Source organism: Arachis stenosperma, chromosome 4, assembly GCF_014773155.1.
Source record: "Arachis stenosperma cultivar V10309 chromosome 4, arast.V10309.gnm1.PFL2, whole genome shotgun sequence".
Lineage (NCBI taxonomy): Eukaryota > Viridiplantae > Streptophyta > Magnoliopsida > Fabales > Fabaceae > Arachis > Arachis stenosperma.
This window is the reverse complement of record NC_080380.1, coordinates 72,254,135-72,326,223: the sequence shown is the minus strand read 5'-3', so window position 1 is coordinate 72,326,223 and position 72,089 is coordinate 72,254,135. Positions and strand designations below refer to the sequence as shown.

General features: G+C 34.9%; 1 protein-coding gene, 2 non-coding genes and 1 pseudogene across 3 annotated transcripts; 1 reads left to right on the top strand and 3 right to left on the bottom strand.

Moving 5' to 3' along the window:
* Positions 1-8,496: 8,496 nt before the first annotated feature.
* Positions 8,497-8,604, bottom strand: LOC130977296 (small nucleolar RNA R71). The gene has a single exon (XR_009084995.1). It is a non-coding gene; the product is annotated as a small nucleolar RNA R71 (small nucleolar RNA).
* A 10,045-nt stretch (positions 8,605-18,649) lies between these two features.
* LOC130977894 (small nucleolar RNA R71) lies at positions 18,650-18,757 on the bottom strand. The gene has a single exon (XR_009085566.1). It is a non-coding gene; the product is annotated as a small nucleolar RNA R71 (small nucleolar RNA).
* Positions 18,758-30,262: 11,505 nt separating this feature from the next.
* Positions 30,263-30,680, top strand: LOC130975088 (protein MEI2-like 2). Its single transcript, XM_057899918.1, is given in 4 exon segments — positions 30,263-30,334; positions 30,410-30,478; positions 30,553-30,598; positions 30,601-30,680. Coding segments are annotated over 4 exon segments (267 nt in total).
* A 2,260-nt stretch (positions 30,681-32,940) lies between these two features.
* LOC130976358 (nucleolar complex-associated protein 2-like) lies at positions 32,941-42,716 on the bottom strand (annotated as a pseudogene).
* Between the last annotated feature and the right edge of the window lie 29,373 nt (positions 42,717-72,089).

Here is a 72,089-nt window from a genome sequence, read left to right as displayed (position 1 = left end):
AAAAACAACTAAAAAAGCAAAAAGCGGGAAGTCAAAACGCTAGCTAAAAAGTTGTTACCCAAAAACAACTAAAAAAGCAAAAAGCGGGAAGTCAAAACGCTAGCTAAAAAGTTGTTATCCGAGAACAACTAAAAAGCATAAAAGCGGAACAAGACAAATCGAAACACAAAGCATGGCATAATAAAGCTACAAGAGTAGCTAAAATAGCAGAACAGGTGTCCAAAATGTTTGCAGAAAACATCCAAAAAACAAAAAGCCCACAGGTCGGGCAAAAGCACAAAAAGTACAAAAAATTACAGAGGATCAAGGCCCTTTCCAGACTCCGCATCAACACCTGGCTGAAACATGGATATCGGGACTGCAGGAACAGCACCATCGCTTGGAACCTCCATACCAACTCTATCCTCGGCCAAAGGTGAAGTCGGGTTCACGACCGGAGCCTCGGGGTCGGACACCGGAGCCTTGGGGTCGGACATCGGAACCTCATCCTCAACAGGGGCAGGAACAATCTTCCCTCCACAACCATGTTATCCGTACTGAACAAACTGAGATCCAATTCGGGAGCAAGAACCCGGACCTGATCCCTCAAATTCACAAACATAGCATCCATACCTTGGCCACATTATCTTCCAGCTCATAAAGTCATCCCGAGCAGATTGCAGCTTCTCCTTCGTCTCCACAAGCTCAGCATACAGCTTGGTATAGTTCTCCGTCGCCCCCTCGCCATCTCCTCAGACGTCTTCGCCACCGCCACAGCCGCGGTAGCCCTAGTCTTCTCTTCCTCCAAAGACTCCTCCAGCTCGGCAATCCTAGCATCCTTCAGCTGACTAACCTTATCAAGCTCGGACCGGGCCTTCTCAAGTCGGGAGCTGGTCGCCCCAAGGGGAGCTTTCTTAAACCCGAGCAATGGCGGCATGAAGGCTAGCCATCCGAACACAACTCCGCGCCATATACTGAAAGTGATGCTCCATGGACGCATCATCAGTAGAAATAAAAGTCTGAGGAAGAATGTGCTGCTCAACCCAACCGAGAGCATCGAAATCCTTGTCATTGAAACCAGCAGGCTCTCGGGAAGTCTTCTGTCTTGGGGGGAGGACCCGAGGTCGAGGTCGGGGAAAGCTGACCGGGTCCGGAGGTCGGAGGATCCTGAGTTATAGCTCGGAACTGAGGGACCGGAATGGTCTTCGACCGAGTCTGAACACCAATTGTAGTCTTCTGCGGAGAAGGTCGGGGAGAAGCTTCAGCCTCGATATTCCGAGATGCCGCAGATTTCTTCGCTCGACGGAGAAACTTCAGAATCAGCCTGAGAAGACATCTCTGCAGAACGAAACAAAGAGGTTATCAAACAGAAAGATCAAAACAAAGTCAAAATATGAAAATGAAATCTCAAAAAGAGGTCGGGAACTACCTAACTCGGAACGGAGAAGGCTTGGATCTCCCAAACATTTCTTCGTATCCAAGTGAGGTGCCCGACCCCATAGACTGCTCAACACACCAACGAAAGCCTGTTCCACCTCATCTAGACTCTCGAAAGTGTACTTAACCGACACCACACTCTCTTGCCAACAAAGAGGAAACGAAGGCTCCCCACTCTCATCTAAGAAAAAAGGTCGGACATCTCCAACAGCCCGGACTTTGAAGTAATAGTTTTTGAAATCGTGAAACGACTCATCATACAAAGTGCAAATTTCCTACCCTGGTTAGCCCTAAACGAAACCCAGGACACCTTCCCAGCACCCGACCCCGGCTTCGTCAGTACAAAACAGATAAGAAAAAGAGAAACAGAAGGGGAGACGCCTAAAATCTGACACAAAAGTTGGAAAAGCTTTAAAAACGCCCAAGAGTTCGGATGGAGCTGTGTAGGGGCAAGGTTACAAGACCAAAGGACCTCGAATTCCAGGTCGGTGAAAGGAAGACGGACACCTAGCTTGGAGAAGAAACAATCATAAGCATAGAAGAAAAGTTTCGGAACTCTCTAACGGCGGAAAACATACCCTCTCCTCGGACTCCGGGGCTGCTAACTCGTAATCCCGCTCATACTCCCTGTTCTCACAAATACTACACTCCCTACGGAACCTAATCAGATACTCAGAATCTACAACAGACGGGACCCTTAAAGGAGCAGGATCTACCCAACCTAGACCACTCGGAATCTTGGTCGACATTGCTTGAAACACCTTTCGAGACATAAAAAAAATCTTGCCTACAAAGAAAGAATACAACAGCAAGACAAAAATCACACAAAGGCAGAAAAACCAAATTCAACAAAAACAAAAGAAAGCAAAGTTCTTTTACAAACAAGAAGGCAGCAACTCGAATAACAAAAATGGATCGGAGAAAAGAGTCCCCCACACACACATACAAAGCAATAGCGGCGCCTCTTTTCGGGGCAACCGGGCATAGAAGATCAGAAAGAAGAAGCGTACGAAGAATAAAAGCGAAAAAAGCAAACCTGGAAAAGAAGAAAAAGCGACGAGCTCCGACGAAAGGAAAAACGGCGGCGCAGAAAAGAACTCTGAAAAAACGCACAAAAAATGGAAGACGAAGAACAGAGAGAAAGAAGAGAAGATGCTCGAAAGAAGATGAATAAACAAAGAAAAATGAAGAAAGGGGCAATAAATAAAGCCTCCACAGAACGCCGCACGGAAATCGAGGAAGAAAACGGTAACAAGCAATAAATGCTGAAACGACCGTTTTCAAATTTTGAAAAACTACTATGCCCGAGCTCGACCTTCCGAAAAAAGACGAACTCGGGCAGGGGCACTGTTCATACCTGACCGAGCTCTCCAAACTCGGTAATGCTGATAGAAGGCCGACCTAGACCCAAGGCCCACGTTCGAGGTCGGACCTCGGACAAACAGGCCAAAGAAAGGCCCATCAGAAGGAACTAAGCCCAAAACCTAAAGGCCGAAAGGGCCTGGGAAAGGCGGTTCCGCAAAGATAGAGATGAATCTCCCAAAAGATAAGATAAGATAAGAATATCTTATCCAGGGATGATCGCAGCCAACTACTATAAATACACTGGAGCACCCAGGTATAACTCATACTCTAATTCTACTTGATATCTGCTTGGACCCATGCTAACTTAAGCATCGGAGTGTCATTGCAGGTACAACCCCCGCCGTTCAGCACAACCAGCTCGGGTCACAGACCCCCCACCTCGGGCCTTACCAGAAGACCGAGCTACACGTTTCAGGTAACCCTCGGAACACTATTCAAGAGGCAAAAAGCTACTAGTCCCGCTCATCTGATTGGAGCTTAGTTTCATTGATAGTTTGGAGTTTATAGTATATTCTCTTCTTTTTATCTAATTTGATTTTCAGTTGCTTGGGGACAAGCAACAATTTAAGTTTGGTGTTGTGATGAGTGGATAATCTATATGCTTTTTGGCATTGTTTTTAGTATGATTTAGTTAGTTTTTATTATATTTTTATTAGTTTTTAATTAAAAATCACATTTCTGGACTTTACTATGAGTTTGTATGTTTTTCTGTGATTTCAGGTCATTTCTGGCTGAAATTGAGGGACCTGAGCAAAAATCTGCTTCAGAGGCTGATAAAGGACTGCTGATGCTGTTGGATTCTGACCTCCCTACACTCGAAATGGATTTTCCGGAGCTACATAACACCAAATGGCGCGCTCTCAATTGCGTTAGAAAGTAGACATCCAGAGCTTTCCAGCAATATATAATAGTTCATACTTTGCTCGCGTTTAGATGACGCAAACTGGCGTTGAACGCCAGCTCTTTGCCCAATTCTGGAGTTAAACGCCAGAAACAAGCTGCAAAGCAGAGTTAAACGCAAGAAACAAGTTACAAACTGGCGTTCAACTCCAAGGAAGACCTCTACACGTGAAAGCTTCAATGCTCAGCCCAAGCACACACCAAGTGGGCCCAGAAGTGGATTTCTGCATCATTTACTCATCTTTGTAAACCCTAGTAACTAGTTTAGCATAAATAAAACTTTTTGCTATTGTATTTACATCTCTAGAACACATCATGTAACTTTGACGTTCTGAGACCTCCATTGGAGGCTGGCCACTCGGCCATGTCTACCCTACTTTTACTTATGTATTTTCAACGGTAGAGTTTCTACACACCATAGATTAAGGTGTGGAGCTCTGCTATACCTCGAGTATTGCAATTACTACTATTTTCTATTCAATTCAGTTTATTCTTGTTCTAAGATATTCATTCACACACAGGAACTTGATGAATGTGATGATTATGTGACGCTTATCATCATTCTCACTTATGAACGCGTGCCTGACAACCACTTTCGTTCTACATGCAAACAAAGCTTGAATGTGTATCTCTTGGATTCCTTAACCAGAATCTTCGTGGTATAAGCTAGAATTATTGGCGGCCATTCTTGAGAATCCGGAAAGTCTAAACCTTGTCTGTGGTATTCCAAGTAGGATTCAGGGATTAAATGACTGTGACGAGCTTCAAACTCGCGAGTGCTGGGCATAGTGACAGATGCAAAAGGATTACTGAATCCTATTCCAGCATGATCAAGAACCGACAGATGATTAGCCGTGCTGTGACAGAGCATTTGGACCATTTTCATTGAGAGGACGGGATGTAGCCATTGACAACGGTGATGCCCAACATACAGCTTGCCATGGAAAGGAGTAAGAAGGATTGGATGAAGATAGTAGGAAAGTAGAGAGACGGAAGGGACAAAGCATCTCTACACGCTTATCTGAAATTCTCACCAATGAATTACATAAGTACCTCTATCCTATTTTATATTTTGTTTCTATTTTAATTATCAATTCACCATAAACATTTGAATCCGCCTGACTGAGATTTACAAGATGACCATAGCTTGCTTCATACCGAAAATCTATGTGGGATCGACCCTTAGTCGCGTAAGGTTTATTACTTGGACGACCCAGTGCACTTGTGATGAGCGGATAATTTATACACTTTTTGGCATTGTTTTTAGTATGTTTTAGTTAGTTTTTATTATATTTTTAGTAGTTTTTAATTAAAAATCACATTTCTGGAATTTACTATGAGTTTGTGTGTTTTTCTGTGATTTCAGGAAATTTCTGGCTTAAATTGAGGGACCTGAGCAAAAATCTGATTCAGAGGCTGACAAAGGACTGCTGATGCTGTTGGATTCTGACCTCCCTGCACTCGAAATGGATTTTCTGGAGCTACAGAACTCCAAATAGCGCGCTCTCAATTGCGTTGAAAGGTAGACATCCAGGGCTTTCCAGCAATATATAATAGTCCATACTTTGCCCGAGTTTAGAAAACATAAACTGGCGTTCAACGCCAGCTCTCTGCCCAATCCTGGAGTCAAACGCCAGAAACACGTTGCAAAGCGGAGTTAAAGCTCAAAACTCAGCCCAAGCACACACCAGGTGGGCCCCAAAAGTGAATTTCTACATCATTTACTTATTTCTGTAACCCTAGTAACTAGTCTGATATAAACAGGACCTTTTACTATTGTATTAGACATCTCTAGACGTTTAGTTCTTAGATCATGGGGGCTGGCCATTCGGCCATGCCTAGACCTTATCACTTATGTATTTTCAACGGTAGAGTTTCTACACACCATAGATTAAGGTGTGGAGCTCTGCTGTACCTCGAGTATTAATGCAATTACTACTATTTTTTATTCAATTCAGCTTATTCCTATTCTAAGATATTCATTCGCACACAAGAACTTGATGAATGTGATGATTATGTGACGCCCATCATCATTCTCACTTATGAACGCGTGCCTGACAACCACTTCCGTTCTACATGCAAACAAGGTTTGAATGTGTATCTCTTAGCCTCCTGGTCGTGAGATCAGAGTCTTCGTGGTATAAGTTAGAACCCATGGACGGCCATTCCCGAGATCCGGAAAGTCTAAACCTTGTCTGTGGTATTCCGAGTAGGATCTGGGAAGGGATGGTTGTGACGAGCTTCAAACTCGCGAGTGCTGGGCGTAGTGACAGACGCAAAAGGATAGTAAATCCTATTCCAGTATGATCGAGAACCGACAGATGAATAGCCATGCCGTGACAGAGCATTTGGACCATTTTCACTGAGAGGATGGAATGTAGCCATTGACAACTGTGATGTCCAACATACAGCTTGCCATGGAAAGGAGTAGGAAGGATTGGATGAAGACAATAAGAAAGCAGAGAGACAGAAGGTACAAAGCATCTCCATACGCTTGTCTGAAATTCTCACCAATGAATTACATAAGTATCTCTATCCTATTTTATATTTTATTTATATTTTATTTATCAATTCACCATAACCAATTGAATCCGCCTGACTCAAACGTACAAGATGACCATAGCTTGCTTCATACCAACTATCTCCGTGGGATCGACCCTTACTCACGTAAGGTTTATTACTTGGACGACGCAGTGCACTTGCTGGTTAGTTGTGCGAAGTTGTGACAAAGAATTAAAATTATAAATGCGCATATTGAGTTTTCAGCGCCGTTCCCAAGAAGATGAACCGTCACAATTTCTGTGCACCATGTTTTTGGCGCCGTTGTCGGGGATTGTTCGAGTTTGAACAACTGACGGTTCATCTTGTTGCTCAGATTAGGTAATTTTATTTTATTTTTAAAGCTTTTTATTTCTTATTTTCGAAAAAAAGTTATGAAATCATAAAATCAAAAATATTTTTATGTTTCTTGTTCGAGTCTTGTGTCAATTTTTAAGTTTGGTGTCTTGCATATTTCTATTTTTTCTTAAGAATTTTCGAAAATTCATGCATGTGTTCTTCATGATCTTCAAGTTGTTCTTGCCCAGTCTTCTTGTTTGATCTTCATATTTTCTTGTTTTGTGTCTTTTCTTGTTCTTCATATGCATTTTTAATTTCTTATTGTCTAAAGCTTGAAAATTTCTAAGTTTGGTGTCTTGCATGTGTGTCTTCTCTTAAAAATTTTCAAAAACATATTCTTGATGTTCATCTTGACATTCAAAGTGTTCTTGGTGTTCATCTTGACATTCATAGTGTTCTTGCATAATTTTCTTGTTTTGATTCATACTTTTTATGTTTTGCATTAATTTGGTGTTTTTCTCTTTCTTCAGTAAAAATTCAAAAATCAAAAAAATATCTTTTCCTTATTTTACTCAAAATTTTCGAAATCTTTGGGTTGACTTAGTCAAAAATTTTTAATATAAGTTGTTTCTTGTTAGTCAAGTCAAGATTTCAATTTTAAAAATCTTATCTTTTTCAAAAATCAAATCTTTTTCATTTTTCTTATTATTTTCGAAAATTTTGAAATTTGATTTTCAAAATCTTTTTTTATTTTGTTCCATATTTTCGAATTGTTTACTAACATTTAATGTTTTGATTCAAAAATTTTCAAGTTGTTACTTGCCTATTAAGAAAGGTTCAATCTTTAAACTTTAATTCATATCTTTTTGTTTCTTGTTAATCAAGTAATCAACTTTAATTTTCAAAATCAAATCTTTTCAAATTTCTTCCTCAAATCTTTTTTTTTTAAAGTAAATTTCAATCATATCTTTTTCAAAATTTGATTTCAAAATCTTTCCTAACTCCTTATCTTTTCAAATTTGATTTTCAAATATTTTTCAATTAATCTTATCTTTTTGTTTGATTCTTATCTTTTTCAAAACTATCTAACTAATTTTCTCTTTCTAATTTTCGAAAATCTCTTCCCTCTTTTTCAAAATTTATTTTTAATTAATTAATTAATTGTTTTAAATTTTAATTTAATTTCAATTTTAATTTTCGAATTTTAACTTTAAACTTTATTTTTATTTTAATTAATTTTCGAATTCTTCTCTTCTTCATCTCCTTCTATTTATTTATTCATCTATTAACACTTCTCTTCACTCAGAATTCGAACCCAATTCTCACCCTTGTGTTTGGATTCTTTTCTTTTCCTTCTTCTATTCTTCTCTTCTACTCACATAAAGAAATCTCTTTACTGTGACATAGAGGATTCCATATTTTCTTTTGGGTTCGATTCTTTTTCATATGAGCAGGAACAAGGATAAGAACATTCTTGTTGAAGCTGATCCTGAACATGAAAGAACTCTGAAAAGGAAGCTGAGGGAAGCCAAAGCACAACTCTCTAGAGAAAATCTGACAGAAATTTTTGAAAAAGAATGAGACATGGCCGAAAATAATAACAATGCAAGGAAGATGCTTGGTGACTTCACTGCACCAAATTCCAATTTACATGGAAGAAGCATCTCAATCCCTGCCATTGGAGCAAACAATTTTGAGCTTAAACCTCAATTAGTCTCTCTGATGCAACAGAACTGCAAGTTTCATGGACTTCCATCAGAAGATCCTTTTCAATTCTTAACTGAATTCTTGCAGATCTGTGATACTGTTAAGACCAATGGGGTTGATCCCGAGGTCTACAGGCTTATGCTTTTCCCGTTTGCTGTAAGAGACAGAGCTAGAATATGGTTGGACTCTCAACCTAAGGATAGCCTGAACTCTTGGGATAAGCTGGTCACGGCTTTCTTAGCCAAGTTCTTTCCTCCTCAAAAGCTTAGTAAGCTTAGAGTGGATGTTCAAACCTTTAGACAAAAAGAAGGTGAATCCCTCTATGAAGCTTGGGAGAGATATAAGCAACTAACCAAAAAGTGTCCTTCTGACATGCTTTCAAAATGGACCATCCTGGATATATTCTATGATGGTCTGTCTGAGTTATCAAAGATGTCACTGGACCATTCTGCAGGTGGATCCATTCACCTAAAGAAAACACCTGCAGAACCTCAGGAACTCATAGACACGGTTGCAAATAACCAGTTTATGTACACTTCTGAAAGGAATCCTATGAATAATGGGACGCCTCAGAGGAAGGGAGTTCTTGAAATTGATGCTCTGAATGCCATATTGGCTCAGAACAAACTATTGACTCAGCAAGTCAATATGATTTCTCAAGAGTCTGAATGGATTGCAAGCTGCATCCAACAGTGCTAAAAAGGCATCTTCTGAAGAAGAAGCTTATGATCCTGAGAACCCTGCACTAGCAGAGGTGAATTACATGGGTGAACCCTATGGAAACACCTATAATCCCTCACGGAGAAATCATCCAAATTTTTCATGGAATGATCAACAAAAGCCTCAACAAGGCTTTAATAATGGTGGAAGAAACAGGCTTAGCAATAGCAAGCCTTTTCCATCATCAACTTAGCAACAGATAGAGAATTCTGAGCAGAATCCATCTAGCTTAGCAAATATAGTCTCTAATCTCTCTAAGGCCACTCTGAGTTTCATGAATGAAACAAGGTCCTCCATTAGAAATTTGGAGGCACAAGTGGGCCAACTGAGTAAAAGAGTCATTGAAGCTACTCCTAGTACTCTCCCAAGCAATATAGAAGAAAATCCAAAAGGAGAGTGCAAGGCCATAACCTTGCTTGGTGTGCCCGAATCCATAGAGGAGGAGGAGAACGTGAATCCTAGTGAGGAAGACCTCCTGGGACGTTCAATGACCAATAAGGAGTTTCCCTTTGAGGAACCAGAGGAATCTAAGGCTCATCTAGAGACCATAGAGATTCCACTGCATCTTCTTTTACCATTCATGAGCTCTGATGATTATTCATCTTCTGAAGAAGATGAAGACAATGTTGAAGAGCTAGTTGCTCAATATTTAGGAGCAATCATGAAGCTGAATGCCAAATTGTTTGGTAATGAGACTTGGGAGGATGAACCTCCATTGCTCATCAAGGAACTAAATGCCTTGGTTCAGCAAACTCTACCTCAAAAGAAACAGGATCCTAGAAAATTCCTAATTCCCTGTAACATAGGCACCATGACCTTTGAGAAGGCTCTGTGTGACCTGGGGTCAGGCATAAACTTAATGCCACTCTCTTTAATGGAGAAACTTGGGATCTTTGAGGTACAGACTGCCAAATTCTCATTCAAGATGGCAGACGAATCCATGAAAAAGGCTTATGGGTTAGTAGAGGACGTGCAAGTAAAGGTTGAAGGCCTTTACATCCCTGCTGATTTCATAATCCTAGACACTGGGAAGGATGAGGATGAATCAATCATCCTTGGAAGACCCTTCCTAGCCACAGCAAAAGCTGTGATTGATGTGGACAGAGGAGAGTTGGTCCTTCAACTGAATGAGGGCAACCTTGTGTTTAAAACTCAAGGATCTCCTTGTGTAACCATGGAGAGGAAGCATGAAAAGCTTCTCTCACAGTCAAACTCTAAGTTTGGTGTTGGAAGGCCATAACCAAACTCTAAGTTTGGTGTTGGGAGGTCCCAACAATGCTCTGAACATCTGTGAGGCTCCATGAGTGCTCACTGTCAAGCTATTGACATTAAAGAAGCGCTTGTTGGGAGGCAACCCAATGTTATTTAATTATGTTTCTTTATTTTCCATTGTTATTTTATGTGTTCTGTATGTTGATGATCATGTGAAGGCACAAAAATTACTGAAAAATCAAAAATAGAATGAAAAACAGAATGAAAAATAGCTCACCCTGGAGGAAGAGCTTACTGGAGTTTAAACGCCAGTAAGGCTAGCAGAATGGGCATTAAACGCCCAGTCTGGCACCATTCTGGGCATTAAACACTAGAAATGGGCACCAGACTGGCGTTTAACACCAGAAATGGGCACCAAACTGGCGTTTAACGCCAGAAACAAGCATGAAAGTGGCGTTTAACGCCAGAAATGCATACATAGGGCATTTTACACGCCTAAAACGTGCAAGGATGTGAAATCCTTGACACCTCAAGATCTGTGGACCCCACAGGATCCCCACCTACCTCAACTCACCTTCTCTCTTCTTCCTCACACAATCCAATAACCCTCTTCCCCAAACACCCATTCACCAATCACCTCAATCTCTCTTCCCCATCACCTCTTCACCACTCACATCCATCCACACTTTCCCATAAACCCCACCTACCTTCAAAATTCAAAATCTCTTTCTAACCCAAACCCACCCTAAATGGCTAAACCCTAAACCCTCTCCCTCCACTACATAAACCCCTCACGACTTCTTCATTTTCACACAACACAACCCTTTCTTCTTACCCTTGACCGAATACACACCTCTCTCCCTCTCCTCCATTCTTCTTCTTCTCCTTCTTTCTCTCTTCTTTTGCTCGAGGACGAGCAAACATTTGAAGTTTGGTGTGGTAAAAGCATAGATTTTTTTGTTTTTCCATAACCATCAATGGCACCTAAGGCCAGAGAAACCTCAAGAAAGAGGAAAGGGAAGGCAATTGCTTCCACCTCTGAGTCATGGGAGATGGAGAGATTCATCTCAAAGGTCCATCAAGACCACTTCTATGAAGTTGTGGCCAAGAAGAAAGTGATCCCTGAGGTTCCTTTCAAGCTCAAAAAGAATGAGTATCCGAAGATCCGACATGAGATTAGAAGAAGAGGATGGGAATTTCTCTCTAATCCTATTCAACAAGTCGGGATCTTAATGGTTCAAGAGTTCTATGCAAACGCATGGATCACTAGTTACCATGATCAAAGTATAAACCCGAATCCAAAGAATTGGCTTACCATGGTTCGGGGGAAATACGTAGATTTCAGTCCGGAAAATGTAAGGTTGGCGTTCAACTTGCCAAGCATGCAAGAAAACACACGCCCCTACACTAGAAGGGTCAACTTTGATCAAAGGTTAGACCAAGTCCTCATGGACATATGTGTGGAAGGAGCTCAATGGAAAGTTGACTCAATAGGCAAACCGGTTCAATTGAGAAGACCGTACCTTAAGCCTGTAGCTAGAGGATGGTTGGAGTTCATCCAACGCTCAATCATTCCTACTAGCAACCGGTCTGAAGTTAATGTAGACCAGGCCATCATGATCCACAGTATCATGATTGGAGAGGAAGTAGAAGTTCATGAGATTATACCTCAAGAACTCTACAAGGTGGCTGACAAGTCCTCCACATTGGCAAGGTTAGCCTTTCCTCACCTCATCAGCCACCTATGCAATTCGGCTGGGATTGACATAAAGGGAGACATCCTCATTGATGAGGATAAGCCCATCACCAAAAAGAAGATGGAGCAAACAAGAGATCATGGGCCTCAACAAGAGCATGAGGAAATTCCTCACCATGAAATCCCTGAGATTCCTTAGGGGATGCACTTCCCTCCACAAAACTATTGGGAGCAAATCAACACCTCCCTAGGAGAATCAAGTTCCAACATGGAACAACTAAGGATGGAGCACCAGGAGCATTCCATCATCCTCCATGAAATTAGAAAAGATCAAAGAATTATGAGGGAGGAACAACAAAGGCAAGGAAGAGACATAGAGGAGCTCAAGAACACCATTGGTTCTTCAAGAGGAAGAAAATGCCACCCTCACTATGGTGGACACGTTCCTTAATCTCCTTGTTCTTATTTTCATGTTTTTCGGTTTTTTTAGCTTTATGCTTTATTTATGTTTGTGTCTTTACTACATGATCACTAGTGTCTAGTAACTATGTCTTAAAGTTATGAATGTCCTATAAATCCATCACCTTTCTTAAATGAAAAATGTTTTAATTACAAAAGAACAAGAAGTACATGATTTCAAATTCATCCTTGAAATTAGTTTAATTATTTTGATGTGGTGACAATACTTTTTGTTTTCTGAATGAATGCCTGAACAGTGCATATGTCTTTTGAAATTGGGGTTGATGAATGTTAAATATGTTGGCTCTTGAAGAATGATGAAAAAGGAGAAATGTTATTTGATAATTTGAAAAATCATAAAATTGATTCTTGAAGCAAGAAAAAGCAGTGAATACAAAAAATATGGCGAAAAAAAAGAAAAGAAAAAGAAAGAAAAAGAAAAAGCAAGCAGAAAAAGCCAATAGCCCTTAAAACCAAAAAAGGCAAGGGTAATAAAAAGGATCCAAGGCTTTGAGCATCAGTGGATAGGAGGGCCTAAAGGAATAAAATCCTGGCCTAAGCGGCTAAACCAAGCTGTCCCTAACCATGTGCTTGTGGCGTGAAGGTGTCAAGTGAAAAGCTTGAGACTGAGCGGTTAAAGTCGTGATCCAAAGCAAAAAGAGTGTGCTTAAGAACCCTGGACACCTCTAATTGGGACTTTAGCAAAGCTGAGTCACAATCTGAAAAGGTTCACCCAATTATGTGTCTGTGGCATGTATGTATCCGGTGGTAATACTGGAAAACAGAGTGCTTTGGGCCACGGCCAAGGCTCATAAAGTAGATGTGTTCAAGAATCAACATACTGAACTAGGACAATCAATAACACTATCTAAATTCTAAGTTCCTATAGAAGCCAATCATTCTGAACCTCAAAGGATAAATTGAGATGCCAAAACTATTCAAGAGGCAAAAAGCTACTAGTCCCGCTCATCTGATTGGAGCTAAGTTTCATTGATATTTTGGAATTTATAGTATATTCTCTTCTTTTTATCCTATTTTATTTTCAGTTGCTTGGGGACAAGAAACAATTTAAGTTTGGTGTTGTGATGAGCGGATAATTTATACGCTTTTTGGCATTGTTTTTAGTATGTTTTAGTTAGTTTTTATTATATTTTTAGTAAATTTTGATTAAAAATCACATTTCTGGACTTTACTATGAGTTTGTGTGTTTTTCTGTGATTTCAGGTAATTTCTGGCTGAAATTGATGGACCTGAGCAAAAATCTGATTCAGAGGCTGACAAAGGACTGCTAATGCTGTTGGATTCTGACCTCCCTACACTCAAAATAGATTTTCTGGAGCTACAGAACTCCAAATGGCGCGCTCTCAATCGCGTTGGAAAGTAGACATCCAGGGATTTTCAGCAATATATAATAGTTCATACTTTGCCCGAGTTTAGAAGATGCAAACTGGCGTTCAACGCCAGCTCTCTGCCCAATCCTGGAGTCAAACGCCAGAAACACATTTCAAAGCGGAGTTAAACGCCCAAACTGGCACCAAAGCTGGCGTTTAACTTCAAGAAATGTCTCTACACGTTTAAAGCTCAAAGCTCAGCCCAAGCACACACCAAGTGGGCCCCAGAAGTGGATTTCTGCATCATTTACTTGTTTCTGTAACCCTAGTAACTAGTCTGATATAAATAGGACCTTTTACTATTGTATTAGACATCTATGGACGTTTAGTTCTTAGATCATGGGAGCTGGCCATTCGGCCATGCCTAGACCTTATCACTTATGTATTTTCAACGGTAGAGTTTCTACACACCATAGATTAAGGTGTGGAGCTCTGCTGTACCTCGAGTATTAATGCAATTACTACTATTTTTCATTCAATTCAGCTTATTCCTATTCTAAGATATTCATTCGCACACAAGAACTTGATGAATGTGATGATTATGTGACGCTCATCATCATTCTCACTTATGAACGCATGCCTGACAACCACTTCCGTTCTACATGCAAACAAGGCTTGAATGTGTATCTCTTAGCCTCCTAATCGTGAGATCAGAGTCTTCGTGGTATAAGTTAGAACCCATGGACGGCCATCCCCAAGTTCCGGAAAGTCTAAACCTTGTCTGTGGTATTCCGAGTAGGATCTGGGAAGGGATGGCTGTGATGAGCTTCAAACTCGTGAGTGCTGGGCATAGTGACAGACGCAAAAGGATAGTAAATCCTATTCCAGTATGATCGAGAACCAACAGATGATTAGCCGTGCCGTGACAGAGCATTTGGACCATTTTTACTGAGAGAACGGGATGTAGCCATTGACAACGGTGATGCCCAACATATAGCTTGCCATGAAAAGGAGTAGGAAGGATTGGATGAAGACAGTAGGAAAGTGATGAGCGGATAATTTTACGCTTTTTGGCATTGTTTTTAGTATGTTTTTAGTAGGATCTAGTTACTTTTAGGGATGTTTTCATTAGTTTTTATGCTAAATTCACATTTCTGGACTTTACTATGAGTTTGTGTGTTTTTCTGTAATTTCAGGTGAATTTTGCCTGAAATTGAGGGACTTGAGCAAAACTCTGAAGAAAGGCTGACAAAGGGACTGCTGATGCTGATGGATTCTGACCTCCCTGCACTCAAAGTGGATTTTTTTTGAGCTACAGAACTCCAAATGGCGCGCTTCTAACGGCGTTGGAAAGTAGACATCCAGGGCTTTCCCGCAATATATAATAGTCTATACTTTGTTCGAGAATTAAAAACGCAAACTGGCGATCAACGCCACTTATACGCTACAGTCTGGAGTTAAACGCCAGAAAAACGTCACGAACCAGAGTTGAACGCCAGAAATAGGTCAAAACCTGGCGTTCAACTCCACAAATGGCCTCTGCACGTGGATAGCTTAAGCTCAGCCCAAGCACACACCAAAGTGGGCCCCGAAAGTGGATTTCTGCACTTAGACTTAATTCTGTAAACCCTAGTAACTAGTTTAGTATAAATAGAAATTTTTACTATTGTATTTGAATCTTTGGTCTCAGTTTTATTCCATTGTTCATCTTAGGAGACTATTGATCACGCCTAGGGGGGCTGGCCTCACGGCCATGCCTGAACCTTTTACTTATGTATTTTCAACGGTAGAGTTTCTACACTCCATAGATTAAGGTGTGGAGCTCTACTGTACCTCGAGTATTAATGCAATTACTATTTTCTTCTTTTCAATTCAACTTGTTCTTATTCCAAGATATTCGTTGCACTACAACTTGATGAATGTGATGATCCGTGACACTCATCATCATTCTCACCTATGAACGCGTGCCTGACAACCACCTCCGTTCTACATTAGACCGGGCGCATATCTCTTGGATTCCTTAATCAGAATCTTCGTGGTATAAGCTAGAATTGATGGCGGCATTCATGAGAATCCGGAAAGTCTAAACCTTGTCTATGGTATTCCGAGTAGGATTCGATGATCGAATGACTGTGACGAGCTTTAAACTCGCGAGTGATGGGCGTTAGTGACAGACGCAAAAGGACGAAGAATCCTATTCCAGTATGATCGAGAACCGAGAGATGATTAGCCGTGCTATGATAGAGCACGTGTGCATAGTTTTCACTGAGAGGATGGGATGTAGCCATCGACAAGGGTGATGCCTCCAGACGATTAGCCATGCAGTGACAGCGCAGAGGACCATTTTCCAGAGAGGATGAAAAGTAGCCATTGACAACGGTGAACCCAACATACAGCTAGCCATGGAAAGGAGTAAGAAGGATTGGGTTGAAGCAGTAGGAAAGCAGGCGTCCTAGAGTCATACAGTATCTCCATACGCTTATCTGAAATTCCTACCAATGAATCTACATAAGTATTTCTATCCTTTTATTATTTAATTAATTATCTATTTATATTTCCAATAACCAATATCCAATTTAATCCGCCTGACTGAGATCTACAAGATGACCATAGCTTGCTTCATACGAACAATCTCCATGGGATCGACCCTTACTCACGTAAGGTTTATTACTTGGACGACCCAGTGCACTTGCTGGTTAGTTGTGCGAAGACGTGAAGTTATGTTTGGACCATGGTTCTGTGCACCTGTTTTTGGCGCCATTACCAGGGAAAGAACGAGCAAATAATTTTACAAATACAAATCTGAGTGATCACGATTTCGCATACCAAGTTTTTGGCGCCGTTGCCGGGGATTGTTCGAGTTTGAATAACTAACGGTTCATCTTGTTGCTCAGATTAGGTAATTTTATTTTATTTTATTTTATTTTACTTATTATTTTCGAAAAAAATTAAAAATACAAAAAAATTTTCTTTTTCGTTTTTCACAAATTAATTTTTGAAAAATTACAAAAAAATTTACAAATTCATAAAATCAAAAATATTTTTGTGTTTCTTGTTTGAGTCCAGTGTCAATTTTTAAGTTTGGTGTCTTGCATGTCTCTCAAAAATTTCCGGAAATTCATCATATGTTCTTCATGATCTTCAAGTTGTTCTTGGCCAGTCTTCTTGTTTGATCTTTATGTTTTCTTGTTTTGTGTCTTATGTTGTTTTTCATATGCATTTTTGCATTCATATTTTCTAAGCATTGCAAATTTTTAAGTTTGGTGTCTAGCATGTTTTCTTTGCATTAAAAATTTTTCAAAAATATGTTCTTGATATTCATCATGATCTTCAAAGTGTTCTTGGTGTTCATCTTGACATTCATAGCATTCTTGCATGCATTCATTGTTTTGATCCAAAATTTTCATGCATTGCATCATTTTCATGTTTTTCTCTTTCATCATTAAAAATTCAAAAATCAAAAAAATATCTTTTCCTTTTCTCTCTCCAATTTTCGAAATTTTGAGTTGACTTTTTCAAAATTTTTTAAAATTAGTTGTTTCTTATGAGTCAAATCAAAATTTCAATTTTAAAAATCTTATCTTTTTCAAAACTTTTTCAAAAATCAAATCTTTTTTCAATTTTTATTTTTATTTATTTTCAAAAATCTTAAAATATTTTTCAAAAATCTTTTTCGTAATATTACATAATTTTTGAAAATCATCATCAATTAATGCTTTGATTCAAAAATTTCAAATTTGTTACTTGCTTGTTAAGAAAGATTCAAACTTTAAGCTCTAGAATCATATCTTGTGATTTCTTGTGAATCAAGTCACTAATTGTGATTTTAAAAAAAAATCAAATCTTTTTTCAAAACTAATTTCAATCATATCTTTTTCAAAATGTCTTTTCAAAAATATCTTTTTCAAAATTTTATCTTTTTCAAAATTGATTTTAAAATATCTTTTCTAACTTCTTATCTTCTTATCTTTTCAAATTTGATTTTCAAAATCTTTTTCAATCAACTAACTAACTTTTTGTTTGTTTCTTATCTTTTTCAAAACTATCTAACTAACTTTCTCTCTCTAATTTCCGAAAATATCTCCCTCTTTTTCAAAACTCAATTAAAATTAAAACAATTAGTTAATTATTTTCGTTTAATTAAATCTTTTAATTTTAATTTAATTTAAAATTTTTATTTTTTAAATTTATTTTTAAAATTTTAATTTTATTTTCGAAAATTAATTTTAATTTTTAATTTATTATTTTTATTTTCGAAATTCCCCCTCTCTCTCTTCTCATTCTATTTATTCATTCATCTACTAACACTTCTCCTCACCTCAAATTCAAACCCCCTCTTCCCCTCTGAGTTCGAATTCTTCTCCTCTTCATTCTTATTCTTCCTTTCTTCTACTAACACAAGGGAATCTCTATACTGTGGTAAAGAGGATCCCTATTATTATTTTCTGTTCCCTCCTTTTTCATATGAGCAGGAGCAAGGACAAGGACATCCTTGTTGAAGCAGATCCAGAACCTGAAAGGACGCTGAAAAAAGAAATTAAGAAAATCCAAATTACAACAAACCAGCGAGCACCTGACAAGAATTTTCTATACCAAAGAGAAGGAGATGGCAGCTGAAAATAATAATAATAATGCAAGGAGGATGCTTGGTGATTATTCTACACCCACTTCCAAATTTGACGGAAGGAGCATCTCCATCACTACCATTGGGGCAAACAATTTTGAGCTGAAACCTCAGCTAGTTGCTCTAATGCAACAAAACTGCAAGTTCCATGGACTTCCATCAGAAGATCCCTATCAGTTCTTAACTGAATTCTTGCAGATTTGTGAGACTGTAAAGACGAATGGAATAAATTCTGAAGTCTAAAGGCTCATGCTTTTCCCTTTTGCTGTAAGAGACAGAGCTAGAATATGGTTGGACTCTCAACCTAAGGATAGCCTGGACTCCTGGGATAAGCTGGTCACGGCCTTCTTGGCTAAGTTCTTTCAACCTCAAAAGCTGAGCAAGCTTAGAGTAGATGTTCAGACCTTCAAACAAAAAGATGGTGAATCCCTCTATGAAGCTTGGGAAAGATACAAACAGATGACCAAAAGGTGTCCTTCTGACATGCTTTCAGAATGGACCATTCTGGATATATTCTATTATGGTCTGTCTGAATTCTCTAAGATGTCACTGGACCATTCTGCAGGTGGATCCATTCACCTAAAGAAAATGCCTGCAGAAGCTCAAGAACTTATTGACATGGTTGCAAATAATCAATTCATGTACACTTCTGAGAGGAATTTTGTGAATAATGGAACACCTCAGAAGAAGGGAGTTCTTGAGATTGATGCTCCGAACGCCATATTGGCTCAAAACAAATTGCTTACTCAACAAGTCAACATGATCTCCCAAAGTCTGAATGGATGGCAAAATGCATCCAACAGTACTAAAGAGGCATCTTCTGAAGAAGAAGCTTATGATCCTGAGAACCCTGCAATGGCAGAGATAAATTACACGGGTGAACCTTATGGAAACACCTATAATACATCATGGAGAAATCATCCAAATTTCTCATGGAAGGATCAACAAAAGCCTCAATAAGGCTTTAACAATGGTGGAAGAAACAGGCCAAGCAAGCCTTTTCCATTATCTTCTCAGCAACAGACAGAGAATTATGAACAAAATGCTTCTAATTTAGCAAATCTAGTCTCTGATCTGTCAAAGGCCACTTTAAGTTTCATGAGTGAAACAAGGTCCTCCATAAGAAATCTGGTAATACTGAAGAGAACCCAAAAGGAGAGTGCAAGGCCATTGATGTAACCAACATGGCCGAACCTATATAGGAGGAAGAGGACGTGAATCCCAGTGAGGAAGACCTCCTGGGACGTCCAGTGATCAATAAGGAAGATCCCTCTGAGGAACCAAAGGAATCTGAGGCTCATCTAGAGACCGTAGAGATTCTATTAAACCTCCTTATGCCATTCATGAGCTCTGATGAGTATTCCTCTTCTGAAGAGAATGAGGATGTTACTAAGGAGCAAGTTACCAAGTACCTTGGTGCAATCATGAAGCTGAATGCCAAATTATTTGGCATTGAAACTTGGGAAGATGAACCTCCCTTGTTCACCAATGAACTAAGTGATCTGGATCAACTGACATTGCCTCAGAAGAAACAGGATCCTGGAAAGTTCTTAATACCTTGTACCATAGGCACCATGACCTTTGAAAAGCTCTGTGTGACCTTGGGTCAGGGATAAACCTCATGCCACTCTCTGTATTGAAGAGGCTAAGAACTCTTGAGGTACAGGAGGCCAACTTCTCATTAGAGATGGCGGACAGATCCATGAGAATAGCTTATGGAAAGGTAGAGGACATGTTGGTAAAGGTTGATGGCCTTTACATCCCTGCTGATTTCATAATCCTAGATACTGGAAAGGATGAGGATGAGTCCATCATCCTAGGAAGACCTTTCCTAGCCACAGCAAGAGCAGTGATTGATATGGACAGAGGAGAATTAACCCTCCAAGTAAATGAGGACAACCTTGTGTTCACAACTCAAGGATCCCTCTCTGTACCCATAGAGAGGAAGCATAAAAAGCTTCTCTCAAAGCAGAGTCAACCAAAGCCCTCACAGTCAAACTCTAAGTTTGGTGTTGGGAGGCCCCAACCAAACTCTAAGTTTGGTGTCCAACCCCCATATCCAAACTCTAAGTTTGGTGTTGGGAGGTCTCAACAAAGCTCTGCAAATCTATGAGGCTCCATGAGAGCCCACTGTCAAGCTATTGACGTTAAAGAAGCGCTTATTGGGAGGCAACCCAATGTTTATTTATCTAATTTTATTTTTATTTTATTATTTTTTATGTTTTATTAGGTTCATGATCATGTGGAGTCACGAAAAAATAGAAAAATTTAAAAATAGAATCAAAAACAGCAGAAGAAAAATCACACCCTGGAGGAGGACCTTACTGGCGTTTAAACGCTAGTAAGAAGCATGTTTTGGGCGTTCAACGCCAGAACAGAGCATGGTTCTGGCGCTGAACGCCAGAAATGGGCAGCATCTGGGCGTTTGAACGCCAGAAATGCACCCTGGAGAAGAGCTGGCGCTGAACGCCCAGAACAAGCATGGTTCTGGCGTTCAACGCCAGAAATGGGCAACAAATGGGCGTTCAACGCCCAGAACAAGCACCAATCTGGCGCTGAACGCCCAGAGTTGTGTGCAAGGGCATTTTGCATGCCTAATTTGGTGCAAGGTTGTAAATCCTTGAACACCTCAGGATCTGTGGACCCCACAGGATCACCTCAGGATCTGTGGACCCCACAGGATCCCCACCTACCTCCACTCACTTCTTCTCACCCCTCTTTCACACAATCCCATAAACACTCTTCCCCAAAACCCTTCACCAATCACCTCAATCTCTCTTCCCCATCACCTCTTCACCACTCACATCCATCCACTCTTCCCCATAAACCCGACCCACCTTCAAAATTTAAAAACAATTTCCCTCCCATCCCACCCTAAATGGCCGAACCAAACCCCCCCCCCCTCTCTTCCCTATATATACCTCTCCATTCTACTCCATTTTCACACAACACAACCCCCTCTTCTATACCTTGGCCGAATCCACCTCTCTCCCTCTCTTCCATACTTTCTTCTTATTCTTCTTCTATTCTTTCTTTCCTTGCTCGAGGACAAGCAATTTTCTAAGTTTGGTGTGGTAAAAAGCATAGCTTTTTGTTTTTTCCATTACCATTGATGGCACCTAAGACCGGAGAAAGCTCTAGAAAAGGGAAGGGGAAGACAAAAGCTTCCACCTCCGAGTCATGGGAGATGGAAAGATTCATCTCCAAAGCCCATCAAGACCACTTCTATGATGTTGTGGCCAATAAGAAGGTGATCCCCGAGGTCCCTTTCAAACTCAAGAAAAATGAGTATCCGGAGATCTGACATGAGATACAAAGAAGAGGTTGGGAAGTTCTAACCAACCTCATTCAACAAGTCGGCATCCTTATGATTCAAGAGTTCTATGCCAATGCATGGATCACTAGGAACCATGATCAAAGTAAGAACCCGAACCCAAAGAATTAAACTACAATGGTTCGGGGGAAATACTTAGATTTTAGTCCGGAAAATGTGAGGTTAGCATTCAACTTGCCAAACATGGAAGAGAACGCACGCCCCTACACAAGGAGAGTCAACTTTGATCAAAGGTTGGACCAAGTCCTCATGGACATATGTGTAGAAGGAGCTCAATGGAAGATTGACTCCAAAGGCAAGCCGGTTCAACTAAGAAGATTGGACCTCAAGCCCGTGGCTAGAGGATGGTTGGAGTTCATCCAATTCCATCATCCCCACTAGCAACCGGTCTAAAGTTACTGTAGACCGAGCCATCATGATCCATAGCATCATGATTGGTGAGGAAGTAGAAGTTCATGAAGTCATCTCCCGTGAATTCTACAAAATAGCCGATAAGTCCTCTCCCATGGCAAGGCTAGCTTTCCCTCATCTTATTTGCCATCTATGTTACTCAGCTGGAGCTTTCATAGAAGGAGACATTCCCATTGAGGAAGAGAAGCCCATCACTTAAAGAAAGATGGAGCAAACAAGAGAGCCAACTCATGAAGCCCAAGGGACGCATGAGGAAGCTCACCATTATCAAGAAATCCTTGAGATACCTCAAGGGATGCACTTTCCTCCAAATAACTATTGGGAACAACTCAACACTTCTCTTGAAGATTTGAGTCACAACATGGATCAACTAAGGGTGGAACATCAAGAGCACTCTATCATTCTCCATGAAATTAGAGAAGATCAAAAAGCAATGAGGGAGGAGCAACAAAGACAAGGAAGAGACATAGAAGAGCTCAAGGACATCATTGGTTCCTCAAGAAGGAAACGCCACTATCACTAAGGTGGACTCATTCCTTGTTCTTAATTTCTCTGTTTTTCGTTTCTTTATGTTAAATGTTTATTTATATTTTGTGTCTCTACTCCATGATCATTAGTATTTAGTAAGCTATGTCTTAAGGCTATGAATAATTCCATGAATCCTTCACCTCTCTTAAATAAAAATATTTTAATTCAAAAGAACAAGAAGTACATGAGTTTCGAATTTATCTTTGAATTTAATTTAATTATATTGATGTGGTGATAAATGCTTTTTGTTTTTCTGAATGAATGCTTGAACAGTGCATATGTCTTTTGAATTTGTTGTTTATGAATGTTAAATATGTTGGCTCTTCGAAGAATGATGAACAAAGAGAACTGTTATTGATGATCAGAAAAATCATGAAAATTGATTCTTGAAGCAAGAAAAAGCAGTGAAAAAAAAAAGCATAAAGAGCCAATAGCCCTTAAAACCAAAAGACAAGGGTAATAAAAAGGATCCAAGGCTTTGAGCATCAGTGGATAGGAGGGCCTAAAGGAATATAATCCTGGCCTAAGCGGCTAAACCAAGCTGTCCCTAACCATGTGCTTGTGGCGTGAAGGTGTCAAGTAAAAAGCTTGAGACTGAGCGGTTAAAGTCGTGATCCAAAGCAAAAAGAGTGTGCTTAAGAACCCAAGACACCTCTAATTGGGGACTCTAGCAAAGCTGAGTCACAATCTGAAAAGGTTCACCCAGTTATGTGTCTGTGGCATGGATGTATCCGGTGGTAATACTGGAAAACAGAGTGCTTTGGGCCACGGCCAAGACTCAAAAGTAACTGTGTTCAAGAATCAACATACTTAACTAGGAGAATCAATAACACTATCTGAAATTCTAAGTTCCTATAGATGCCAATCATTCTGAACATCAAGGGATAAAGTGAGATGCCAAAACTGTTCAGAGGCAAAAAGCTACAAGTCCCGCTCATCTAATTATAATTAATATTCATTGATAGTTTGGAATTTATAGTATATTCTCTTCTTTTTATCCTAATTGATTTTCAGTTGCTTGGGGACAAGCAACAATTTAAGTTTGGTGTTGTGATGAGCGGATAATTTATACGCTTTTTGACATTGTTTTTAGTATGTTTTTAGTAGGATCTAGTTACTTTTAGGGATGTTTTCATTGGTTTTTATGCTAAATTCGCATTTCTAGACTTTACTATGAGTTTGTATGTTTTTCTGTAATTTCAGGTGAATTTTGCCTGAAATTGAAGGACTTGAGCGAAACTCTGAAGAAAGGCTGACAAAGGGACTGCTGATGTTGATGGATTCTGACCTCCCTGGATTCAAAGAGGATTTTCTGGAGCTACAGAACTCCAAATGGCGTGCTTTGAATGGCGTTGGAAAGTAGACATCCCGGGATTTCCAGCAATATATAATAGTTCATACTTTGTTCGAGAATTAATGACGCAAACTGGCGCTCAACGCCACTTATACGCTGCAGTCTGGAGTTAAACGCCAGAAAAACATCACGAACCAGAGTTGAACGCCAGAAATGTGTCAAAACCTAGCGTTCAACTCCACAAATGGCCTCTGCACGTGGATAGCTTAAGCTCAGCCCAAGCGCACACCAAAGTGGGCCCCGGAAGTGGATTTCTGCACTTAGACTTAATTCTGTAAACCCTAGTAACTAGTTTAATATAAATAGAACTTTTTACTATTGTATTTGAATCTTTGGTCTCAGTTTTATTCCATTGTTCATCTTAGGAGACTATTGATCACGCTTAGGGGGGCTGGCCTCACGACCTTGCCTGAACCTTTTACTTATGTATTTTCAACGGTAGAGTTTCTACACTCCATAGATTAAGGTGTGGAGCTCTAGTGTACCTCGAGTATTAATGCAATTACTATTTTCTTCTTTTCAATTCAACTTGTTCTTATTCCAAGATATTCGTTGCACTACAACTTGATGAATGTGATGATCCGTGACACTCATCATCATTCTCACCTATGAACGCGTGCCTGAAATTAGCATTAATACCATGGTTCTGTTCACCTATTTTTGGCGACATTACCAGGGAAAGAACGAGCAAATAATTTTACAAATACAAATCTGAGTGATCACGATTTCGCATACCAGAAAGCAGAGAGATAGAAGGGACAAAGCATCTCCATACGCTTGTCTGAAATTCTCACCAATGAATTACATAAGTATCTCTATCCTATTTTATATTTTATTTATATTTTATTTATCAATTCACCATAACCAATTGAATCCGCCTGACTGAGATGTACAAGATGACCATAGCTTGCTTCATACCAACAATCTCCGTGGGATCGACCCTTACTCACGTAAGGTTTATTACTTGGATGACCCAGTGCACTTGCTGGTTTGTTGTGCGAAGTTGTGACAAAGAATTAAGATTATAAACGCGCATATTGAGTTTTCAGCGCCATTCCCAAGAAGATGAACCGTCACGATTTTCGTTCACCAACTTGCTGGTTAGTTGTGCGAAGTTGTGACAAAGAATTAAGATTATAAACACGCATATTGAGTTTTTAGTGCCGTTACCAAGGAATGAACGATCACAATTTCGTGCACCACAAAACAAGGTTAATTTTACTGTTTCTAAATGCTAATATCATTTATTTTTCTTCTTAGAATTTAGAAATCCCTAAAACTACGAAGCATTTGCTTGTGGGAAAGTCATTTCCGAGTAGTACATGCATAAACATGATAAAGATGTTGCTGAGATTATAACTTTCTGGGAAGTGTGTAGGAAGGAAAGGAGAGAGTATAAGATGATGAATTTTATGAAATTGATACAATTTTCATATAACGTATTGCATTTTATTTATAAGTAACATTCAGTTAGAATACTTTATTACTTTCAGGAATCTAAAGGCTGAGATTCTAGTTATTTTTCTCCCGATGTCTATTATTCAGGTGTATTTGATAAACCACTATTTTATGGTTTATATTGTGTTTAATTGAGTGGTTTTTATCAAGCATTTACCCACTTATTCATATGATTTGCATGGTTTTACATTTTCCTTCCTAATTTTGTTTTATAATTGGAAACATGCTTCCCAAGCCTTTAAATTACCAATTATTAATTCTCCTTTTATACCATTTGATGCCTTTATATGTGTGTTAAGTGATTTTAGAGATTACAGGGCAGGAATGGCTTGGAGGATGGAAAGGAACATGCAAAAGTGGAAGGAATACAAGAAACTGAAGGAACTGCTAAAGCTGTCTAGCCTGACCTCTTGGTACTAATTCGATCATAACTTGAGCTACAGAGGTCTAAATGAGGTGGTTTTAGTTGCGTTCGAAAGATAACATCTGGAGCTTCGCAACGATATATAATTTGCCATAGGTTCCCCGAAGATAGGTGACGCGCACGTGTGGATCACATGCACGCGTGACCTGGCAAAAACTCAATCCGCGCAAACGCATAGACGACGCTCACGCGTGACTTTGCCGCGTGCTGAACGTACTAGAAATCACTGGGGGCGATTTCTGGGCTGTTTTTGACCCAGTTTTTGGCCCAGAAAACACATATTAGAGGCTATAAAGTGGGGGAATCCATTCATTCATCAATACAACATTCATATACATAATTTTAGGTTTAGATGTAGTTTTAGAGAGAGAGGTTCTCTCCTCTCTCTTAGGATTTAGGATTTCTATTATGATTAGGATTGCTTCTCAATTTCAGGTTCAATGTTCTTTTAATTTATTTTCTACTTTTATTTATTCTATTACTTTAATTGTTATTTATCTTTCCAAATTGGCTTACGAACTTTTCATGTTAGATCTGAATTTTCTATTTAATGAATTTTTGAGGTACTTCAGACTTATGATTGCTTTCTTTAATTTATTGATGCTTCTAATTAATCCAAATTATTTTCATTCAAATAGATTTTCTTTCCTTTTTGCTTTGGTTGATTAATTGGTGACACTTGAGTTATCAAACTCAGCAGTAGATTGAGATTTGGGAATTGCTGATTGATTTGGATCGCTCTAAAGCTAGTCTTTCCACGGGAGTTGACTAGGACTTGAGGATCAAATTAATTAGTCCACTTGACTTTCCTTTATTTAGTAAGGGTTAACTAAGTGGGAGCAATAAATAATTCTCATCACACCTGATAAGGATAACTAGGATGGGATTTTCAGTTCTCATACCTTGCCAAGAGATTTTCTAATTATTAATTTATTTTCCTCGTCATTTAAATTACATGTTCCTTATTTCAAAAACCCAAAATAAACCTTTTTCCATAACCAATAATAAATACACCTCCCTGCAATTCCTTGAGAAAATGACCCGAGGTTTAAATACTTCGGTTTATTATTTTTACTGGGTTTGCTTAAGTGACAACCAAAACTTTTGTACGAAAGGATTCTCTGTTGGTTTAGAAACTATACTTACAACGCGATCATATTTGTGGATTTCTTTACCGATAGAAATTCGATCGTCAGTATTCAAAATCTTGAAAACAATAGGGCTCATCTCGTAAACACATTGTGGGCCTTGCTGGCTCTCATTGCTGCTTGACAGGTATATACAGCAAAAAATTTGCTACTTTTGTGCTGCTACCATGGTTTTGAACTGATTAGTTTATTATTGCACCAAATCCGTTTGATGTTGAGTTTAACACAAGGTTTAGAAAATCGGACCGGTCATCAAACCGCTCTAGTCACTGGTTCACTGGTTCACTGGTCTAACCGGTCCAACCTGTGGTTCAACCGGAAAAACCGTTTTAGAATAGAAATAATAAATAAATTATAAATACACATCCTATAGATATAATTATAGTCTAATATAAATCTTAAAGTATCTTCGAAATTTAAAATACTACATAAAATATCATCAACCAAATACATATAATCTTATCAAAATCCAAACTCAAAAGTTAAATAGTAATAAAAGCATATCTAAATATTAAACAACTAAAGACTAAATAGTAATAAAAGCATTACTTGGTCATTTCAGTATAGAGTTCACATTCTAATTTTTAAACAACTAAAGACATTGTAACATAATATTCCTATGATATCTATACACCAACCTCTACTTTACAAGGCAGAGACAGGTCCAGTTCCATCATTTGTGCTCTGTATTCTAACTTTAACAAAATATAGATGACCTATGGCCACAATTCTGGCACACCATCTGTAAGTCTAGAATTAGCCATCTTTTTGGTAATCAGATTTTTCAACTCTATTTCTCCGGGAAACCTTCCTTCTTTCAGTTTGGAGAACACCTTCAAAAGAAACAGAGATTTAGAATAGGTTATGAAGAATTAAAAAGCATTGAAGATGACACATGTTACCATCCAAAAGGATACATAGAAAGGCAAAGTTTGACCAAGAAGAACTTTTCTAATTGATGAGAATACATCCTTGTTTTCATAATTAATTTACCATTGTCCCATTTGTTAGGGGTTATATAAGTAAACCCTATAAGAACTTAACAGCAAAACCAGCACAACCAGCAACTACAAATCAAAGCCATTAGTAAATTTGAACAAAAAAATTAGGAGCCATCAGCAAAACCAGCAATTAGAAAACAAAGCCAGCAATTACAAAACACTAAACCTTCACCCAGCAATTACAAACAAAGCTAGCAAAACCAACACAACCAGCAACTATAACACAATGAAAACAGAGTAGCATTCAGCAACAACCATTACAAAATAGCAGCATAACTGCATAATAACAACAGTGATATAACAAAACAGCAGCATAACAAGTTAACAACAACAGCACCTTAACAAGTCACTAATCAGAAATTCCAAATTTAATTAGCAATCCTATTCTTGTTTCTTGCATTTAATTAGTCATAAACAAAACTCAACTCCACCTGAATTGTTAATTTAACCTTGGTCTTATGAAATTATAAATAGGAATACATTACATTGCTCTTTCTCCTAAAATTCAAGCAACAACACATGATTTCACAGTTTAAAACCTTATTCACCAGCTTCTATTCTGATGCTGTGACTGGGAAGCAACAAATTCAGCAACAAGCAACAAATTTAACAAATCCTAGTAAAGTCCCGATTTACAACAAAAAGGCAAATTTATTGATTACCGATTCAGCAACATGCAGAAATACAGGAGAAGGGAAATCTGCAAATTTATTGATTACCAATTCAGCAACAGAGGTAGCAGCACTGGCGGCAGTCTTCGAGCTCAAACACGGCGGAAGCAGCAAAGGCTTCACCCTTCGCGTGCCTCCTCCCGCGACCTCCACCCCTTCTTTCCCCTTCGCAGCACGACGCGGTGGCAGAGGAGAGTGGAGCATATGCGACGCGACGGCAGAGACGAGCTGCGACGACGCTGAAACAGTAGGGACGACGGTTGGACCAGATTCAACGGCAGAGGTGACACAGCTTGAAGAGGAGAGTGATCGAGGCTAGGGTTTGAGCAGACGAAGACCAGCGAGGCAGCGAATGACAGCGAGCTCGAGGAAGACACACCAATTTACGAATGTGGGAGAAGCGCGGACGATCGGACGAAAACACGGTGGTGCTTGAGAGCAACGAACGGCGGCGCTGAGCCTTGTGGCGGTGGGGGACATGTAATCTAGGGTTGTGTTTTGGGGAGAAAGATTGAAGAATGGGAATGGCTCGAGGGGTTGAGGGCATGGAGACCTGGCCATTTCATTTTATAATAGAACGGAAAACGACGCCGTTTTTCAAAACCGGCCGGGTCTCGGTTCGGTCCGACCGACCGGTTCTCAGCCGGTTCAGCGGTTTAAGAACGGTTTTGATTTTAGCGGTTTTTTATGTTAAACCAAACCGTTTAAGTAATCGGTTCGCGGTTAAACCGGTCAGACTGGCCGGTCCGGTCCGATTTTCAGAACCTTGGTTTAACATACCTGTGGCCAATTCTCCACCTGGTTGGTTTCTAAGCTATTGAATATCCTTCATGATATTGGTATCTATGGCTACCACCGCTTTGATTTACACTATTGATTGTTATTATTATTACCTTTATTATTTAAGCTTTTTGTACTTATTATTTTCGACTCCTTTGTCGCTCTGTTTTGGACTCACTCATCACTATCATTGTTAGACAATTTCTGAAACTGAGAAGCAGATCTTTGATGCTATCTTGGAAGGGAAATTAGATCTAGAAAGCGTACCATAGCCTTCTATTTCAGCTGCTGCAAAAGATTTGACCAGGAAAATGTTAGCCTATGAACCTAAGAAACGTATCACAGCTTTTGCTGCCCTTGGTAAATTTCATTCATTCTAGTATGAAGCTAGCTATGTATCATAATGGTTACTAAGGTTATTCACATTATGAATATGAATTAGAACACCCTTGGATGAAGGAAGGGGGGAAGCATCTGACAAGCCTATAGACAATGCGGTTTTAAGTAGGATGAAACAATTCAGAGCAATGAACAAGATGAAGAAATTTGCTTCAAAGGTGCCTTTACAATTCCATTCTAAATGTGAAAAATCACTTGATTATAGTATATTATTTCTTGTGTGTGATATGACAAATACTTTATCTTTGGACATGGAAGATGATAGCACACAATCTTTCGGAAGAAGAAATCAAGTGCCTGAAACAAATGTTCAACAATATGGATACGGATCGCAGTGGCACAATCACTTTCGAAGAACTGAAATCTGGTTTGTCCCAAATAAGTATGGTTAACTTTTACAAGGATGTTTGGTTATCAATGATGACTTCATTCTTTTTGTTGAACGATCATACTTTGTTGTTGATGACCTGCAGATACACCTCAAAAATGTTATTAGCTGCTATTGATGAAAAGCACAAGGGTGCCTATGATTTTTTCTATCTACCAATCGACTTTAAGGTAGAGAACGCCTTTCCTATAGTCTCCATTTAAACCAATGAAGCTTAATTAATCCTTTTTGCCTTTTGATTTCAGAATAAATGCAATGTGGGATACGCATTTATCAACAAGTTGTCGGCATCACACATTATTCCATTCTATGAGGTTATTAGTTTTCGGTGCATATTTCTCATTGTAACTAATGTTTTTTATTATAACTAATGTATTTGATTTTGCAGACATTTAATGGGAAGAAGTGGGAGAAGTTTAATAGTGAAAAAGTTGCTTCCTGTCATATGCACGAATCCAAGGAAAGGCTACACTGGTGAACCACTTCCAGAATTCAATTTCTGCACGCTGCCAATGAGCTGTGGAACTTTGAAAAGTAGAATCTTCTTTTGTTTTTGATGTAGTATAGTTGAACAATACAGTGAATTTATATTTTGAATCATAGTTGATGTATTAATACACTTTGTTGATGTATGGTTGTTACTTATTATTATAGTTGATGTATTAATATACTTTGTTTATGTTTTGAATTATATTGACTTGCTTATTTATAGTACTTTTCTTTTAATTTGATAATACAATGAACTTGTTTAAATTTATATTTATTTTGTATGAAAACAGGTTTATTTTGCAATGAAAAAATCTAAAACAAATTCTATTTTATCTTACTGACAGATTTACAGACGAATTTTTTGTCTGTATTCAGAGTTTGGGATGGTATTCCAAGGCTCAAATTACCGACGGAAAATCTGTTGGAAATCTATCTCTAATTACCAATAGAAAATCCGTCGGAAAGTTCGACATTTAAGGGAAATGGAGGGGAGAATTTACCGAGGAAAAATCTGTCGGTAACTGGTAAAAATCCCTCAGTAATTTTTAGACGTAAAAAAATCCGTCGGTAAATAATTTCCAATGAGTCTTTTACAGAGGGACAAAATCTGTCGATAATTTTGTCGGTAACCAAAAATCCGTCTGTAATATAGACCAGATCTGTCTGTAAATCTGTCTGTATTAAGCCATTTTCTAGTTATGATTTTAGATACAGAAAACCAAAACCATACCTTGGCCGATTCCCTGCTCAACCCGGAACACTCTCCAATTCAACTTTTAAGGTCTCAAAGCTTCCAAGATCAGATTTTCAACTTGTATATCAACTCAAGTTCTCAAAATCTCCATCAAACTTCATTCCATTCACATATATACCTTGCCTAACACACATAATATACATCCATCCATACAAACTCAATATCTAATCACAACAACTCAAGCATTTCACTTAGGTTTGAGATACTTACCAAGCCCAACGATCAAAAGAGGCAAGACTAAGCCTTCCCTTCAAGTTAATTGGGTCCTATAACATCAAAACTCAAAAATCTTAACACTTTACCCACCAAATTTTCGAAATTAAGGGCTGAGAAAACTGTATTGAAATCTTGGCTTACCTCAAGAACAATTGTGTGAGTTTTGTAGAGCTCGACGCCGCGGTCACATAGCCACAAACGATGCGTCAATCGGAGTTTCGGATCAAAAGTTATGATCAATGGAAGTTGGAGGTGATTGAGAGCAAGGGTTTCATGTTCCTTCTCCCCATTTCAGCGTGTTTGACATTATGGTGGGGAAGGAAGGGTTGTGCCCTTCATTTAGTTGGGTATTGGGTTGGGCTAAGGGCCCAATACGGGTTTGGTTTGGTCCGTTCGGCCTAATTTTGGGTCGATTTTTTTAAAATTGGTGTCAAAATTCTCATTTTAATTTTCTCTATCATATTAAACCATAAAAATCTCATTTCTTATTTTCTAGAATATATTTTAATTTATAAGTTAATTAGTCATTAATTAACCGGATTTTACAATAAGCTAATCGGTGAGGTAAAAAAAGTATCAAAACATTGACAAAAGAGAAAGAAAAAAAATGGCAGGGAAGAAAAATATGAAAGTAAAGTGATTTCACCAGAAAAAATCAACTTACCATCCTCAAGGAGGATACCATAGCTCTGATACCATGTTAGAAATGGGAGAGGGAGCAATAGAAAAAAAGTTTGTAAGTATTCAAGTTGTGTAAAATAATACAATATAAAAGGGTATTTATAGGAGATGAGAGAATCGAAATAATAAAAGACGTAATATCCTATAATAAATATTCAGATATGTTGAATAATGCTAATTGATTTTGTTGATCCTAATTATACTCTAACATTATAATCAACTAATTGATATACATAATATTAAATTGTATGATACTTAAATATCTAATCAAATTAATTAGTTGATATAATTAATCCATCGTAATGAATTGTATTTAATAAGTTAAAAAAATAAATCAAAAAATACTCTCAAAAGCATGTTACGTTAGTTTTATCGTTAAGTGCAAAAATCCGACTTTTATATAATAGAATAGATAGAATAGATTTAAATATTTAATAATTTTATACTTTAAAAATTAAATATTAATTTTTAATTTTTTTAATAAATTCAACAAATATTTTTAGACACCATGACAATTACCTAACCAAAATATTCAACCATGTTTTTTAGACACCATAACAATCAGGCCAATATTCAACCACGTTCAAAAGTTACATGATGCGGCCAAAATTGAAAAGTCCATTCTCAATTGCATGATCTATTAAAAATATAAAATATAGCCCGTATTTGTATTAATTCAAAAATTAATATTACAATGATATAACTTAATTGCAGTGCCATTGCTTTCAAATAAACATCTTTCCTTGGAACGTAAAACATGTAAACTAAATAATTAATATCATAAAACAGCAAAATTTTCCCCATTTTCACCATATACGGAGGAATAGAGACGGGGAATGCTAACTAAGACATCTGCGATTTATTTTATTTTAAACCTTTTTGGTTTGTGCATGTGCTTGTGCTTGTTCTTGTGCTTTAGTTTTGGAGGAGCATTATCAACATTATCATCTTCCCTGGCAGAAGGTTCATCCTCATCAGAACTTAGTACCAAGTCCTCCACAACATCATCATCGATCGCTCTCTCTTTCCGCTGTTGCTTTATCTTCTTCCCTTTTGTTTCTTTGGGGTCATTGATCCTGAAAAAGAAAAATTCGCTAAGAAAAATGTACAAGTAACTCTGCCAATACACATGCATGAATTTGTCAGTCGGGTAAAAAAAAGACCAGAAAGAGAGTTTGTCATACTTAGAGTCATTTCCAGTTCCAAGTAACCATGATGAACTAAAGATGGCAGCTCCCTCCTCGTTCTTTTTAGCATCCTCTTCATCGCTATCTGATATTTCTTTCCCAAAAACAGAGGCTTCCTCTCCCACAAGAACACTGGAAATTTTTATGTTACGTTAGAATCTCTATCATGAGTCATGACCATGATTGAATGAGGGATAACAAACTCTGCAATATTTCAAACCTGGATTCCATTAATGAAGTATTCTTTTGCTCTGCTCTCTAGCGGAGTGTTACAACATACTTTGACAGTGCACTTGAGGCTGACTTCTTTTCATCCTAACAAAATTTGATTAACCTTTTTAATTCTCAAGGACAAATACATGCTTGAATGTGGTAGGATAATCTAGAAAAAAACACGAGGGAGAAAAAGAAAAAGGAAAGGAAAGGAAAATCATCCTCATAATCATAAATGAAACGTCAGTCCATCATAGCAGTAGCGAGTGTTAAGTGTAATAATGGCTTAGAAACACCCAGTTTATGTGCAGGTAAGGGAAAATGGGGAGAAAACTGAAACACTTATTCCATAAAGGTAAAAACATATTATAAACAAACCTCAATAAAAGATGACGCAGCCAGATCACTAGGCAAAAAGGAAACTGACATGCGCCTTTCATTCACGAAGTCACAGTTGGCCTCAATCTGGACGAGGAAAGAAGAAATATATAAAGAGAAAAAAACCACTGCAGAGAAATGGGTAAGTACAAGAAAATCCAATTTTCACCATCACAATTTAATACCTGGCGTATAAGCTGCTTCATTTCCTTCCGAAACCTATCAACTTTGGTCGATTTACAAAAGCTACGCAACCTCACAAGTGGAATAAAAGACAACTCCATGAATGCAACGGAATAACTCCACTGTGCCAAGTGCTCAGCAAGCTCTTCAACCACATAAAAAATGCATGCCTCTTGAAATGCTCTAGTCTTTAGTGTTGGCTTGCTAACCTAATACAGAATAACGGTTCCTCTTAAGTTAGACGATATAAAAAAAGAACGCTGACATTGATTCAAGTGATAAGTACCTTCAATATACTGCGTAAGTCAACAGCTTTACCAACACCTCCTGTAGGGGGCTTATTCAGCTCTTTCATCTCCAGCATGTCCAAAAGGAGCATAGATACTGGTACAAAAGAGTGAGTAGAAGCTGCAATCTGGTTCAGCATTCTGACACATCTCAACCTAAGGGGGAAATATTTAGCCGTGCGGGCTACCCCAGAAATTATTTGGGTCAGAGGATATGCAAGTTGTTTAAAGTCCGATGTTGAACTGTAGGCACAGATGGCACCAGTCCAAAGTTCAAGACAGTTCATGTATTTCCATTTGCAAACCTTACGGAAAGATTCCTAAAGAATATATCCAAGTAGAGATTAAAAGACACATTAAGTCATGTCCAAATAAGCAGTGTCTAAAGCACAAACAATTACTTTCAACATGGGAAAGGAATACATCAGCAGGCAATAATAGAAAATTATGCAAGTAGTATGAAAGGACTTTAATTAAAACACAAATACGATCAGTTTGGCAGAACATTTCCATAAATTCAAAATATGATGAAGTACTTCATACGATACCTAAGAATAAAAGAAAATTTACAAGGTTAATAAAGCACCTTAGTTTTTGTGTTAAGTGCGTCTCTTAAAATCATAGCCAAACTGCCGGATGAAAATAAATGCATGTTGATACGCAGTCTGAAGATTCACGCCAACAAGTTCAATGATACAATGGCCAAGGAATTGGATATGTTGAAGTTTCACCGCATTTACAAAGTGGCAATTCAAAACATAGGCTTTATATATTCCTTTGAAGCATTCATCAATGCAGAGAGATCCAATGCGTACGCATAAATCTCTGATGAATAGAAATGAGAAAACTGGAAGGGCACCTCCCCCAATACCCCAGAAATGAAGGACCACCTGATAAATTCAGCAATATTAGTTTGCTAAATCAATGGACAAGACATATTAAGCCACATTGCCAGAATGTTAGAAAGGCCCAAACCACAGTCTCAACGAATTGTTCTATATTGCCATTTTCCATTTTGTAAGAAAGCAATAGAAAGTTAATTTTGAAAGAAATTACCTTTAATCATGTTTATTCACAGGAACAATCTATCATCAAATTCAAGATTCTTGAAGTTTTTACTTGATTGTTGTTTATCCATCAATTATAGAATTATAAAATATGAGGAAGGATATCCCAACCAATTACCAAGGGCAGACATATGCAATATAGACTCCAAGATACTACTGTAGTCAATGAACAATTGCTTATTCATACCTTAATATACTTCCTTAGGAGTGACGGAAAAGCAGCCAGAAACAGTGAAGAGTATTTAATCCGACGTAAAGTAAATGATATCATATCAGAGTCAGTCATTTGGTTCAAAACATGAAGAGAATTTCCAAGGTATGACTTCACTAAATGGCTATAACTCTTCCATTGCATCGTGGTCATCAAATTCTTTATGGTCTCATGATTTCCACCAGAAGCCGGGAGCTTCAAATATTTTCTTAGTATTCCATCCATTTCATTTAGTACAGACAACATTATTTTGTTGAAAGCAGCACTTGACATTACACTAAACTTTGTTGTAGACTCATTCCCCCCATCATCGCCATAGTGGCATGCTGTCCTAAAATCCTTCATCAGAGAATGGACTGCATTTACACTCCCTTTTTCATGAATGGATTTGCACCATGATTCAACCATAGAGGTAGTTATAACTTTCTTAGACAATTGTTTTTCCTTCTCTTGAATCTCTTGGTCACTAGTCTCCTCATCTGGCTGTACATCTCCATCTTCCATGTCAGAACCCACATTTTCCTGGACAAACAAAGAAGCAAGTTTAGATAGTTTCTAATACTGAGAGAGCAACATAATAGTAGCAAATCAGTAACCACACCTAAGCATATAGCACACTCACATCAATATCCTCATCACTGAACTGAAGCAACTCCTGGTCATGCTTTTTCAAGAACTCGTGAAATTCTGGGTCCTGAGATGGAAAAGTTGTTAACACAACAAGTAGAATAATTCCGAATAGATAAAGAAGAAGGAATAATAAGATAGTCCATCCATCAAGCATCATCCAATTTAAATTCCGAACCTGCATACCTTTACATCAATGGATTACTTTATCAAAACCTTCCATTGTTCTCTCTCTTTAATATTTGAGCATCTACATTCATTTTCAAGACAATGAATACAGATGTACAATACCATTCAGTTAAACCGCAGGAAACCTTTGAAATAAGAACCAGTAATGTCATGGACTTTAATCCCAACAAAGATCACCATTTAAATATAGATACAAGCTAACCACGGATTTATAATGGTAAAAAGGTACTCAGAAAACACCAACGCAACAAGCAATAAAGCATTTAACCTTCTGTTTAAATTTCTCTAATTGCTCTTTATGTTCTCTTGCTCCACTCTCAGCCATGGCTTTTTTCCTGCTCTTTCTTCTTACATGACCATCTCCGCCCAAACTCATCTCTGCCATTACCAATAATAAAAATAAAAAATGAATATAAATAATTGCGACGATTTAGAGAGAGAGGGGGGATCAAAGAAAAATGAACAACAATGTTCAAAGTACCTGAATCATTGGCAGTCTCCATGCTCATTGAAACAAAAGCCTGTTAAAATTTACGGCCAAAGTCGAAATTCTAATATGTAAGGAATGACAAGGAATTAACAGCGGAAAGAATCGACTACAACGGATCAGAGGACAGAGGACCTACCGGAACTAAGGCAGCGGCAGAAGAAAACCACAGCATAAGCAACGAGACGAGAGCAAGTGTAACATCCGCCCCTCACCTTTTCTAGAAAATTCAACTTTTTCAATTTGGGAAAGTACGAGGAGCCAATAGAATATTTGTACAATGCGCACAATGGAGGTTTAGGAAGTATTAGAGATTTTCATCAGCCTAAATGAATGATATCATGACTGAAAGGTCAAGAGTTTGATCCTTGGTGAACCCAGCTTAAGTTTTTGGAATGAGTAGTTTTATAATATAAAATGTTTATTATTCCTGCTACTCGGATGGTTATTCTGAATATTACGGGTGATGTTCATTTTGTAACTCATGTAATTCATTGTACATATTATACAAATAAGCTATTGCTCTAGTGGGACTCTTTTATTATTATTTTTACTATCTATGCTTGTTATCATGTTTGTGTGTCTTATGGTATTATTCATCTTTTTCCTTTTCTTTACCCACATACATTATGTTTGTCATCAAAGTTTTTTCCATAGATAAATCCATCGTTATTTAAAACCTTTTGATCAAGAGTACATGCATATTTGTGTGGTTTCGTGATGAATGTTATTCCTGTAACTCTTAATACTATAAGTCAAGAGTACATGTCGTTTTATAAATTTTATTCAATTATTTAATTTGTCCTATTTTTATTGTGTGCATTAAAAAAATATCCTTTAATTTATGCCATTACATTATTCATATCCCTTTAAGTCGAGAGTACATACTTTTTTATAATAAACTTTGCTTCATCATTTAATATGCCCTATTTTCATTATGTGCATCAATATAATCCTTTAATTGATGTCATTAAGTTGTTAATATATGTTTGATTAGGAAGTACATGTCTATTTTGTACCATTATCATCATTATGGTATTATTACTTTACATGTCCTTTTATCATTATATCTTCTTGAATGATCATTTTCTTATGTATGCTTAAATAACATTCTCTGTAAATTGAACAGAGAGAATGATCCTTCGGTAAGGAAAGTGATCCCAAAAACAAGATAATTGAGATAATCATTCGATAAGGGAAGGTGATCGAATCGAGATGATCTTTCGGCAAGGAAAGGTGATCGACAAACTTATGGGAACCTTCGGTAAGGGAAGGGGACTCCTACCTTTTATACCGGTTTGAGCTCAATACCTTCCATAAAAGTTACAAGTTAAGAAAAGAAAAGTATAAAGGAAAGTTTGATTTCGATTATTATTTCTAAGGTTATTTCTCTGGTGAAAACTCAGGTGCAGTTGACTTCAGGTAAAGTTGATAGTTAAGAGCTGTTAGATGAAAATTTAGTCAAATCAGTTAAATCATCTAATGGCTCTCAGTTATCAATTTCACGTGAAGTCAACTGCACCTGAGTTTCCACCTATTTCTCTTAAGTTATGATGATGTTGATTTCTCATAAGTTATTATCTTTTCTATGTCAATGTTACATGCTTTCTTTTATGCCTATTATGTTTTACATATTACAAGAAAAGTTCATGATACATGCTATGCCATATAATTTTTAGAATCCCATGGGTGAGCTGGGGATATATATGTAGGTGTTACATAGCATTCCTACTGAGATCTTTTAAGTTCTCACCCCTTTTTCTTTCCCATACTATCTCCAGAAAAGCATGGCACAGTGGGTAGAGACGACGTAGCGTCCTCCGAAGGTGACTTTTGAGTATGATCCGCCAAAGCACGCATGGGCAGTTACGACCACTACTACCGTGCTCTAAACCACGTACTTAGGTCGAGATTTCGTAGGAGAAGACCCCCAACTGCCTGTCATAACCTTCCTAGATACGAATATTTCAGCACCCAAGAAATGGACACCCGAGATGGTTTACCTTAAATCGGATTCTGAGATAGAGGAAGAGGAGTCCAGCAGCCCTAGCCAGGAGAAGGACCCAATGGAGGAGGACCCAGAAGAGAATTTGTCCTTTTGCGGGAATCCAAAAGTGGAATACGTACCCCAATTCATGGGAGACTGAAGGGTCTCAATAAAAGATAGGATATGATATAAGGATGAGGATTTCTTCGACAAAATTAGTTAGGACACGTCAGGTCTTTCGTCACAGTTATTTTTAGGCATTTTATTTTGATTAGAAAATTGTACTCACGGGAATTTGGTTGTTATTTTATTTGCTCAAACTTGCTAGTGTGTGTTGAATTCCATCTCTTAGATCGTTTATTGACTTTTCCCAAAACTTCATGCGTATTCCCCTCCTTTCTTACCTAATGATTGAGTTAATTTGCTTCCCAAGAGAATGACACCCTATCTAAATGCCTTCAAGGATGGGATTTCGCTTAGAATGTTACATTTTAGTATCAGAGCAAAGTCAACCCTAGGACACTAATATGAGGAGTATGACTAATAAGATTTTTCCCTATGGCTATCCACAAATAGGACAAGTATAGCAAGCCATGGACGTCCACGTGGATCAAGCTTGAGCTCCTCAAATCTAGCAAAATACATGAAAAATATGACAAGAGCAATGAAAAAACAGACTGAAGCCACCGCTCTAATAGCCCAACAATTATCCAATGCAAATCGGGATTCCGAAACTCACCACTCTAATTTCCGATTTTTTATTGAACCGGTTGATTGGCCCAATTTTTAGAAAAATACTTAGAATTTGGGAATTACGAATTAGGATAACTTAGTCAAAAGTTATTGACAAAAAAATTTGACAAATGAGTTTGCATGATGGTAAAAATCAATAGTTAATAATTAAGATTTATTAAATAATTTAATATATTTAATTAAATTATTATATAACTATTAATTTTATATAAACTTCATTGTATCTGAATTTTTATTTTTTATGATTTATTACAAATAAATTTCACCTAAATTTAACTATATGTCCTTATCATTGTCACAGGAACGAAGAGAAACATTCATTTCAAGGGATTTAGCGCTTGTTTTTTGGTAATTAGAGAGACTACATTTAACAAATTAAATTTTGCCATCTCATATAACACTTATCCTTCTACCATGTCACACTTTAATAAATTAATGTACTAGCTAAGTACGTCAAAACGGAGATTACCTCACCTCAAAGACAAATGTAAGTCATAATTAAATATTTAAAAATTGGATTGAGTAAATTAAAATTTGAACATCTAAATTGCGACAGAATACTAATTTTAGAAGGCCAAAATAAAGAGTTAATATTTAATTTGGTCCTTTAACTTATACGTGAACTTCAATTTAGTTTCTAAAGTTTTAATTGCCTTTTTTTTAGTCTCCAAATTTTATAAACGTGACTCACAATAGCCCCTGAAACAATCTTCGGCACAAAAATATTAATAAAACGTTGACTTAGATAACCAAATGCCATGTTAAAATTTGTAAAATGACGTCATTTTAGTTTTGGCGCTCAAATAACTCAAAAACGACGCCGGATCACTTGCTTTAGGAGGAAAAATTTCAATAAATACGACTTACAATGCTTTTTTTGGGCTATTTAAGTGCTAAAACAAGAACAACGTCATTTTATAGAATTCAACATGACATTCGGTTGTCTACGTCAGCGTTCCGTTAACGTTTGTGCATTGAAAATTATGCCAGGGACTAACTGTTTTTCTCAAATTTTGTTAATGTTTAAAAAAAAATATGGGTATCTCAATGTCACAATTGTATCGTCAATAAAAATTAAAAGGAATAAAATTAGCAAATAAACAAAGAAATGCAAGGTGCTTGAGGCAAAGTAAATTGCAGAAATTAAAACAAATAAGAAATTAAAGAAAGGATAAAGAAGGAAACATAAACGTAAAAGAGAGAAACGCATAAATGTAAAAAAATTTTATTAATAAAAACTGACAAAAAGCAAATTATAAGTGTTTGAGTTCAGAGCATAGTTGTCAGAACCAGTGATCAAACCGGTCAAGCTACCTGGTTCACTGATTTATTAGTTTAATCGATAAATTACTGGTTGAACCAGTAAAACCGGTCTCACGTAAATAAAAAATATAAAATAATCAAAAACTTAAAATTAAAATTTGAAATCCATATATTCCCTAACATTTTATGAAGAATCAAGTTTCAAATTCTAAAAATAACTAAAAAAAACATAAAATTTGTCAGTACTACTACAATTAATTCACAAAGCCCTATTATCTAACTATAATATCAGTAGATTTTAACACTAGCATCAAAATAAATAACCTTAATCACAATATTAGCATTGAAATAGATCAAGCAAATTAATAAATTTTTAGTGAAATTTATATTTATATTAATAATGGTACATAATTAAAGTATAATTAATTTGAAAAATAGAGAATATTAAATTAAATTAGATATCTATAAAATTATATAATTAAATATATACTATATAATTACTATTTGTCATTTAAAATAATAAGTAGCATGATGGCTAAATGGAAAAGGGAGGAAGAGGCTGCAATGCTAAGGTTCTTTGTTCGAACCTTAGCTAGAGCATTTTGAAAGTTTTTCAAAATAGACCAGTTTGCACTAGTTCTCACCAATTTTTTTCAATTTTTACCGGTTCACACCAGTTCTCTTCTTCGAACGGTTCAAAGAGTAAATCAAACCAACTTAAGATCCGGTTCATTAGTTTTTCAATCGAACCGACTAATCCAGTTGGGTTTTTATAACTATGGTTCAGAGGAATTACTTAAAATTTCCAATTTTTATTTTGTGATATCAAAGGGTTAAGAGCGTTTTGAGTTTCTAAATGTTTTCTAAAAGAACTCACACACCATTTTCGGCCAATTTGAATTGCCTCTTGTGTAGTTGTTCATGCACTCTTGGCTTAATGTCAATTGAAAAATCAAAACATAACTAAACCGTCAAATGATTAATTTAACTAAAATAAATATCAATATCGTGTACGAAAATATCAACATATAATTAATTATTTCTTTACATATTTTTTTTATAATAATAATATTTTTGCCTAACATAATGTCCCCAAAATTTTTCATTTGAAGTCGTACAGTAATTGAAAGTGAGAAAGCTTTGTTGTTTATAATAGTAAAAGAAATATATACAAATACATATATTTATTTTTTAAAATTTATTATTATTATTGTTGTCATTATTATATATATATATATAATAAATTTTCTATTAAGTATTATTAGACATCTTCTTGGGCACGATACCACTTGTACATGATGTGCCACCTGAACTGGCTGAATCGCTTGTAAAGTCATCATATTCTGACTGTGAATATAATGCCGTCTTCGAACATAATAAATTTTTTTATTTTTAGTACTTTCTTTAATATTTTTAATTATTTTATGATTTTAATATTTTGTAACAACTTTTTAATTCTAATTATTTTTTTGTTTATCCTTTTTATTTCTGCTGTTAACTCTGAATATTCAGTAGATATTTCTCTTATTTTCAGTGACAAAGGTATCCTTCTTATTTTCATATTTATGAAATATCATCATAACATAGAATATAAAAAAATAAGGTAGTAATAAAGAAATAAGGTAGTAGACTTACAGAAATAATTCTAACATTGGTATTTGGATGCTTGTTACAAATGATTGACTTGGAATTCGAATTACAAAATATTTTTTGAAGTGTAAGAGAGTATGAGAGTAGAGAGGATTTTAGAGCTTTCGAGTCTTTTATTTCCTGAACCAAATGAGACCCTCCGTATTTATAGGCCTCAAGTGATCACTATTTTGCTAGCTTTTTATTATTTGCCGACAGTACTATTTACTTTTATTGTTCTGCCGACTTTTACTATTTGTCGATAGTACTATTTGCTTTTACTATTTTGCCAACTTTTACTGTTTTGTCGACATTTACTGTTTGTTGATATATTTTTTTTCAGAAATCATTTTTCTCTTTGTTTGGGCCTTTTACATTGATTTTATATACTAATCTTATTACTACTCTATTATATTTCAAATGGATCTTGAGAGCCTTGAAAGTAATGGGCTGGACAAGATTGGACTTCTTCATCATCTCCAAGAGGTATAGCCTATATAGCTTGTAAAGAGTTGATATCTTCTTCTGATGTTGCTCCTGTTAAGGCGGCTATAATCTGTTGTTTCTGTGCTAAGAATAGAGATTCTTTCTTATATCCTCTAATATTACTGCTTGTAGCCGATATGCCAGGATGTTTTGGTGAAGTCGTTAACCACTTATCAATGGCTGCTTTTCTTAATAAGTTTAAACTATACTTGTTCCACCATTTATTTTTATTACTCTTACTAAATATTGTATGCTGGGATGTGCTTCAAACGCCACTGAGTCATATTCCCAAGTTAGGATCCATGCTGATTCCCATGACTGCTATAAATGATATGAATTTATATTCGAGTAGAAATGAAAATTTATTTTTGAAATATTCATAAGCCAGACTGACTTTTTTTTGGGAAAAATTCTTGTAGTGGTCCAAAATTTTGGAATCATGATTGGAACCATTTTGAAAACCGTAATGATATTCCTTTTCCAAACCAGATAAACCAAGAGTGAGAGGTTGGTGCCACATATAATATGTGATTCCATTCTTCTTGATAATCATGATAAGTATAATTTTGGGGTTCAAATCTTAATGAAAAACTCTTAGATTGATATGGAGGTAGTTTTCAATCTTGTAAGGATAATATTTTAATAATTTTTATTTTTGGGTAGATGGGTTTTTTGGTATTAGAATCCTTGAAATGTGTTAGTTTAATGGATCCTATATCTACCAATGTGAATTCATAAATATTTTTAGTTTTTTGTGGCTTTATAGATATGTAATGGAAAGTATTTGAAAAAATGATTTTTTTATAGGATTTTTCTGTCTTTTTTAAACCATTCTTTTTCAATGGTTAATATTCTGATGGGATTTGATTTTTCATAGTATGAAAACTGTTTTTTTAATGGTTGAGTTTTGTACAAATCTGATAGTTGTAGAAATATATTTATTCATGGTAATAATTTTAGAGCTTTTAAATGGTAATGATGATGATGAAGATGCTTTTACAAATATGGTCATAGGTCTTAATGATAATGGTTGTGCTGGTAAAAGAGTAATTGGTAATTGTTTCTCTTGTTTTTTGTTAAAAGGTTAACTATAATCTTTACTGAAAGCTATTTTTTTATTCATTTTTTTCCTGCAAAAATTCTCGAGTAAGAAAGTCAAGAAGCGAATTTAATTCACCTTTTATGTGTTCAATTGTAAAGTCGAAACATGATAGAATAGCTTGTCATCTTGCAAATATTTGTTTTGAAACTAAATTTTTAACATCATTTTTTAAAATGCTAAGAGCTGCTTTACAATCTATTCTTATTATAAATATTTTGTTAAATAAATCTTATTGGAATTTTGTAATACATAATATAATAGCTAATATTTCTTTTTTTACTATTGCATAATTTTTCTGTTCCTTATTCCATACACCTGAATAATATTTTACAATTTATTCTTTTGAACTATTAGGAGGTACTTGTTTAAGGATTTTTTTCATATCCTAATTCAGAGGCATCTATTTCCACTATCAGAAAGGCTAATGAGTCTAATATGCTTGTACATGGGATTTCTTTCACTAAATTTTTTATCTTTATTATAGAAGTAATTTCATATAAAGAGGTTTAGATGTGACTCTTATTTTTTGTAAGAATTCTGTTACATAATTCAGGCATCCTAAGAACCTTTATTATTGTTTTTTATCAGTTATTTCATTGGGAAACTTATCTACAAACTCAATGACTCTTTTAATAGGGACTATAATTCCTTGATAAATCTCGTATCCTAAAAATCTTACTTTAGTTATAAAAATTTTCATTTTCTTTTCTGATAACACTAGTCCTTGTTCCCTTATAATATTCATAAACTTTTCTAGATGTTGTATATGCTGATTTATTCCTTTTGAATATACTAATACACCATCAAGATATGCTATAGTAAATTCTATATGAGGATAAAATATGTTATTCATTATTTTTTGGAATTCACTAGGAGCATTTTTTAACCCTTACATTCCACTCATAATGTCTAAAGTGTAACGACCCAACTTCCAGTACATCATGATCGTACCAAAAGTAAGGCGTTATTAACATGTTTTCTTTATTAACTATTTAATATTGAGTCTTTAGTTCGATATCGCGTTTCAGTTTTTAATAAAAAGCTAGAAAATTTTGTTTTTGTTTATTAAAATCATGTCAAAGATCAACAAGCAAGAATAAGCACATAGTTATTAATAATAATAAATATTATACAAAAGAATTCAAATGAAACTCAGGTACAACTCCTATCCCTCTGTATAAAATAAAAACTAAAGTAACAAGGGCGAAGGAACTCTATGAAAACAACTTAAAGGGTGGAAGATTTTGGGGTGAGAACAAACCACACGTTCTTAGTAGGGAATGTGAACGCCGTAAAAATAATGATTATCATGCAAATAATTAGCATACTCAAGGAAACTATATTTTTATCAAACCTTTTTGAAAATACTCTTGGTTTTACTTTAGCTAATTAATTACCTCTTTCAAAATCTCTAAACTCAAAACAAATTCTAAATATAAAACGGGTCACATTAACCATCTCTCTGCCACAAAATTAATTCTCAATCAAAACGTCAATTCTTAATCAATTTAATACATTAACAAACTAATAGTACAAACAAGAGATTCAGTTTAACATACCAGCAAGTCACAACAAGACAAATAACACAAGCACAGAGAAGCAATACAAGCAAACACAACCAAATGCAAATGCACAAACAACATGATGCATGTCTATCCTAAGTAGGCCATGAGCTCACGTGTCGATTTATACCCTGCAGCCCGACATTACCTAGGAACAAGTCCCAGATATGGCTTCCCTTTGTGTCTTTAGTGCATACGTGTCGGTGGTAAGAATACCACTCCTTCGTGACTTGCCGGCAGCCGGCGCAAAGCTTGACCCCATAATATACACACAAGGGGAAACCGTGATCCTTAGTTCGTGGGCGTCCCCGAAATCAACACACAAACAAAACATAGATCCTCAATTCGTGAGTTTTCCCGAGATCAATGATCATTCAGTTCGTGGGTACTTCCCAAATTTAACCAATTATCAGTTTCACACTCTTGTTCAGTAACTCTTTTTCAAGTTTGCTAACTTCCCAAAGACTCGAAAATCATCTTTCTCTTTACTATTCCAACTCAAATGTTATAAGCTCACCAATCTCCTAAAAAGTAATCCTTTATCTCAATCCCAAACCATAACTCTTTTCATCTTCAAATCAACTTTATAACAAAATCCTTTTTCTTAAATAAATCAAAATCGAAATATAATTTATTCTGTTCTTAATTTAACAATCGATTTATGATCTCTTTACAATTCACAAGTTCAAACCTAGCTTATCAAAAATTAATTCAACATCCAATGTACTGCCAACAAGCAAAATCAAAATCTCCAGCAAATGTTCACCAAGCAATCCTCAATTCATATATTACTATAATCAAAGCATAAACATAACGTACTCAGAGCTAGCCCAACTAATCAGGATTAAGTAAAATAATAAAACCACTGATCATTATCATAACAACCACAAAAGTAGTCACAGTTCACAGCCACAACCAGAATCAATAAATCATGACACAGAAAATTAGTCCAGCCATTACAGAATTATTTATATACTCTTAAAGTTACTATATTATTTCAGAAAATCAGGTTCTCAAGACAGTTTAATCCTTTAAGTTCCAATCCTTCAATAACCACCAAAACGAATTTCAGCTGGTCACAAGTCAATTTCACCGCCATTCCGATACATCAGATAACTAAAACCAACAGGAAGCACTTATTCTCAATAATCAAGATACAGCCACAACTCAACCAATTTAGCATAATCACATAAAATCAGAATTTTCAACAATTCCATCAAAATCAGAAAACAAATATCAGTCACAGCCGCAAACCAAAATTAATCTTATCAATTAATCACTCACAACAACAAAACACAATAACATTCACAGCCATAACCTAAACTCAATAAACTAATTGAAACACTAAAACATCATCTTAATACCAAACTTAATCCAAATTTCACAACCTCAAACTAAGTTCATTTCAATCAATTAATCACACAAAATATTTATAAATTATTCGCAATTATTCATTAAACTTCATTGGCATTCATAAATTAAAAACGGTTCATTTCAAATAAAATCCCCTACCTCAATGTCGAAACTCACGAAAATCGCCAAACACAACAGCTCTGATACGAGTTCCAACACTCGTTTTGTTTCCTGGGTAGCAACCAAAGTGGTTCTGGGCAGCTCCAATATTGGTTTCTGGTGGCAGAGGGCTCCGGTAACTACGAAACCAGAAGCAGAGGCTGAATAGAGCAGCACAGAGTAGTATAGAATAAGAGCGGCAACAGTTTCTTCTGTCAATAGCTCCTTCCCCGGCGAGCTTCAATGATGACAAGGGCAGCGCCCTCCTCCAAACTTGATGGTGGCGGAACAGCGACTCTGATGGCAGTAGGAGTCACACACGATCCTGACAGCGGCGGAGATCCTTTCTCCCTCTCCTCTGCGTGTATTTTGCGATGTGTATTCTGCGATGGTGACAGCTTGGACAGTAGCGGCGGCATCAACCCAGCAGCAGCGACGGCCTAGCAGTTCGGCGCTGATGGAAGCACGGCAGTGACGGCTTGGTAAGACATGGCAGCGGCGGAGCATGACGACAGTGGCGATGGCTTCATGGTGGCGTTGCCCTTCGCGTGCGCTCTCTCCTCTTCGTGGTTCTTCTCAGGCGACGGAACGGGCTTGATGCCGGCAGAACGATGATGACGAACCTGACAGCAGCAAGGCGCGACGGCGACTGCGACGGCAGCAAGGCGCGACTGCGACGGCAGCAAGGCACGACGGCGACTGCGACGGCAACGAGCCCTAGCCGTAGCGCTGTCCCTTCCTCTCCGATTCCCTCTTCTCTTCTCTGATTCCCATCTTCCCCTGTTTCCATTTCCCCCTTTTTCTTCTTGCTGTGAGGTTTTCGTGGGTGAGGGATGGGGTCTCTAGGGTTAGGGTTTCTCACTTAATTTGGGAATTAGGTTTCTGATTTGGAAATTTATGATTAGGAATTAGGGATTTTATAAAACAAAAACGATAGATATGAATAAATATTTTGATAAAATTAGAGAATAGAGTAATTTTAAAACCAAATATACACTGTTAAAAATATTTAAGAATATTATTTATCAACGTATTACTAAGTTCAATTAATTATTTCTAATTTAAAATATAAAATAAATATATTAATCATATTTTTATAAAATATAGTTTAAATTTAATATTAATTATTCAAATTAGATGACAAAATTTTTTATTATTTTTCTATTATCAGAACTTAATTTCAAATTATATAAAATATTTAATTGTAATAAGATTACGCAAAAATATTCATAAAATTAAACTCAAAGTATTTAAAAATCAATTTAATCATTTTTAAAAGATTATTTTCTATAAATAAGGAATTTAAATTAAATTAAAATTTATTTAAATTTAATTGTACAATTCTTTCTTATTTTTCAATTACTAAAATTATAATTTCAGTTATACCAAACATCCAATAAAGATTATATAAAAATTTTAATAAATTTAAACTCCAATTATTATAAATATTACATATAACTCCTAATTATTTTTAAATTCAAAGTATTATGGAGTTTTATTTAATTACTTTCAGTAAAATAATTTTTTAAAATAAAATCGTAAAACAAATATAATAAATTTAATTATCCAAAAACTTGAGATGTTACATAAAGGGTATTATAAAAACCATCTTACACCTATCTTTCTCTTTCACTGCTATTTGGTAGTATCCTGATTTTAGATCAAATTTTAAAAAGATATTTATTTTATTTTATGTTTTAATTAAATCATTTTTGTTTGGTAGGGGATATCTAATCCATTTTAATACTTTATTAAGGGGTTTATAGTTAATGACTGATTTTGGAGCACCTTTTTCTATTTCAAATGCTTTCATCACATGGAAACCTATACAGCTCCATGTTGACCTTGAAAGTCTTATTAATCCTTTATTTAAATAATCTTGTATTTCTTTTTTATAATATTCTAGATATTCTTTGTTCATATGTATGGATTTTGCTTTTGTTGGTATATCTTTTTCATTGAATCCATCTTCATATGGTAAAAATATTTCATGTAATTTCTTATAATGAAAAGTTTTAGGGTTCAGACTACATAATTTTTTTAATTTTTTATTTTGTTTTGTATTTCAGAAATTTATAATCGTTCTTCTATTCTTTCATATGTAATCTCTTGATTTAAATAATTAATCTGTTTTTTTCTTTTGATAGTATTAACTTGGGTAGACAAATTTTGTAATATATTGAGTTTGTGCTGCTTTAGTTTGCTAATAAATTCAAAATAAACCAGGTGGTTTGAAATACGTACGCAAGTTATTCCATCAATATCAACTAAAAAGGGGTATAATAATAGTGTAAAAAGATTTTTTAATATAACCTGATGAGATATTTCTTTGCTAATGTAGTAGAAAAATATACATTATTTTTATAAATTTTTGCTTTGAATAATTTATAATCATTCAGTCATTTTCGGTTTTGTAGACTTTTTCGGTAGTCTTCTCATAATATTTTGTAGATATTAATCCTTCCTGTATGCAACTAATATCAACCTCTGAATCTACCATGGCTACAAAATTAAATTTTTTCACCAATCATTATGGTTACATTAGTATATCATTTTTTGTTTACTAATAGAGTTAGTATATTTATGTAATTTTCTGGACTCATGTTAAGATAATTTTTTGAAATTATTATATTACTAGTTCTTCTATATTACTAGTATCATTTTGCATAATTTTTTCTTAGATTTTTATCAAATTTTCTACTATTTTTAACAATCTATAATCCATATTAATATTTTGTTGTTTTAATTCTAAAATTTCTCTTTTTAATCTTTTTATTTCTTCTTGGAGTGAATTAAGAAAAATTTCTTCTTGTGAATTTTTAAAACGATTATAATTTTTTTTTTGTTTCTACCAAACTTATTTCATGCTTACTTTTTTTTTAAACTAATTTTATTAGTTGATTTATGGACTCATCTCTTAGAGGTGTATCTTTTAATTTGTCAATTATTTTTATTAAGGTAGAAGACTATTCTTTAGTTAAAATATTTACAGTTTTTTCATAATTTCTACAATTACATAATCCTATGCCTAAGCAATTATTCTGCTCATCCTTTTCATTGTTTTATGAGATTTCTTCTTCCGATGACATAAGGTTTGTATAAAGTAATCCTTAGATTCAGAAGAGTTTTCATAAAGTGATTCTTCTTCTAATTCTGAATTGATTAGTAAAGCTACTAAAGCTTGTTTAATTTTTTTATTTTTTATTTTATTTATCTTTTGCTCTTTTGTACATTTATTAGCATAATGGCCTTATTTTTTACCTTCCAAGTAGTTACTTGTTTTTTTTATTAAAAGGCTTGGATTTTCCTTTATGATTTTTATAAGATTTTTTATAATATTTTTTTCATAATAAGGAGGTTTTTCTATATTATATTTATTTTGTCTCTTATAAAATGTTTTCTTTTTAATTTTGTTTTGGCTACTAGGTACTTTTTCTGGAATTATTCCATATTAACAACAGAACGTTTCTAGTTCTTTTTTTTTGTAATAGTTTCTTATTTTATTTTTTTTTGTTGCATTTTAGTATCTGTACATACTTCTATACCCGTTTGTACTATTATATAATATAATTGACCAAAAGTTAATGAATTATAAGGAATTTAGGTTTTAAAATGTGTTTGTAATTTTTGTATAATCTTTTCAGAGAATAATTTTGGTAAAAATGCTACAAATCTTTCTTTTCAAAAAGATGCAGAAACATCATTTCTAATAATTATTTTGCCATAAAAACATCTTTATACCATCTATAATCAGACATAGTTGGACGTCTTAAGTTCATTAATTGAGTTCCTATCTTGTCTTTAAAAGTACTTGGGTCTCCTACAAAGTTTTTAATGATTGAATATATTAATGTGGACGTAGCATCTTGTGAATAATCTTCTTTTTTTAACTATGTTAATTATTATTTTTTCTGGATACTGAGAAAGTTATCCCACCATCCTTTTAATTGGCCTGTAAACCCTTGTGTTAACATAATTGTGCATCTTTATCTTATGCTTTTCTCATTTTATAAGCAGTTGCTGTCATAGTCATGCTACACATTTGATCTAGAATTGCTTGTTCACTTAATCCATCTATGTTCCATTCTACTAAATCTGATCTAAAAAAGCTATTTTGTATTAATTGTGTTCTTTCATCTAGGCCTACATCTACAAGTGATGGTGTGGAATAATAATTTTTAGTTTTGGAATAATTTGTTTTATGAGTCATTTTATTTATTTCCAATCCTTCTACTTTCAATGTATTAATTGTCATTTTTTCTAAGCTAATACTTCTAAGTTTTTCTTTTAATTCATCCTCTTCTACTTCTACTTTCGACTTTAGACTGATATTATCCAAACTTTGTAATTTATATGTTAGTTTTTCTATCTTAACTGGTTTTTTCATATTTTTCATTCTTCCTAATTGGTTTTTCATTATATCTAATATAGTATTGGTAAAGTTCATTTGTTGATGTAATTTTTTAATATCTTTTTTTTTCTATGTTTCCTTGTGTTATTATCTTTATAGGGAGTTGCTTCTACTTCTAGATCTTTTTCAACTGATATTTTAATAGTTTTTTTAGGAGAGTATTCAAATTATATTACTGACTCTGAACTGGTTTTTCACATAAACAGTTATTTTTATTAATGGACATAATTTCTTATTATTTTTAGAATAATAATTAATGTGCCAATCAAAGAAATATAGATTAATTCTATTTTCTTTTATATAACCATAAAATAATTCTCTAAATCTAATAGCCTCATTTTTAGAATAATTTGTGAAATACCAATCTTTTAATGGTTTATTATAATCAACATTAAAATCTTGCTTTATCCATTCTTTATCAATTTCGAATGGTTCTTCCTTAATAATTACTCCTAATACATGTGATTCAGTTGGATTGTAATCTGAATCTGTCTCATATACAAGATCGGCTATAAGAGGCCTTATGTTATTAATTTTTATCAATGTTCTGAAAATCGGACCGGACCGGCCGGTTCAACCCGGTTAACCAGAAACCGATCACCTAACCGGTCGGTGCACCTCTAAAATTGCCCTGCAAAAAATTGGCGAAAAAACCGGTCAAACCGGTGGTTAACCGGCAAACCGGGCGAACCGGCCCGTTTTTTTAGGTGCCGATTTTTTCCACTGCTAGCAAAACGGCGTCGTTTGTTATAAAAAAAAAAGAAAGATAAGATGAAGAATGCGTGACTTGCAGGCTGCCACTCCCAAAAGCCAAAACTGAAAATCTAAAATCCCTAATCTCTATTCTCCAAAATATTCGAAGCAGGAAGAAGTGAAGACTGAAGACTGAAGAGTGAAGAAACCTCCACTGCCACTCCCAACCATCAGCTCCACTCCCAATCTATTCTCCACTCTCCAAAATTGAAGTAGCTTCTGCATACAACGGATCTTAGGATGCCGTGAAGAACACCCGACGTTCGGCCACGTTCGCGCACCGTCGCCGACGTTCGCGCACCGTCGCCGACGCTCACGCACCTGGGTTTCTGGGTTTTCCATTTCTGGCTTCTGGGTTTCTCCATTTCTGGCTTCTGGATTTCTGGGTTTCTCCGTTTCTGGCTTCTTGGTTTCTGGGTTTCTGGGTTTGTGGCTTCTGTTCGTGCTGTGTTGTTTTCTGGCTTTTCTTCGTTCTTCTCTTGAGGTAAGATCTAGGTTTCTGGCATCTGTTCAGTGTATACTACTATACTATTTCAATTTTTTTCTGGCTTTTGTTCTTCTATTTTTTTTTATATCATTAATCAAATGTGGAATGAATTTGTTGTATACTTGTATGTTGGATTTGAGAATAAAATTGATGCATGTTGAAATTGAAAATTATGTTCTGCTCTATTCTTCAATTTTTATTTTTTTTGAATCTTTTCAAGTCTGCTCTGTTTTGTTTTTTTATTTTGTCGATTCTGCTCTATTGAATGCATATAAAATTATAAATTGTATGAACTATGAACTATGAATTGATATATTGGTCTGGATTCTGGATTGCTGGCATTTTGAATTTAGATGGAACAGTCACAAAATGATCATCAACAACAACAACAACATATTTCGCTCTATATTTAATTAAACCGGTTCAACTACGGTTCAACCACGGTTGAACCATTGAACCATTGAACCAGTCACTTGACCGGTTCGATGACCGGTTCGGTTCTCGCAACCTTGATTTTTATAATATTATTCATATTTTCTGTCGATGAATTATCTATAGAATTTCTATGACTAATAGTTTCACTAGTATCAGAAATTCTTAGGGATTATGATCCATTCATCCTAATTCTAATATATGTTCCTTCTTTTATTATTTCTCTCAATTTAGTATTTTCTATTTGTGGTTCTTCAATAATATCAAATATTACCCAATCTTCAGGCATATTTCTTAATAATTCTTCGTGTCTTAGTTTCTTTGGTGTTTGCATATTAGATCTTTTGAGATTTGCAAGCATAATTATCGTTTCTTCTTTTGAAGACTGTGTTAAAGCTCTAAAGTTACAATTAACCTTAGTAATTTTTTAGTATATCCTATAAATTATTTCAAATGGATCATATTTCTTATTTATGATTTTTTTTGTCAAACTTAACATGCAGTTTTAAAACTTGTGAAGTATATTCATTTCTTAAATTCATACCATAATTGGAATAACAGTTAAAGAAAATGGGTCCATTATGACAATTACTTTCTAATACTCCTATTAACGAGTTATTAAATTGTGAAAATCTTGAATCTCTTCACATTAATAATATTGGAATATTTATTCTGACCCTACAGTTAGGTTTTATTGCTACTTGTATTAATCCTATATGAATAAAATTATATCCTTGATCGCTGTGTGCCTTTAAACTATCTTCTTGTAAGATAGTAATGAATTTATTATTACTTGTTCTAGAACAACTATATTTTAGCATGTGAACTTTATAATCTTTGTCTTCCTAGAAAGATCTCATTTTATATACTTGATTTTTATCTATTATAGGTATACTCCAGTTATGAAAATTTTTTTCTAACTTGGCTATTTCTAATTCATTTTTAGTTTCAGAGGTTGATGCCTCATTATTATCTGTTTTTAAAATTAAAGAATTATTCTTACCTAAATTTAGATTTCTCATCATTCTTATAAATCTAACCATTTTATAGTTAAAACTTTGCGAATTACAGGACCACCCTCACTGACCAACGGATTCACTACCTAACTAGGGCTTACAATCGGGACCACGATCTGGACTGACCAACGTATTAACAGCTCTCATTACTACTTCAAAGTTTTAGCCATAAAATTTTAATATTAACAAGAAGTTTAGTAATATAAATCTTCATAAAATAAATTCTCTATTAAGTATTATCAAACACCTTCTCCTTGTGCAGGCTCTGATACCACTTGCACATGATGTGGCACCTAAACTGGTTGAATCGCTTGTTAAAGCCATCATATTCTACAGTCACCGAACATAATAAATTTTTTCACTTTTAGTACTTTCTTTAACATTTTTATTGACTTTATGGTTTTAATATTTCGTAACAACTTTCTAACTCTAATTTGAAAGATGGTCCTAGGAAGACTTGGCATGATATCCACTTTCGCCTCGAATAACCTATTGCAGGGATGTTCTGTTTAACATCTAGCAGAAATGGAGGAAGCAAGGTGGAAAGGATTTGCTTATTCCACTAAGAGAGCTCAAAGATGTCATCATCTCGCCATCACCAATAACATTTCATTAGCAGAAGATCGTGAGACATGAAATGTTCAATCATTCTGATCAATTGATGGTGGAGTTGCTTTTGGCTTCCCATAGACTCCTAAAGATGCTGCCAGAGCTGGCCTTGTTAATAGAAAAGATAACATCATAGACGGTAGAATCTAATATGCTTATATCCATACAATTAGGCACGCAAAAATTTTTATCTATATCGAGAATCAGTATTTCCTGGGAAGCTGTTTGGGATGGAGCCTTGATGACATTAAGTCTAAGGACAAGTGGTATCAGAGCCTGTTTAAGGAAAAAGTGTCTGATAATACTTAATAGAAAATTTATTTTATTAAGATTTATAGTACTAACCTTCTTGTTAATCTAAAAATATTATAGCTAAAACTTTGAAGTAGCTGTGAGAGCTGTTACTACGTTGGTCATCCCAGATCGTGGTCTCGGTTGTAAGCTCGAGTTAGGAAGGGAATCCGTTGGTTAGCGAGGGTGGTTCCGTAACTCGCAAAGTTTTAACCGTAAAATGGCTAAATTTATAAGAACGATGAGTAATCTAAATCTAGTAGGAATAATTCTTTAATTTTAAAAATAGATAACAATGAGGCATCAACCTCTAGAACTAAAAATGAATTAGAAATAACTATGTTAGAAGAAAGTTTTCATAATTATAGTATACCTATAATAGATAAAAATGAAGTATATAAAATGAGATCTTTCTGGAAAGGCAAAGATTATGAAGGTCACATGCTAGAATATAGTTATTCTGGAATAAGTAAAAATAAAATCATTACTATTTTAGAAGAAGATAGATTAAAGGCACATAGTGATCAATGATATAGTTTTATTCATATAGGATTAATACAAGTAGTAGTAAAAACTAACTTTTGGGTCAGAATAAATATTCCAATATTATTAATGTCAAGAGATAAAGTATTTTCACAGTTTAATAACTCTTTAATAGGAGTATTAGAAAGTAATTATCATGATAGACCCGTTTTTTTAACTGTTATCCCAATTATGCTATGAATTTAAGAAATACATATACTTGGCAAGCATTAAAACTGCATGTTACGTCTAACAAAAAAAAATTAAAAATGAAAAATATGATCCACTTGAAATAATTTATAAGATATACTATAAAATTTCTAAGGTTAATTATACCTTTAGAGCCTTAAGATAGTCTTCAAAAGAAGAAACGATAATTATGCATGCAAATCTCAAAAGCTCTAATATACAAATACTGAAGAAACTAAGACATGAAGAATTATTAAGAAACATGCCTGAAGATTGGGTAATATCTAATATTATTGAAGAACTACAAATAGAAAACACTAAATTGAAAGAAATAATAAAAGAAGGAACGGATATTAGAATTAGGATGACTAGATCACAATCCCTAAGAATTCCTAATACAAGTGAAACTATTAGTCATAGAAATTTTATAGATAATTCATAGAAAAAAAATATGGACAATATTATAGGAATTAATAATATTAAGCCTCATATAACCGTTCCTGTATATGAAATAAATTCAGATTACAATCCAACTAAATCACAAGTATTAGGAGTAATTATTAAGGAAGACCTATTTGAAATTGATAAAGAATGGATAAGACAATATTTTAATGCTGATTATAATAAACCATTAAGAGATTGGTATTTCACAAATTATTTTGAAAATAAGGGTATTAGGCTTAGAGAATTATTTTGTGATTATATGAAAGGAAGTAGAATTAATTTTTATTTCTTCGATTAGTATACATTAATTATTATTCTGAAAATAATAAGAAATTATGTCCATTAACAAAAACAACTATTATATAAAAAACCAGTTTAAGATCAGTAATAGAATCTGATACTGTCCAAAAGAAACTATTAAAATACCGCTTGAAAAAAATTTAGAAGTGGAAGCAATACTCCCTATTAAGTTAACAACGCAGAAGGAAACATAGAAAAAAGAGATATTAAAAAATTATATCAACAACTAAACTTTACCAATATTATGTTAGATATAACGAAAAACCAATTAGGAAGAATGAAAAATATGGAAAAATCAGTTAAGATAGAAAAACCAATATATAAATTACAAAGTGTAGAAAAACATTAATGAAGCGTTAAATTGGACAACCAAATGCCATGCTAGAATTTATAAAATGACGCCATTATAGTTTTGGAACTCAAATAACCCAAAATTGATATTGTCTAAACTTTATAATTTATATATTAGTTTTTCTATCTTAACTGATTTTTTTCATATTTTTCATTCTTCCTAATTGGTTTTTAACTATATCTAACATAAGATTCATAAAGTTTAGTTGTTGATGTAATTTTTTAATATCTATTTTTTCTATGTTCTTTTAGTTGTTATCTTTACAAGGTGTTGCTTCCATTTCTAGATCTTTTCCAACCGGTATTTTAATAGTTTCTTTAGGAGTCTGTTCAGATTCTATTATTAATCCTGAACTAGTTTTCCATATAACAGTTATTTTTATTAATGGACATAATTTCTTATTATTTCCAGAATAATATTATGTACCAATCGAAGAAATATAGATTAATTCTATTTTCTTTCGTATAATCATAAAATAATTCTCTAAGCCTAATAACCTCATTTTCAGTTTAATTTGTGAAATACAAATCTCTTAATGGTTTATTATAATCAACATTAAAATCTTGCCTTATCTATTTTTTTTATCAATTTCAAATAGTTCTTCCTTAATAATTACTCCTAATACTTGTGATTTAGTTGAATTGTAATCTGAATCTGTTTCTTATACAGGAACAGCTATATGAGGCATTATATTATTAATTCTTATAATATTATCCATATTTTCTATCGACAAATTATATAAAGAATTTCAATGGCTAATAGTTTTACTAGTATCAGGAATTCTTAGGAATTGTGATCTATTCATCTTAATTCAAATATATGTTCCTCCTTTTATTATCTCTCTCATTTTAGTATTTTCTATTTGTGATTCTTTAATAATATCAGATAGGGATAAGTATTGTTTTGGTCCCTAACGTTGAGGGTTAGAATCGAAATTGTCCCCACCGTAATTTTGGATTTAAAATCATCCTTAACATTTTTTTCGTATTAAAATCGTCTTTTTTAATAAAATTTTTAATTTTATTCCTAAACTACCCTTATTTTAATAAAAAATATAAAATTTAAAAAAATAAGAAACAGAATGCATTTTTGTTGGGTGGGGCTGGAGGTGGGGGGGAAGGAAACGCGAAGGAGGGAGGGGAGGAGGCCATCGCCTTCACCGCGGGTCTCCGCCTTCACCGCGGGTATCCAACGTCGCTTCTTGCTATCGCCGCCACCTTTGGGTCCTTCGCCACCGAGCACGAGCAGCGAGAGAGGAGATCTGAGAAAGAGAGAGGGAGCACCGGTGGAGGGGAGGAGGCCGCTGCCATAGCCGCCACCACCATCCGACACCTGCATCGTCGCCAGTCCGCCCACGAGCCGCCGCCAGAACCGCGAACAGAGGAAGACATTGCCAGCGTTCATGCATGCTTCTGCCGCCGCCGTAGAGTGTGTCACCGGGAAGGGGAGCCTGAGCTGCCGATCTACCTAGCTGTGGAGTGCATTGTCGCCGTTCATGCATGTTTCTGCCACCGCCGTACTATCCAACCGCCGTCGCTCCGTCGCCCACGAGCTGCTGGTGGTCCTACTTCGGCTTCTGCATCTGCTTCTTCTTCTTCTGCATTTGCTTCTTCTACATCTGCTTCTGCTTGTGTTGATTTTTTTCTACTTTCTGCTTCTGCTTGTATTGATTTAGTTATTGAATTTGTGTTGAATTGTTGAATTTCTACTTCTGCATCTGTTTTTGCTTTGTGCTTGATGTTGTTATTCTTAGTGGTGGTGGTGGTGGTGGAGGTAAAGGTGCCGGTAGTGGTAGAGGATTTTTTTCATGGTTCTGAAAATCAGACCGGACCGGCTGGTTCAACCGGAAAAACTGGGAACCGGTTACCTAGCCGGTCCGAATAATGTTAAAAACCGTCTGGCAAAAAACCGGTAGAAAAACCGGTCGAACCGATAGTTAACCGGCGAACCGGAAGAACCGTCCGATTTTTTTGCGGTTTAGTGGTTTGCAACTTCAGACACCAAACGACGTCGTTTTGGCATTTTTAAAAAAAAAAAAAGGAGAAAGGCATTCGCCAAAGTCTCCTAAGCCACTAACCCTAATCTGAGTTATCCCCCCTTTCTTCCCCTTTCTTCCCCTTTCCCCTAACCTAATTGAGCATTCGGCGGCAGCCTCCGTTCACCCACCAACCATCGACAGCAACAGCGACCACCACCGGCCGAGCCCGCCTCCTCGTCGCCACCCACAACCATCGACAGCAACAGCGACCACCACCGGCCGAGCCCGCCTCCTCGTCGCCACCCACAACCATCCACAGAAGCTGCGACCACCACCGGCCGAGCCCGCCTCCTTCTGAATTCGGTAAGACTCTGTTCTTTCACCTATGGTTCTTGATTTTGATTTTTCGAGGTTCTGATCTTGTTATGTGAGCTCGCCACTGTCACCTCCAACAAATGCCTGATCGAAGCTTCACCGTCGCAGGTGAGGGATCTTTGGGTCGTCGTCGGCCGTCTAGTCATCGTCGGGCATCTGGTCGTCGGCTTGTCATCCTTGTCATCGGCATCGTCTGGTCGTCGTCAGGCATCTGGTCGTCGTCGTCTCGCTGTGCTCTTCCGTGGTGAGTATTCTAAGTCTCTAACATAACATCTTTGTTTTTCAATGAATTTTGTTTATTTGGTTTGGGTTGCTGACTTGTTGACTTGCTGACTTTTGTTTCTCTATATGAACTGGGTTGTTGACTTGCTGATGTTATTGAGTTCATGGATTTTTTGGTTTTTTTTTTCAATTGATTTTTTTATTCAGTGGGGAATTTAGGGCAGATTTTAGTTTAGAGCTTCAGATGTCAGATGCAGAGTTTTTCAGTTTTTCTTTTAAGTTCTTGTTCTGCTTTTCAATTTTTTTTGTTAATTATATGGATTAAAGGTTCTGTAATTTTGAATAAATTTGATGTAAATTCAATTTTAAAATTTTGAACTTTGCTATATAAGTTCAATTCTGTTGTATTAAATTTTGCTATATTGAGTTTGGTGAATTAACTGATGAATTGATGAATTTAATTATGTTGAATACTGTATGAATTGTATGAATTGATGTATTTGTCTGCACCAGCCCTTTTAGTTCTTCTTCCAAGAGCATGGGTTAGCCGGATAATCGTTCTTATTTCATAGGAGGAGTTCTTTTAACTTTCACAAGAGCGTATTCTAGGGACCTTGCTTTCACCTCTGTGAAAAGCTTGAGCAGTCGAGTTTCTTCCCTTTGTTCTCCAGGTTCTCTCTTTCTCTGCTAAGTTTCTTGATGAGGCTGTGGGCATCTTCAAAGCTATAAATTATGGAATTAGCCCTCTCTTTCCCTTTGTTAATTGTTGATTTAATTGTCTAATTGTTTGGATTATAACTTCTGAATTTATTTTCTGAACTTTTGATGTCGAATGTAATTGATAATTTTCGGTTTTAAACTTTTGGTGCTGCATGTATTGTTTGCTTTTTGATGTGATTAGAAATTCTGTAAATCTATTCAACTATCAATATTTAGTTATTGGCTGTAACTGAATTTAATTTGTGTAAATTTGTGTTTGTAACTTGTAGTTATTACTAATTAGAAATTTTTATTTTTGAAGATAGAACAACTAGATAGTGATCAAGCATTACATACATTAATTTTTATTTAATGTTTAATTAAACCGGTTGAACCCCGGTTGAACCCCGGTCGGACCATTGAACCAGTGAACCAGTTGCCTTACCAGTTCATTGACCGGTCCGGTTCTCGCAACCTTTGTATTTTTGTCCAAAAAAATTAAAAGAATGATTTTAATACAAAAAAAACTTTAAGGATGATACTAAATCCAAAATTACGATGGGGACGGTTTCGATTCTAACCCTCAACGTTAGGGACCAAAACAATACTTATCCCTGTCAGATATTATCCATTCTTCAGGCATGTTTTTTAATAATTCTTCATGTCTTAGTTTTCTCGATGTTTGTATATTAGATCTTTTGAAATTTGCCTGCATAATTATTGTTTCTTCTTTTGAAGACTGTCTTAAAGTTTTAAAGTTATAAATTAACCTTATTAATTTTATAGTATATCCTATAAATTATTTCAAATGGATCATATTTCTTATTTATGATTTTTTCATCAGACTTAACATGTAGTTTTAAAACTTGCTAAGTATATTCATTTCTTAAATTCATAGCATAACTGAGATAACAGTTAAAGAAAACGGGTCCATCATAGAAATTACTTTTTAAAACTCCTATTAACGAGTTATTAAATTATGGAAATCTTATATCTCTTTAACATTAATAATATTGAAACATTTATTCCAAACCTAAAGATAGGTTTTACTACTACTTGTAGTATTCCAATATGAATAAATTATATCCTTGATCATTATGTGTCTTTAATCTATCTTCTTTTAAAATAGTAATCGTTTTATTGTTACTTGTTCCAGAATAACTATATTCTAGTATGTGAACTTCATAATCTTTGTCTTCCCAGAAGATCTTTTTTTATATACTTCATTTTTATCTATTGTAAGTATATTCGAATGATGAAAATTTTCTTCTAACTCAAATATTTCTAATTCATTTTTAGTTTCGAAGGATGATACCTCATTGTTATTTGTTTTTACAGGTAAAGAATTATTACCACCTAGATTTAGATTACTCATCGTTCCTATAAATTTGGTCATTTACAGTAAAAATTTTGCAAGTTACGTGACTACTCTCGCTGACCAACGGATTCACTGCCTAATTAGGGCTTACAACTGGGACCACGATCTAGACTATCTAATGTATTAACAACACTCACTACTACTTCAAAGTTTTAACTATAAAATTTTTAGATTAACAAGAAGATTAGTAATATAAATCTTGATAAAATAATATCTTTAAGTATTATCAGACACCGTTACGTTGGGCAGGCTCTGATACCACTTGTACAAGATGTGCCACCTGAACTGGCTGAATCACTTCTAAAGCCATCATATTCTATTTATAAATATGATGCAGTCTTCGAACATAATAAATATATTTTAGTACTTTCTTTAATATTTTTTAACGATTTTATGATTTTAATGTTTTGTAATAACTTTCTAATTTTAATTATGAAAGGTGGTCCAAAGGAGCCTTAGCAAGGCATCCACTCTCTTCTCGAAGGGCCTATTGCATGCGATGCTCTATTAAACTTCGAGCAGAGATAGAGAAAGCAAGTTGGAAGGGACTTGCTCATTCCGCTGAGAAAGCTTGAAGATGTCATCATCCCACCATACCCAGTAGCATTCGCGGAAGATCACAAGACATGAAATGTTCATTATTCAGATCAATTGATGATAGAGCTGCTTTAGGCTTTCCAGAGACTCCTGAAGATGCTGCTAGAGCTGGCCTTGTTAGTGGAAAGGATAACATCATAGACGATAGCATCCAAGATGCTTATATTATATCCATGCAATTAGGCGTGCAAAGAATTTCATCTATATCGAGAATCAATAATTCCTGAAAATTTGTTTGGGATGGAGTCCTGATGACATTAAGCCTGAGGACAAGTGGAATCAGCGCCTACTCAAGGGAAATGTGTTTGATAATACTTAATAGAAAATTTATTTTATCAAGATTTATATTACTAATCTTCTTGTTAATAAAAAAATTTTATGGATAAAACTTTGAAGTAGTAGTGAGAGCTATTAATATGTTGGTTAACTCAGATCGTGGTCCCAGTTGTAAGCCCTAGTTTGGCAGTAAATCTGTTGGTCAGCGAGGATGAACTTGTAACTCGCAAAATTTAATCATAAAATGGCTAGATTTATACGAACGATGAGTAATCAAAATCTAGGTACAAATAATTCTTTACTTTTAAAAATAGATAATTGTGAGGCATCAACCTCCAGAAAAAAAAAGATGAATTAGCGATAGCAAAATTAAAAGAAAGTTTTCATAATTAAAGTATACCTATAATAGATAAAAATGAAGTATATAAAAGGAGATCTTTCTCGAAAGACAAAGATTATGAAGTTCACATGCTAGAATATAGTTATCCTAGAACAAGTAACAATAAAATCATTACTATTTTAGAAGAAGATAGATTAAAGGCACATAGTGATCAAGGATATAATTTATTCATATAGGATTAATAAAAGTAGCAGGGTCAGAATAAATATTCCAATATTATTAATGTTAAGAGATACAAGATTTCCACAATTTAATAACTTGTTAACAGGAGTATTTAAAAGTAATTGCCATAACGGACCCGTTTTCTTTAACTGTTATTCCAATTATGCTATGAATTTAAGAAATGAGTATACTTGGCAAGTTTTAAAGTGCATGTTAAGTCCGACAAAAAAAATCATAAATGAGAAATATGATCCAGTTGAAATAATTTATAGGATATACTATAAAATTAGCAAGGTTAATTATAATTTTAGAGCCTTAAGATAGTCTTCAAAAGAAGAAAAATTAATTATGCATGCAAATCTGAAAAGATCTATTATACAAAAAAAGAAGAAACTAATACATGAAGAATTATTAAGAAACAAGCCTGAATATTGGATAATATCTAATATTTTTGAAGAACCACAAATAGAAAATACTAAATTGAGAGAAATAATAAAAGCAGAAACATATATTAGAATCAGGATGAATAGATCAAAATTCTTAAGAATTCTTGATACTAGTGAAACTATTAGTCATAAAAATTCTATAGATAATTTGTCGATAGAAAATATGTATAATATTATAGGAATTAATAATATACGGCCTCATATAGCCGTTCCTGTATATGAAACAGATTCAGATTACAATCCAACTAAATTACAAGTATTGGGAGTAATTATTAAGAAAGAACCATTTGAAATTGATAAAGAATGGATAAGGCAAGATTTTAATGCTGATTATAATTAGGACCACGATCTGGGCTAACCAGCGTATTCATAACTCTCACTGTTACTTCAAAGTTTTAGCTATAAAATTTTTAAATTAACAAGAAGATTAGTAATATAAATCTTGATAAAATAAATTCTCTATTAAGTATTATCAGACACCTTCTCCTTGGGCAGGCTCTGATACCACTTGTCTATTATGTGCCACCTGAACTGCCTGAATCACTTGTAGAGCCATCATATTCTGTCTATGAATATGATGTAGTCTTCGAACATAATAAATTCTTTTGTTTTTAGTATTTTTTTGTATTTTTTAACAATTTTATGGTATAATGTTTTGTAACAAGTTTCTAAGTCTGATTATGAAAGGTGGTACTAGGGAGGCTTAGCATGACATCCACTCTCGCCTCGAAGGGCCTATTGCCGGGATGTTCTATCCAACTTCGAGCTGCGATGGAGGAAGCAAGGTGGAAAGGACTTGCTCCTTCCGCTAAGAGAGTTTGAAGATGTCATTATCCCACCACCCCCGGTAACATTCGCCGAAGATCACGAGATATGAAAAGTTCAATTATTCAGATCAATCGATGATAGAGCTGCTTTTGGCATCCCAGAGACTCATGAAGATGTTGCCAGAGCTGGCCTTGTTAGTGCAAATGATAACATCATATACCGTAGCATCCAAGATGCTTATATCCATGCAATTAGGCGTGCAAAGAATTTCATTTATATCGAGAATCAGTATTTCCTGGGAAGCTATTTTGGATGGAGCCCTAATGTTATTGAGCCTGAGGACAAGTGGTATCAGAGCCTGCCCAAAAGGAAGGTGTCTGATAATATTCAAAAGAGAATTTATTTTATAAAGATTTATATTACTAATCTTCTTCTTAATAAAAATTTTTATGGCTAAAACTTTGAAGTAGCAGTGAGAGATGTTATTACGTTGGTTAACCCAGATTGTGATCCCAGTTGCAAGCTGTAGTTAGGCAGTAAATCTGTTGGTTAGCAAGGGTGAACCTGTAACTCGCAAAATTTTAACCATAAAATGGCTAGATTTATAGGAACGATGAGTAATCAAAATTTAGGTACGAATAATTCTTTACTTGTAAAAATAGATAATTGTGAGGCATCAACCTCCAGAAAAAAAAAGATGAATTAGCGATAGCAAAATTAAAAGAAAGTTTTCATAATTGGAGTATACCTATAATAGATAAAAATGAAGTATATAAAAGATCTTTCTCGAAAGACAAAGATTATGAAGTTCACATGCTAGAATATAATTATCCTAGAACAAGTAACAATAAAATCATTACTATTTTAGAAGAAGATAGATTAAAGGCACATAATGATCAAGGATATAATTTATTCATATAGGATTAATAAAAGTAGCAGGGTCGGAATAAATATTCCAATATTATTAATGTTAAGAGATACAAGATTTCCACAATTTAATAACTTGTTAATAGGAGTATTTGAAAGTAATTGCCATGACGGACCCGTTTTCTTTAACTATTATTCCAATTATGCTATGAATTTAAGAAATGAGTATACTTGGCAAGTTTTAAAAGTGCATGTTAAGTCCGACAAAAAAAAATCATAAATGAGAAATATGATCCAGTTGAAATAATTTATAGGATATACTATAAAATTACCAAGGTTAATTATAATTTTAGAGCCTTAAAACAGTCTTCAAAAGAAGAAAAATTAATTATGCATGCAAATATGAAAAGATCTAATATACAAAAAAAGAAGAAACTAATACATGAAGAATTATTAAGAAACAAGCCTGAATATTGGATAGTATCTAATATTATTGAAGAACCACAAATAGAAAATACTAAATTGAGAGAAATAATAAAAGCAGAAACATATATTAGAATCAGGATGAATAGATCACAATTCTTAAGAATTCTTGATACTAGTGAAACTATTAGTCATAAAAATTTTATAGATAATTCGTCGATAGAAAATATGTATAATATTATAGGAATTAATAATATATGGCCTCATATAGCCGTTCCTGTATATGGAACAGATTCAAATTACAATCCAACTAAATTACAAGTATTGGGAGTAATTATTAAGGAAGAACCATTTGAAATTGATAAAGAATGGATAAGGCAAGATTTTAATGCTAATTATGACTAGGACCACGATCTGGGCTGACCAGCGTATTAATAACTCTCACTGCTACTTTAAAGTTTTAGCTATAAAATTTTTAGATTAACAAGAAGATTAGTAATATAAATCTTGATAAAATAAATTCTCTATTAAGTATTATCAGACACCTTCTCCTTGGGCAGGCTCTGATACCACTTGTGCATTATGTGCCACCTGAACTGCCTGAATCACTTGTAGAGCCATCATATTTTGTCTATGAATATGATGTAGTCTTCGAACATAATAAATTCTTTTGTTTTTAGTACTTTTTTTGCATTTTTTAACAATTTTATGGTTTTAATGTTTTGTAACAAGTTTCTAACTCTAATTATGAAAGGTGGTACTAGCGAGGCTTAGCATGACATCCACTCTCGCCTCGAAGGGCCTATTGCCGGGATGTTCTATTCAATTTCGAACTGCGATGGAGGAAGCAAGGTGGAAAGGACTTGCTCCTTCCGCTGAGAGAGTTTGAAGATGTCATTATCCCACCATCCCCGGTAACATTCGCCGAAGATCGCGAGATATGGAATGTTCAATTATTCAGATCAATCGATGATGGAACTGCTTTTGGCATCCCTGAAAGTCATGAAGATATTGGCAAAGCTGGCCTTGTTAGTGGAAACGAAAACATCATATACCGTAGCATCCAAGATGCTTATATCCATGCAATTAAGCATGCAAAGAATTTCATTTATATCGAGAATCAGTATTTCCTGGGAAGCTATTTTAGATGGAGCCCTAATGTTATTGAGCCTGAGGACAAGTGGTATCAAAGCCTGCCCAAGAGGAAGGTGTCTGATAATATTCAAAAGAGAATTTATTTTATAAAGATTTATATTACTAATCTTCTTCTTAATAAAAAATTTTATGGCTAAAACTTTGAAGTAGCAGTGAGAGATGTTATTACGTTGATTAACCCAGATTGTGGTCCCAGTTGCAAGCCGTAGTTAGGCAGTAAATCTGTTGGTCAGCGAGGGTGAACCTGTAACTCGCAAAATTTTAACCATAAAATGGCTAGATTTATAGGAACGATGAGTAATCAAAATTTAGGTACGAATAATTTTTTACTTGTAAAAATAGATAACTATAAGGCATCAACCTTCAGAACAAAAGACGAATTAGAAATAGCAAAGTTAAAAGAAAGTTTTCATAATTAGAGTATACCTATAATAGATAAAAATGATGTATATAAAAGGAGATCTTTCTGGAAAAGCAAAGATTATGAAGTTCACATGCTAGAATATAATTATCCTAGAACAAATAATAATAAAACCATTACTATTTAAGAAGAAGATAGATTAACGGCACATAGTGATCAATGATATAATTTATTCATATAGGATTAATACAAGTAACAGTGAAACATAACTTTAGGGTCGGAATAAATGTTCTAACATTATTAATGTTAAGAGATACAAGATTTCCACAATTTAATAACTTGTTGATAAGGGTATTAGAAAGTAATTGCCATGATAGACCCATTTTCTTTAACTGTTATTCCAATTATGCTATGAATTTAAGAAATGAGTATACTTGGCATGCTTTGCATGTTAAGTCCGATAAAAAAATCATAAATGAGAAATATGATCCAGTTGAAATAAATTATAGGATATACTATAAAATTACCAAGGTTAAATATAATTTTAGAGCCTTAAGACAGTCTTCAAAAGAAGAAACAATAATTATGCATGCAAATCTGAAAAGATCTAATATACAAAAAAAGAAGAAAATAATACATGAAGAATTATTAAAAAACATGCTTGAAAATTGGATAATATCTAACATTATTGAAGAAACACAAATAGAAAATACTAAATTGAGAGAAATAATAAAAGCAGAAACATATATTAGAATCAGGATGAATAGATCACGACTCTTAAGAATTCCTGATACTAGAAAAACTATTAGTCATAAAAATTCTATAGATAATTCATCAATAGAAAATATGGATAATATTATAGAAAATAATAATATAAGGCTTCATATAGCCGTTCTTGTATATGAAACAGATTCAGATTACTATCCAACTAAATTATAAGTATTAGGAGTAATTATTAAGAAAGAACCATTTAAAATTGATAAAGAATGGATAATGCAAGATTTTAATGCTGGTTATAACTAGGACCACGATCTGAGCTGACTAGCATATTAATAACTCTCACTACTACTTCAATGTTTTAGCTATAAAATTTTTAGATTAACAAGAAGATTAGTAATATAAATCTTGATAAAATAAATTCTCTATTAAGTATTATCAGACACCATCTTCTTGGGTAGGCTCTGATACCACTTGTGCATTATGTGCCACCTGAACTACCTGAATCACTTGTAGAGCCATCATATTCTGTCTATGAATATGATGCAGTCTTCGAACATAATAAATACTTTTGTTTTTAGCATATTTTTTTTTGCATTTTTTAACGATTTTATAGTTTTAATGTTTTGTAACAACTTTTTAACTCAAATTATGAAAGGTGGTACTAGGGAGCCTTAGCATGACATCCACTATCGCCTCGAAGGGCCTATTGCCGGGATATTCTGTCCAACTTCAAGCAGTGATGGAGGAAGCAAGGTGGAAAGGACTTAATCCTTTCGCCGAGGGAGTTTGAAGATGTCATTATCCCACCATCCCAGAAACATTCGCAGAAGATCACGAGACATGGAATGTTCAATTATTCAGATGAATTGATGATAGAGCTGCTTTTGACATCGCAGAGACTCTTGAAGATGCTGCCATAGCTGGCCTTATTAGTGGAAAGGATAACATCATATACCGTAGCATCCAAGATGCTTATATCTATGCAATTAGGCGTAGTGCAAAGAATTTCATTTATATCGAGAATCAGTATTTCTTGAAAAGCTATTTTGGATGGAGCCCTATTGTTATTAAGCCTGAGGACAAGTGGTATCAGAGCCTGCCCAAGAGGAAGGTATCTAATAATACTTAATGGAGAATTTATTTTATCACGATTTATATTACTAATCTTCTTCTTAATAAAAAATTTTATGGCTAAAACTTTGAAGTAGCAGTGAGAGCTGTTAATACGTTGGTTAACCCAGATTGTGGTCCCAGTTGCAAGCTGTAGTTAGGCAGTAAATCCGTTGGTCAGCGAGGGTGAACATGTAACTCGCAAAATTTAATCATAAAATGGCTATTAGATTTATAGGACGATGAGTAATCAAAATTTAGGTACGAATAATTCTTTACTTGTAAAAATAGATAATTGTGAGGCATCAACCTCCAGAAAAAAAAGATGAATTAGCGATAGCAAAATTAAAAGAAAGTTTTCATAATTGGAGTATACCTATAATAGATAAAAATGAAGTATATAAAAGGAGATCTTTCTCGAAAGACAAAGATTATGAAGTTCACATGCTAGAATATAATTATCCTAGAACAAGTAACAATAAAATCATTACTATTTTAGAAGAAGATAGATTAAAGGCACATAGTGATCAAGGATATAATTTATTCATATAGGATTAATAAAAGTAGCAGGGTCGGAATAAATATTCCAATATTATTAATGTTAAGAGATACAATATTTTCACAATTTAATAACTTGTTAATAGGAGTATTTGAAAGTAATTGCCATGACGGACCCGTTTTCTTTAACTATTATTCCAATTATGCTATGAATTTAAGAAATGAGTATACTTGGCAAGTTTTAAAAGTGCATGTTAAGTCCGACAAAAAAAATCATAAATGAGAAATATGATCAAGTTGAAATAATTTATAGGATATACTATAAAATTACCAAGGTTAATTATAATTTTAGAGTCTTAAAACAGTCTTCAAAAGAAGAAAAATTAATTATGCATGCAAATATGAAAAGATCTAATATACAAAAAAAGAAGAAACTAATACATGAAGAATTATTAAGAAACAAGCCTGAATATTGGATAGTATCTAATATTATTGAAGAACCACAAATAGAAAATACTAAATTGAGAGAAATAATAAAAGCAGAAACATATATTAGAATCAGGATGAATAGATCACAATTCTTAAGAATTCTTGATACTAGTGAAACTATTAGTCATAAAAATTCTATAGATAATTCGTCGATAGAAAATATGTATAATATTATAGGAATTAATAATATATGGCCTCATATAGCCGTTCCTGTATATGGAACAGATTCAGATTACAATCCAACTAAATTACAAGTATTGGGAGTAATTATTAAGGAAGAACCATTTGAAATTGATAAAGAATGGATAAGGCAAGATTTTAATGCTAATTATGACTAGGACCACGATCTGGGCTGACCAGCGTATTAATAACTCTCACTGCTACTTTAAAGTTTTAGCTATAAAATTTTTAGATTAACAAGAAGATTAGTAATATAAATCTTGATAAAATAAATTCTCTATTAAGTATTATCAGACACCTTCTCCTTGGGCAGGCTCTGATACCACTTGTGCATTATGTGCCACCTGAACTGCCTGAATCACTTGTAGAGCCATCATATTTTGTCTATGAATATGATGTAGACTTCGAACATAATAAATTCTTTTGTTTTTAGTACTTTTTTTTTGCATTTTTTAACAATTTTATGGTTTTAATGTTTTGTAACAAGTTTCTAACTCTAATTATGAAAGGTGGTACTAGCGAGGCTTAGCATGACATCCACTCTCGCCTCGAAGGGCCTATTGCCGGGATGTTCTATTCAACTTCGTGCTGCGATGGAGGAAGCAAGGTGGAAAGGACTTGCTCCTTCCGCTGAGAGAGTTTGAAGATGTCATTATCCCACCATCCCCGGTAACATTCGCCGAAGATCGCGAGATATGGAATGTTCAATTATTCAGATCAATCGATGATGGAGCTGCTTTTGGCATCCCTGAGAGTCATGAAGATGTTGGCAAAGCTGGCCTTGTTAGTGGAAACGATAACATCATATACCGTAGCATCCAAGATGCTTATATCCATGCAATTAGGCGTGCAAAGAATTTCATTTATATCGAGAATCAGTATTTCCTGGGAAGCTATTTTGGATGGAGCCCTAATGTTATTGAGCCTGAGGACAAGTGGTATCAGAGCCTGCCCAAGAGGAAGGTGTCTGATAATATTCAAAAGAGAATTTATTTTATAAAGATTTATATTACTAATCTTCTTCTTAATAAAAAATTTTATGGCTAAAACTTTGAAGTAGCAGTGAGAGATGTTATTACGTTGATTAACCAAGATTGTGGTCCCAGTTGCAAGCCGTAGTTAGGCAGTAAATCTGTTGGTCAGCGAGGGTGAACCTGTAACTCGCAAAATTTTAACCATAAAATGGCTAGATTTATAGGAACGATGAGTAATCAAAATTTAGGTACGAATAATTTTTTACTTGTAAAAATAGATAACTATAAGGCATCAACCTTCAGAACAAAAGACGAATTAGAAATAGCAAAGTTAAAAGAAAGTTTTCATAATTAGAGTATACCTATAATAGATAAAAATGATGTATATAAAAGGAGATCTTTCTGGAAAAGCAAAGATTATGAAGTTCACATGCTAGAATATAATTATCCTAGAACAAATAACAATAAAACCATTACTATTTAAGAAGAAGATAGATTAACGGCACATAGTGATCAATGATATAATTTATTCATATAGGATTAATACAAGTAACAGTGAAACATAACTTTAGGGTCGGAATAAATGTTCTAACATTATTAATGTTAAGAGATACAAGATTTTCACAATTTAATAACTTGTTGATAAGGGTATTAGAAAGTAATTGCCATGATAGACCCATTTTCTTTAACTGTTATTCCAATTATGCTATGAATTTAAGAAATGAGTATACTTGGCATGCTTTGCATGTTAAGTCTGATAAAAAAATCATAAATGATA